This window comes from Bombyx mandarina, chromosome 28 (genome assembly GCF_030267445.1).
Source record: "Bombyx mandarina strain Sakado chromosome 28, ASM3026744v2".
Lineage (NCBI taxonomy): Eukaryota > Metazoa > Arthropoda > Insecta > Lepidoptera > Bombycidae > Bombyx > Bombyx mandarina.
The window spans coordinates 3,917,932-3,990,020 of NC_143233.1; the positions used below are offsets into that span (position 1 = coordinate 3,917,932).

The 72,089-nt window shown below is 48.2% G+C and overlaps 4 protein-coding genes across 4 annotated transcripts; 1 reads left to right on the top strand and 3 right to left on the bottom strand.

The window, feature by feature from the left end:
• The first annotated feature begins 22,802 nt into the window (after positions 1–22,802).
• On the top strand, positions 22,803–37,254 carry LOC114243390 (uncharacterized). Its single transcript, XM_028174864.2, has 12 exons — positions 22,803–22,995; positions 24,629–24,835; positions 26,026–26,157; positions 27,813–27,974; positions 29,492–29,682; positions 30,897–31,003; positions 32,149–32,280; positions 32,707–32,812; positions 33,272–33,470; positions 34,410–34,556; positions 35,597–35,757; positions 36,947–37,254. The coding sequence occupies exons 1-12, from the start codon at positions 22,896–22,898 to the stop codon at positions 37,148–37,150; spliced, it is 1,848 nt and encodes a 615-aa protein (XP_028030665.2). The 5' UTR covers positions 22,803–22,895; the 3' UTR covers positions 37,151–37,254.
• Positions 37,255–41,760: 4,506 nt separating this feature from the next.
• On the bottom strand, positions 41,761–44,993 carry LOC149499692 (uncharacterized). Its single transcript, XM_089739130.1, has one exon. The coding sequence runs from the start codon at positions 44,142–44,144 to the stop codon at positions 41,775–41,777; it is 2,370 nt and encodes a 789-aa protein (XP_089595256.1). The 5' UTR covers positions 44,145–44,993; the 3' UTR covers positions 41,761–41,774.
• A 3,782-nt stretch (positions 44,994–48,775) lies between these two features.
• On the bottom strand, positions 48,776–50,805 carry LOC149499693 (uncharacterized). The gene has a single exon (XM_089738946.1). It carries the CDS (start codon positions 50,803–50,805, stop codon positions 48,790–48,792), a length of 2,016 nt encoding a protein of 671 aa, XP_089595072.1. The 3' UTR covers positions 48,776–48,789.
• Positions 50,806–55,709: 4,904 nt separating this feature from the next.
• On the bottom strand, positions 55,710–59,076 carry LOC149499694 (uncharacterized). The gene has a single exon (XM_089739049.1). It carries the CDS (start codon positions 58,227–58,229, stop codon positions 55,833–55,835), a length of 2,397 nt encoding a protein of 798 aa, XP_089595175.1. The 5' UTR covers positions 58,230–59,076; the 3' UTR covers positions 55,710–55,832.
• Between the last annotated feature and the right edge of the window lie 13,013 nt (positions 59,077–72,089).

Genomic DNA, 72,089 nt, shown 5'->3' on the forward strand with positions numbered 1-72,089 from the left:
ACCAGCCTGCCGGGTCGGGACGCGATACACCGTCGACCGGTCGCTCTATTCACTCCACGGCAGCGCGCTAGAGTGCTGGTAGCGCGCTGCGCGGCCTCACCCCCTCAGGTCGCCCCTTGACCTTTACCGGGGGGGAACCACGACTACCCTGAAAAGTTTTTTTTTTTTTATTGCTTAGATGGGTGGACGAGCTCACAGCCCACCTGGTGTTAAGTGGTTACTGGAGCCCATAGACATCCACAACGTAAATGCGCCACCCACCTTGAGATACAAGTTCTAAGGTCTCAAGTATAGTTACAACGGCTGTCCCGCCCTTCAAACCGAAACGCATTACTGCTTCACGGCAGAAATAGGCAGGGTGGTGGTACCTACCCGCGCGGACTTACAAGAGGTACTACCACCAGTAAAAGTATCGCCTACCTACCAAACGTGGTTTGAGCAAATTGTTCAGTAGTAGGCAGTGAGTTCGTTGTGCCCCCGGCATTGCTGACGTCCTTAAGCGCTGGGCTCCACTCACAATAAGAAGTTGAATATTATGAACTATAACATGAATTATTATTTTTTCGTAACTATTCGCTGTTAGCCTAAGAGACAATTCCAATTACGCCCGGACTGGTAAGTGGCTTACGGGAACAACCTGGGACAATTTGCTGACTCAAGCCCAAGCAAGAGCAGCGCTTTCCAGAATCTACCACCTGATCGGAATCACGACCTACGAAGCTGTAATCGAGAAATAATGAAAGACCATTCGTCTATAGAAAGCAGTTACATACCGTTATATAAATATTCAAAAAGGGTTCGTTACAAAAATGTATTCAAAGCGACATATCAGCAAAACAAATAATAATGAAATTAAAAAGGAATGTATTAATTTCGGAAAAAAATCTAGTATGTTTCCGCACAATATCTTAGGTAGGCAGCGGCTGGGCTCGGTAGGCAGCGGCTTGGCTCTGCCCCTGGCATTACTGAAGTCCATGGGCGACGATAACAACTCACCATCAGGACGTACGCTCGTCTGCCTACATGGGCAACAAAAAAAAAAGGATACTCTAAAATCAAAAATACTTCTTGACTTGATATTAAAAACAAGTCAGTACAAGTTTTTAGTACATATTTCATTCGATAAAGTTTCTTTTTTTTTATTTACAAAATACTATTAAATATCTATTGTGTTTAGATATCATATTATTATATCTATGAAGCTCTATCAATATCAAACTGTCAAGACAGATGAAACCAAAAACATCACTAATCAATTAAGAATTATTAAAAGTGTGACACATCCAATTTTATTTTATATTCTTTGTCTAAACTAGAAACCTGTTCGACACGAAGCGAATGCCTAGCTGAATATATTCCGCAGGAAATATTGGAAATGTTTGCCCCGCGAGCCGACTGATTTGATTTCAGTAGCGACCGACTCGCGTCTCTGATCGGCCTCGGAATAAATATCATAGTTGAGTTTAACACTTCTGTATCGTGAGATCCTTTGTCGCGTCAGCCGTGAGATGTTCATTTGAGATCCCTAATGAAAATCTGGCTTGTTTGATTGAAGTGAAACTTCTTTAGAATCGTTGTGATTTCAAACTCTATGAAACGAAAAAATAAGTCCATAGAGACACAAACACATAAATGTATAGGATTCAGCCGGCGAGAGAATGAGGTTTTGAAGTCGTCGTGGCCTAAGGAATAAGACGTCCGGTGCATTCGTGTTGAGCGATGCACCTGTGTTCGAATCCCAGGCGGGCACCAGTTTTTCTAATGAATTACGTACTCAACAAATGTTCACGATTGACTTCCACGGTGAAGGAATAACATCGTGTAATAAAAGTGAAACCCGCAAAATTATAACTTGCGTCATTACTGGTGGTAGGACTTCTTGTGAGTCCGCACGGGTGGGTACCACCGCCCTGCCTATTTCTGCCGTGAAGCAGTAATGCGTATCGGTTTGAAGGGTGAGGCAGCCGTTGTAACTATACTGAGATCTTAGAACTTATATTTCAAGGTGTGTGGCGCATTTACGTTGTAGATGTCTATAGGCTCCAGTAACCACTTAACACCAAGTGGGCTGTGAGCTCGTCCACGTATGAAACAAACAAAAAAAGCAAAGTAACAAAAATTTAGATTTTCCAACGATGTCGTAGCAAAAAAAAATCTCAGACCAAAAAAATAAAAGTTCAACATAAACAACACGATCATGAATATTCGTACGAGTTTCTTAATACCAAAGGAAAAGGTGCTTTTGTTAAATTTTATGATTCGATTCCAATAGGAGCAGGTATCCGGAAGATTCTTTGACTTGTAAGAGCAGGCGAGAGACGCCGAGATGCCTATCTCAGTAATTATTCATGTAAATGCGCAAAACTTCGAGACAAATTTGCGTAACGAAGTGGGTGTAATGCTCGGGCTTTGTCCCCAAAACCGGCAGTCATTCGATGTATATGTGACGAGCGGTCCTTGAATATTCATAATTCTATTAAAACCTCTTTTAGAGATTAAACTCACGATATGACTAAAGACTTGATAATATTTTCTTCGGTTTTCGGGCCTTGTGGATATAATTAAAACCAGTTCTACGGTTAATTTTCGCGATTTTTTTTTATTGCTTAGATGGGTGGACGACCTCACAAGCCACCTGTTGTTAAGTGGTTACTGGAGCCCATAGACATCTACAACGTAAATGCGCCACTCACCTTGAGATATAAGCTCTAAGGTCTCAAGTATAATTACAACGGCTGCCCCACCCTTCAAACCGAAACGCATTACTGTTTCACGACAGAAATAGGCAGGGTGGTGGTACTTACCCGTGCGTACTCAGGGGTCCTACCACCAGTAATTACGCAAATTATAATTTTGCGGGTTTGATTGTTATTACACGATGTTATTCCTTCACCGTGGAAGTCAATCGTGAACATTTGTTGAGTACGTATTTCATTAGAAAAATTGGCACCCGCCTGCGGGATTCGAACACCGGTGCATCGCTAGATACGAATGCACCGGACGTCTTATCCTTTTAGGCCACGACGACTTCATGCTTTACTTTCGTCGCCCAACACTCAGATCCATACAGCACGACAGGTCGTTTTGTAAATGTTTCCATTGAATTTTCGATTACTTAATCTAAATCATGGTTAATAGCGTTTTAAGGAAAAAACGGGTCCTACCTGAATTACCATTTGACAAACATTTCGTTTTCTTATCGTACTACTAGTGTTAATGCTGGTGGTAGGACGTCTTGTGAGTCCGTATGGGTAGGTACCACCACCCTGTCTATTTCTGCCGTGAAACAGTAATGCGTTTCGGTTGGAAGGGTGGGTAGCCGTTGTACTTTTAAAACTAAACCTTAGAACTCATGTCTCAAGGTGGGTGGTGATATTTACGTTGTAGATGTCTATGGGTTCCGGTAGCCACTTAATACCAGGTGGGCCGTGTGCTCGTCCACCCACCTAAGCAATAAAATAATAATGATAATAACTTCGCAGTCAGAATGTTATAGATTTTCGGTACCCATGCGGTCCTACGATACACCATATAATCAATAATTATGAAAATCTATTAATTGTTATTGATTGTTCATCAATCCTGGAAGTCATTTGTGAAGACAACATCTTTTAGCTCCCTAGAAACGTTACCCCGATATAGTCGCAACATTTAATATAAATAAACCATTTCCACACTTATGTGTAGCTACAGATATTATAAATGCCTATTATTAAAACAAATTAACAAATAAAAAAAATATGATAATGTAAATTCAAAATGCACACCTTATTAAAATCTCTTCAAACGAATGTCTCTACCCACATTTAGCGAATGCTTCTGAATCGTCGAATATGATTTCTCGTACAAAATTGATTTTAAGCTTTAAGTCTGTTGCATTGTAGTAATAAATTCGCATTGGCGTCTTCAGGAAATTGGATATTATATTTCAGAGGTGTCCGACAAGAATCCTAATGACTACGTTTACTGAAAACTTAGAATTGTGTGCACAGGGCGTTAAGTGCAGACTAGTCAAGCGGGCCGGGTTTGAGTGGCCGATCTTTTGACATGACTTTGATTCAATCGCTACTAAACTTCACAGGATCACCAGCAGGGCCAATCAGAAGATTTCCACTAAAAAAACATAGAAATCGATCCAGCCGTTTCAGAGTCTATGGGACACATGCACACGTACTGATTTGACGACAGACATGTGGGATTACCGTGCAGGCGTTGTCCATCATTAACTAGTTAATTCACCGAAACAATTCTCAATTTGCATTCTTCGGGTGTGTTTATAATGATTTATTGAATCAATATCAACATGCATCAATTGGATACAACGTCCTGGTCGAACTTGTCGATTACGACGAGCAAACTACCCACTAGACACAGCCCACTGAGTTTCTCGTCGGATCTTCTTAGTGGGTCACGATTCCGACCCGGTGGTAGATTCGGCGAAGCACTGCTCTTGCTAGAGATAGTGTTAGCAAATTCTCTCAGGTCGATCCCGTGAGCTCACCTACCCGTCTGAGCGTAACTGGAACTGCCTCTTAGGCTACCAGCAAATAGGTAGGGGAAAAAAAATTGGATACAAACAGATTGCTGCTGGAATGAGGTGAGGTCGCAGCGACTTTGGCAGCCCGTCCATACCGTTCAGTCTACAGTCTAGAATAGATGTAAAGTGATTAACGCCAGTGCCCTTATTACAGAGACTGGCGCTGTATATAATAATATTAATGAAGCACCCTATATAATGAGTATCAAACTAAACATCCAAATTTAACAAAACAGAATTTACTGAGTCTTGCAAGTCTGCAAATGTAGGGCTCTCCACAACTCAACGACGATACGCCTCTTTTGAGTGAAGTGAGAAGCTTCAACCTTCTTTAGCTTTTAAGGAAATCTAGTCCACGACGCTGTTAAGGAAATCGGAAAGCGATCCCGGTGTGCCAAGGTGAATGCCGCCACAAACTTTAAAACCGAAGTCTCAATTGAAGTCTCAATTATCCTATCTATTCCACTTTTCAAGTTGGCAGAATCTACGTTATGATGTCTATGTTTTGGCTTCATGTGGGGTTAAGGGAGTGGGAAGACAGACGCTTGCCGCGAATTGCCTCGGTTGATTTCTGTCTCGTCTTAGGCTTGGACGCGAGTTGTTGAGCAATAAGGAATTTAGTCGATTCAACTCACACCATGCCTGTCACTCCAAATGCGTGGGACTCCGGCGACTTCCTCTTGACCCAAAAAAACATTAAAACAAATAAACAAATTTATCAAAGCATGTCACCTACATATGTATATCGACACTGTCGTTGTGTAAACACACATTTCATGTTCAATTAGATCCACGTTCTGTGATTAGTCATTTGAGATTCGACTTTGTAGAATAATGGCTATGGAAAGTATTAACGTGGATAAGCTGATGCTAATTTAACTAATCACCATTTTAGATATGGTAGTTTCCCTAATCTAAGCGTCAGCCTACTGAATTTCTCGCCGGATCTTCTCAGCGGGTCGCGATTCTGTTCCGGTAGTAGATTCATTTGCGAAGCAGCTGCTCTTGAGCTGCTAGGTCTCCTTCGGCCTCGCGCTCGGGCCACTGTTAGCAAATCCCACCCCTCCTGGCTGAGCTTGTACTCGACCACCTGTCCTGGTGAAACTGGAAAGGACTCCGGGCCACCAGTAATCCTTTAAACCCAAAAAAAAGGTAAATCAGCTATAATTTATATAAAAAAATCTTGATGAGAATTATTCCTCCGTGACCACGAAAAGTACAATGCCTTCAAAAAGTCGAAAATACAATAATAGTAAACACGACATTAAGCCGTAAACTAAGTTTTAATTATGATAAAAACTAATGTACATTTCTGTATTTATAATGCGGTATGTTTACTTATCGTACATTCTTCATATCGTCAAAGCATTTTTTATCTGTTTTCAGTTTGTTCGAAGAAAAGCCAATAACCAAAAATATCCATATCCATACTAATTCTGGCCTATTTCCGGTACACACATCCAAGCAATTCCAGTGTAGCGTGCAATGCATTGTAATGCGACATTACTCGCTTCTCATATACCATCCGTTACGATGGTGTGAACACACGTTCTATCAATGAATACAGTTGCTTAATTCATGTGTATTGATCCTAAAATGCACTATATCTGCTTCTTGTTTCAATAGCTCTTGTAGCCTAATAGATAACGCAGATACCGCATGTTTTTGTAAAAGAGCAGAAGACATTTTCCAAATAGATGAAACCACGCTGACGACATTTTCAAGATTACTTACTGGTGCTAGGACCTCTTGTGAGTCCGCGCGGGTAGGTACCACCACCCCGTCTATTTCTGCCGTGAGCAGTAATGCGTTTCGGTTTGAAGGGTGGGGCAGCCGTTGTAACTATACTTGGGACCTTAGAACTTATATCTCGGGGTGGGTGGCGCATTTACGTTGTGGATGTCTATGGGCTCCAGTAACCACTTAACACCAGGTGGGCTGTGAGCTCGTCCAATCATCTAAGAAAATAATAATAATAATAATAATAATTTTCATATATACAAGCTTTTTCTTTTTATTGCTTATGTGGGTGAACGAGCTCACAGCCCATCTGGTAATCAGTGGTTATCGGAGCCCATAGACATCTACAATGTAAATGCGCCACTCACCTTGAGATATAAGTTCTAAGGTCTCAGTATAGTTACAACGGCTACCCCACCCTTCAAACCGAAACGCATTACTGCTTCACGGCTGAAATAGGAAGAGTGGTGATACCTACACCACAGGAATAACAAGAGGTCCTAACACCAGTAAAGATCCGAACAATACACATTCGTGACGTTAGTATACCAATCATTGCAGTTGTTATAACGCTCGCTGGAAGGTCTAACCTTTTTCGATTCCTCTAAGCAGGTAGCTACACTCGTCTCAAACGTCCATACCGGAATCCGATTACTGAGTCGAGCCCATAATTTTCCAAACATCAAACTCTGCTACAACAAACTGCTACAAAATTTGGATAAATTTGAAACAATATTTGGAGCGTTCTTAATTCAAAATTCAGAAATTTTGCACCACCGAATTCACTCATAAATTAACCAACCGATTAAAAGATATTTCTTCCAGCTCGAAGACATAACGATCGTTAACTAAAGATCTAATTGAAGGTCCTTCTTTCATATTTAAAGGTCCATCAAACATTTGTATTCCCAAATTGACACAGCACCGAAAGCCGATTCTGTCCGGCAACTTGAAAATAAATATCTTTTACGTTTAATAGAATCCTTTCTGGGCGATTTCAAGCACCTTTTCACATTTTTCCCCTTCGCATTTTCTCCCAGTGAAGGCTCATTATTGGGTTCGTGACCCGAACTCACGAAGAGATCGGATGTGGTGATTGAAATACTTGAAAAAAAAGCACTAGCGGTCCCGTTAACTGCCGTAACATGTGGACAATGGGCAGAAATGAGCAGATCAATTATGAGTCAGATAATGATTCAATTATCTAAATCACTTTCAATTATCAAGATCAGATAACTGCGCTCACTGGACTCTCTGTTGCGACCGCCCTGAGAGAAGCCGAGGACCGAAGGAAATGGAAGCTGATGGTACAAAGAGCCACGAAGGGCTTTCAGGGATACGACCTTCAGCAATGAAGTAGCTAAGAAGAAGAAGAACATCTAAATCACCATCTTACCAACAGCTCGATTGGCACTTGGCTTCTGTCGTCTGGCTAGTAGATGTTGTTACATAGATTGCGGGTACATACCACATTCAATGCCACAGCTGTGTAGGCTAAAAGCTAAAAGCTACTCTGAACACCCCTGACCAAACCAAGTTCTTTTTTCAGAAGTAGGAAAATCATGGTGATTCTTTTTTTATTTGCAGTTATTTGACGAAAATCATACAGGGCAAAACATTTTTTTGGAAACGCACTAATGAACGCAATAGTTTCAACCAGCAGAGATGAACTCTTACCTTAATCAGCAGCTGGTACAATGGCAATTACTATTTTCAGGTCGACCATATCCTTTTTATCATTTCAAACAAACTGTGCAGAGTTTTTCCTGGTGTGGAACTAAGAGTCACACATGTCTGTTATGCATTATTCTTTTCCCTACATATTCGCTGGTAGCCTAAGAACCTATTCCAACAACTGGCTCAACCTGAGAGAATGCCAACAATAGCGATAGCAGTGCTTCGCAGAATCTAATACCGGATCGGAACCGCGACCCATTGATAAAATCCGGCGAGAAACTTAGTGGGTTAAGTCTACGGGATTACATGGATTTCTCAATGTCCATAATTATCGAATTCTACCACATCCGATACTATTCTACAGTCATATATCGGATCTATTGAAAGGACAATCTTGGCCCTTGGGGCGCGGATTTCGGGGCCCTTAACCCGTTCAAGACAGTGAACGGACACGTAAACCTTATTTGCTAACTATTTTATAAAATAGTTTGTCGGACGCGGAACGAATTGGAATGTCTTGTTCACAATGCTACGAGGTGCTAAACCTTGTTTCTCGTTGTTGCTTAGGTAAACAGATTACTTGTTGAGGGTTCAATGAACACTAATGACACTTTAAGTTAGAAATGTGATCAAAAATAGACCGTAGATAAGAATCATTGATATCTTTCAATGACTTTCAAGATAAGCCAACCATATATGTAAAATAGCACTTCTCTATTTAGTCTAAGACAGATTAAAATAAAAACAGACTAAATGAAATTGAATTGATTCTTACGATATATCACACATCGATATCTTGATACTAAGTAATGTCGTTACATCTATACTAATATTATAAAGCTGAAGAGTTTGGTTGTTTGAACGCGCTAATCTCAGGAACTACTGGTCCGATTTGAATTATTTTAGTGTTAGATAGCCCATTTATCGAGGAAGGCTTATAGGCTATATAACATCACGCTAAGACCAATACAAGCGGAGCACTAATAAAAAATGTTTCAAAATCGGTTTTTTTTCTCGTTTGAGAGCTTCCGCTGCGTGCGCTGCTGAAACGGTTAAAGTTTCGTTAAAATAATGTATGACAGAATTGTTCCCCTTTAAAGGACCAAAAAAAAAGTCCGCGACAGCATATGTCTATATGTTAAGGTTGGCTCACTATAACGTTTTTTATGCTAACCAAATTTGTTCTAAAATAAAGCATTAATTGTGAACTATTCCACGCGGACGAAGTCGCGGGCAAAAGCTAGTGAATATATAAAGCTCTATGGTTTCGTTTGTACACGATAGATCTCCAGAATATTCGAAATTATTGGGTATATTTTCGCTTCGAGTGTTTTTATAAGAACTTTTGGGTCGGCTAGTTTTTATCTGACACTGGCCGAAGCTGAAGATTTATTCAAGCGTCTCGATGGTTCAAACGGTAGGTACTTGCTTCTAAAAGCAATTTCGATTTGATCACGAATACGAAATAATATTTAAAAAAAAAATAGCAGTGCCGATTTTGTAGAACCAAGAAGCTTTACAACCGTATTATACATCTTTTTTTCGTTTATCTATACTACTATGCTCTGAAGATGTGTTGCTGGTGACGAATGCTTGGTATTTCATGGATCGAACTTCGCACCAATATCTCCATCATGGTAGGACCTCTTGTGAGTCCACACGGGTAGGTACCACGGCCCTGCCAATTTCTGCCGTGAAGCAGTAATGCGTTTCGGTTTGAAGGGTGGGGCAGCCGTTGTAACTATACTGAGGCCTTAGAACTTATATCCCAAGGTGGGTGGCGCATTTACGTTATGGATGTCTATGAGCTCCAGTAACCTCTTAACACCATGTGGGCTGTCAGATCGTCCATCCATCTAAGCAATAAAAAAAATAAGCAGCTTTTTTGACGCTCGTGCATGGGCACATACTATCATTAATTGGAAATTTCTCCCGGCGAGGAAATGACTCCATAGAGCGCCTTGTCGTTCAAGTATAAGGGACCAGAACGCGTGGAGCGTTACCCATGCGATGGACCGACCAACGCAAGTCGGCAGTTGGCGGCTATTTACATGAGTGTACCAGACCCACCACAAACCGGGAGAAGTGGCGATTGCTCTTGAGGCACATAACATCTGCCCACAGCAATGATACCGAATCATGACCACGACCGCTCTGACAAGAGTGATACGACAAAGGTAAATAATACTACTGCTATATTATTTAACTACTACAGAAACTATTTACTGTATTTGTTGATGTTGGATTAGTACCATATCATTATGTTTAATCTTTATGTTTAATTATCATTATGTTTAATCGATTGTTCTTTGGCACTGGGACATACTAAGCCTCACTTTAAGTGCGGTTGTAAAAATAGTCAATGATATACAAAATTATTATAATTAATTTAATAATTACCGCCATTACAACTACCAAATATAATTATTTACCAAGCAATAAAGTACATAAAATTGCACCAATCTCATGTTATCTCAACTAGTTAGTATTTAGTTTTATTTATATTTGTAGTTAGATACTATTCGAAAGGTGAGCGGATCATTGTACTTGTTACTTAACCCACGTCACGCTGTAGGGATGTCACACATTAATTTTTAGAGCATTTTATTTCTGGCGCAATTTGGTCAACTTTTCCAGTGCAAGACATACTTATTAAGGACAACCGATATTTCGACTTCATATAAAATATGCATCATTCATTTTACCGCCTATTGTAATGTTGTACTTTGGGAGGCGTTAAAGGAAAACGCCTTCTTGCGTGTAAAAATTATGAAGAATCCTATGTTTCTGGGTGGTCCGCCTTATTAGGGAGACATACGAGATTACACCTATTAATTATGTTATATACTAAATGCTATGCTAATACTATGCTATAATATATAAGTATACACACTTCACTATAATCTGAATAGTGGAACCCTAACCATGCTTCCGAAAAAAGTATACCTCGATAGATTAAATTTAACACAAATCCAATCACACGTACCACAAACATCATCAACACACACCCTTAAGATGTAGGATCAGCTATAACCTCTCGTCGGGTAATTGAGTGGCGCACCCTACGATTCCATTAAGAGGCGTCTCGAGATCCACACTCGATAATGCCTTGACAATCTGAACCCCAGTCTCATTCATAGATAATACACATAAATTCGTTATAGATAAGCAACTCAAGCACTCAACAAAATTTTTACGGGCGTCGGCCACTAGATGTCTTCCCTTCGATTAGTTTCTCATTGCTCCTGTAGATGGCAGTAACATATTACTATCCTATATTTTATTTTTAATGAAGGGTTTTGTAAATTTAATTAATTTGTCTATAACAAATAAAGACTTTTATGATTTATTATTTTTCTATTTTCTTTGTTTAGTTATACAATAATTAAATGTCTTAACTTTAACAACATATAAGTTTAGGGACATCCGCTACAAGATGTCGCTAGTTTCAATACAAAAAAAAATATTTGTCTTAAAGTATCGCAGTTTCAGGGTCCTGGTCTCATTCACACTGACTTCGTTGAAAGTTAACAGAAATGCCCTCCTGAAGGTTGATAGAACAAAAAGGTTAATTGACTGTAGGTAGCTGGGCTATTCTGTGTAAAATTGAAAAATGATTTTATTCATTTACTCTAATAATATGTAGGTACGATTTATCAACAGTTTATTTTCAATTCGCGTTTTACTTACTATGTTCCGAGTGACGTCAAATGGCAGACACGCGGTGTCCGTCGCGGCCCCCTGGACTTGACTTAGTGGCGGTCACTCAAGGTGTCTGCCGTGACCCACTGGGCTAAACATGGTCTCTAGTCTGGCGTTCAATGTGTTAAACAAATTTAGCTTTATCTTGATCTAAGACTAACAATTTGAAACGACTTCAACAGTAGGTGCAGGTCCCCTCGTTCTTTTCGCACCCCGCAAAAATGAGCTTCAAATTCTATTTTCTGAAGGCTTTACGGTTACAACCGATAAATTCAGGCGGTTTTTCCTACAAAAGAGAACGGTTTAATTAAAAACCGTTGAGTGGCGTGTCATTGAATTTGTACGATTTCCTCGCTTTTAGGGTTCCGTTCGTTCGAAACGCGAAATTAAAAACGCAACAAGAACAACTTCCCTGTGCTTTTTGTTGGGACTTCGTATTTCCATACAAAAACCTCTATCCACTCTATCTGGTGACGCTCCAAGTAAAGCTACGTATGCATATAGGAATTTAAAAAATGGCGGTCTAAAGAAACTAATTCACGAAGTCAGCGCAAAAATTGCATCAAGAAGCTTTATAGTGAGTCATTAATCTTGCCACAACCTCAACAACATTACATAACACTTTTTGGAAGTGAAACTTCTAATGCGACTTCCAACAAGGTTGCGTTTAACGTTTAACGCTATCATGCTAGAAAGAGACAGAGCGAGAGTGAATGCGTGGCACTCGAACGCAAGTAGTATACCTATTACAGGCCAGCGCGAGCGTTAGTAACGAGTAGCGTCCAATATTGTAATGCAGACGCTTTAGAGATGTGGTACTGGTGAAGAATGCTCCGCATTCCCTGCAGAACACGACGCATTGACGTTTCCATTCTAAAATAACTTGGAATCTAAAATCAAAAGCACTTCGGCTACGTAGCGCGCTGAGATATTCTAGAAAAGTGCATATTTAGTGGTTGAAGATACATTAGACGTTGGACCAGCTGTCCAAAGAACTCAAAATGCCAATGCCCTAAGCGCTCCGTCAGGTCGAAAATCGTAGCAAGCAGCGGCAGAAATAAGCAGGATGGTGATGCCTACCCGTGTGGGCTCATAATACACCATACCACCAGTAAAACTTGAGATTTCTAACTACTTCGTGATATATAGCATTAAGAATTTATTTTATTGCAATGTCACAGCAAAATTGAAGCCCTTTTATCAAGGTGATTTCTCAGTATTAGTGCTACTACGGAACCCTTTTGAGTATAACTCGTGTTTTTTTTTTTTTCGATTTTGTATTGGATAAATTAAAGTCCCCTATACCTTTGTTTTACAATTCGTTTGAATTGAATGAATAGGATATTTTAATGTAAATTGAAACTGGTTTTTATTTTAAAGTTTTTCGTGCTCAATCTGGTTTTTGAGCTCTATTTGAAGTATCGTAAGGTTTGTTGTTAAATAATTAAAATAAAATTAATCATGTTAAAGTTAAGGCGATTTTCGGATTGCCAAATAGCAACACTTTTTCGATGTCGTCGTGGCCTAAAGGATAAGACGTCCGGTGCATCCGTGTTGAAGCGATGCACCGGTGTTCGAATCTCGCTGGCGGGTACCAATTTTTCTAATGAAATACGTACTCAACAAATGTTCACGATTGATTTCCACGATGAAGGAATAACATCGTGTAATAAAAATGAAACCCGCAAAATTATAATTTGCGTAATTACTGGTGGTAGGACCTCTTCTGAGTCCGCGCGGATACAAATAAAGTAACTAATACAGAATTAAGTGAACTATTGCAATCTGTGTATTCACTTCTTGGCTTTGGAAGCTAAGTCTACAGTATAGACAAAACGACTATCGTTTTGTCTATACTTGGTAGGACTTGTGTTTTAAAGAAGTTTCCAGATTCAGTTCTCGATGTGGCCTAACAATTTATTTTATGTTATTCGTATCGTTGTTTTTATGCGGCATCAAGACTCAAGGGTGCGTTCACAGAACAACCATATTTCGATGCCTCCAATGAACACTAGTCTAACTCAAAATTATTGAAATTTTCGTTTTTCACGCAAAGCGCTTCACTATTTTAAAAGTATTACAAATTCGTTATTGATGGGGTTCGAAGCAAGAGTAAATCAGCTAGTTACACAAGAAAAACCATAAATATTTCTGCAATAATAAAGATTTTACCAACTTTTTCCGTTTAAGCTCTCCTCCTGTAAACCTAAGAATTTGGAGTTAAATTAGTGTTCATCGGAGGCACCGATTTTGAAAAATGCCCTATAAAAGAATGGCCATGTCTGAAGAAGGAATACCGCAGTGGAAAATTTCCGTAATCACTGATGATAGAGCTTGAACCCGATTCAGCACGCAATCTTGTCTTTTAAATAACTATTCTTTATTTTAATTGCATACGAGATCCATTGAACTTCCCCGCGGTGACATTTTGGCGGGAACGCGAGAAGCGAAATTATGTGAATTGTTTTATTTTGGTAATTTAGTGTTTTCACGAGTATAAACCTGTTTTTTTTTCCTACCTATGCTGATAGCCTTGAGAGGCTATTTCAGCTTCACCCTAACGTTTGTAGGTGAGCTCACGGGGCTCAAACCGGAGAGATGCTAACACTGACCCTAGCAAGAGCAGTGCTTCGCAGAATCTACCACCGGATCGAAAACGCGACCCACTGAGAAGATCCGGCGAGAAAATCAGTGGGCTTTCTTCCCATCTCCTTTCCATATCCTTTTTTTTTATTGCTTAGATGGGTGGAGGAGCTCACAACCCACCTGGTGTTAAGTGGTTACTGGAGCCGATAGACATCTACAACGTAAATGCGCCACCCACCATGAGATATAAGTCTAAGGTCTCAAGTATAGTTACAACGGCTGCCCCGCCCTTCAAACCGAAACGCATCACTGCTTCACGGCAGAAATAGGCAGGGTGGTGGTACCTACCCGTGCGGACTCAGAAGAGGTCCTACCACCAGCAAGCCATGGTATGTACTGGTATGAGAAGAGCCGAAAAAAAACCCTCGCTTTCTATGGCCTACATTAGTTTTTTGCATGAACAAGCATTACATCCCCGCGAACTAAAAAAAAGAAAAGTTCAACAAAGTCAAGAAACTATAATTTTACTGTTATTATTTTGTTGTCGTTGCAATACTATTGAGAACTAACACCGAGTTAGCAATCAGCGGGAAAAAAAAAAAACATTGAACCGACTTTTCTTTCTCAAGTCGATTTTACGATGCCCTAGGGAGATAATGCCCTTGTTTTTATTGTATTGACCTAATTTGTATTTAGAATTTATATTGCACTAGTGGAGCGTATTGAGACGTTTCATTTGAACCTCTTTTTTCTTCTTCATTTTCCGCAACTTTCGTGGATAATAAGCGATTAATACGCTTTTTTTTTTTGGTCAGGAGGAAATCGCCGGACTTCCGCCCTCCACTGGGGATGGAGGGCGGAGCATGTCAGAGTCGAACTGACTAAAACATGTCGCTCAACAACCAACGTCCAAACCTCGCGTGAGACAGAACTCATGAAGAGGCAAAGGGAGGAAAGTGAAGCGTTTAGTGCGGAGCAAATCTCTCCCATCACCCTCAACCTCGGGACGCCGGACCGGCGGTCATCGGCGCCACGACCACCAGCCCTCTCGGTCGGCAGGATATCCGAAGCCCGCCTAGATGGCGCCGGTTAGAGTGAACTATCCTACGGAATACCCCGCTGGACCAGAACCAGCGTGGGTCGAGGATAGCCGGCCTTCCATCACCCGGATGCTCTTGCGTAAAACGCGTGCAGAGCAGCTTGCACGTCGTCTTCTTAGGCCCCCCTCGCCGGTCCCCAGACTGACATGTGAGGGGGACCCGTACATGTGAGGGGGACCCGGATTAATACGCTACCATTTCTATGCGTTTGAACCTGTGAAACGGAAAAGAACTTAAGCCGACTTAACCTGATAGGTGTATGTCTCTAATAAAAAAAAAAAAAAAAACCTGTGAAAACACTAAATTAGCAAAATAAAACAATTCAAAAAATTTCGCCCCTTGCGTTGTTCCCCCCAAAAGGTAAATTAAAAAGTGATTCCGATTCTCCAATACCAACAGTCACTATAAATAAACAACTACATATAATTTTTCGTTTTCATTTCTAATATTCATCTAGGTATTTCGTTCATACTTGATAATATTTGTTTAGATATGTTTTTATATGTATATATTTATGATATGTATATGTATATATTTATGTATATGTATTTATTTAAGTACGAGTATTTGTATCTATAAATATTATGTATGTTATATATACACATATGCTTAAGTAATATCACCTTCACACTACACCTACCAAGACTAATCTCTGCAATCCCCTAAGGTAAACTGTTAGAGAATGCCTATGGCATTAAGTCCGCCTTTATACTTTCTAGTATATGAAGTTATAAATAAATAAATAAAAAAATACTTAAATTTTAAGAACGTTTCACTTATCGTCCAAATTCACTATTTTACCGCAACGCTCAAACGCCGCTTTTCCGTGCGACAATTCCACAGATGATTAATGTTTGAGAAATTGATATTTAATTGCTGGTGAACACGAGATAAAGCGGCACTCGTGGCTGTTAAATAACGTAATTTATTAGTGCGTTTCGTGTTTACACTGACAATGATTAGTGACGAATTAACGTTGATACCATCAACGGTGATCAACGCGCCTTTTTGCTATAGCTTTTTTCCTACCTTTTTTTTTATTGCTTAGATGGGTGGAAGATCTCACAGCCCACCAGCTTTAGCAGAACCAATCTAGGCAAGCACTCACCTACTCCTCGTCTAACTAACCTTTATAATAATCTAGTCAGAAAAGTTGAAAACCTTGACATATTTGGCGATTCCCTTCCAATATTCAAGAACAAAATTATAAAAAGTTGTTGTTGAACCTCAGCCTCAGCCTCGGTCTGAGTACTCGGGTATTACTGTCCTTGTTGTCTTTCTTTTGTTTTTAATTTATTATTATTATTAATAGTATTGTTAAATCTCTATTGATATATTAATGTAATGCATGCTGTGATTGCCTCTAATTAGAGTTGCAGTTATCAATTTCTCTATACATGTCAATGTTATTTTATGTCTTACTGTAAACCCTGTCGGTAATCCTTAAATAAATAAGTGGTTACTGGAGCCCAAAGACATCTACAACATAAATGCGCCACCCACCTTGAGATATAAGCTCTAAGGTCTCAAATATAGTTACAGCGGCTGCCCCACCCTTGAAGCCGAAACGCATTAGTGCTTCGCGGCAGAAATAGGCAGGGCGGTGGTACCTACTCGCACGAACTTACAAGAGGTCCTACCACCAGTGAGGAAGCCTGTTCGCTGGTAGCCTAAAAGGCTATTCGAGCTACACCCTGACAGGTATCCCTAGCAAAAGTAGCCCTTCGCAGAATCTACCACCGGATCGGAATCGCGACCGACTGTTTCATCGTAAATTGGGGCAAATGATGTTTTGTTCCAAGGTAAAACACATTTAAATACCGACCGTATGGAGAATCGCATAAGTTTGATGTAGATTTTGACGAAGTCAGCTACTCTTTATCGAATAGCGTTCCGACACGTTGTAATACCGAGCCCTTTAAAGAACCTCCTCCTTTGTCGTATCACTCCTGTCAGAGCGGTTGTGGTAGAGGTGGGTCATAAATAACTTCACAGTGAAAAAATCACTATGATCCGCTAACTAAAGTGATCACTGTGATCAGTAAAGAAGGAACTACGTTCTAAGTAATGTATCCTCGCTGTCAAACCAAAATCTGCTATGTGTAAAAACTCTATTTTGAATTAATAAGTAAAAACATTTTCGTATAACTTTTTTAAGAACTATATCAAATGAAAGCTATAGATACGTGTCGATAAGGCGTCTGACGTCAGCCCGGGTTGGACGGGTTTATTAATCTTAGAAGATTTCTTGAAAATCTTATAAGACGCCGGATGCCCGTCTCGTGGCGATTACTCGTGCCGATCCGAAGCAGTCAATGTAGGGTCCTAAGGTGTACGATATCGTACAAGCTCACTGGAAACAGTTTTTTTTATACGGTAGATAGATAGGGTTGTGAACTATACGAAAAGGTCAAAAAGTAAAAATCTCAAAAAGTGCACCTAGCAGATTTTGGTTTGACAACGACGGTGGAAGTTGATTTTTTTTATATTTATTTTTTTATTGCTTAGATGTGTGGACGAGCTCACAGCCCACCTGGTGTTAAGTGGTTACTGGAGCCCATAGACATTTACAACGTAAATGCGCTGCCCACCTTGAGATACAGGTTCCAAGGTCTCAGCATAGTTACAACGGCTGCCCCACCCTTCAAGCCGAAACGCATTACTGCTGCAGAAACAGGCGGGGCGGTGGTACCTACCCGTGCGGACTCACATGAGGTCTTACCACCAGTAAGCTCACATGAGGTCCTGCCACCAGTATATGTACCAGATTGTGAACAGATGTCGAATAAATACGTAATTTTTTGGTACCACAAAAATTTGTACCTGCCTGCGGGATTCAAACACCGGCACAATCGCTTCGCTCGATACGAATACACCGAGCGTCTTATACTTCAGACCACGAAGACTTCTTAAATTTGGTAAGCCTGTCTTTGAACCCCAGATTTAAAAATAGTAAGAGTAATAATCCAAACAAGCAGAAGAACATCCTCCTCCTCCTTGCGTCGTATTTCTCATTGCTGAGGGTCGTGACCGCCCTTTTGTATCACCTTCGCACGCACGATCTTTCTCCATCCATTCCTGTCTCTGGCGGTGTGGAGGGCGTTGTGAAACGTGGAATCAAGAGCGGTGCGGATCTGGTCGGACCAACGTATTGGGCTGCATCCCCGAGGTCTACCCATCTACCTTACCAGTCACAATGAGCCTCTCGAGATTGCTACCATCCTTCCGTGCAATGTGACCGAAGTACTCGAGGACTCTGCGAAGACACTCGGATGACAGCCACGAGGAGATTTTCAGTTCTTGCAAAATTGATACGTTCGGAAGAACATCAGTTGATACAAATGCACTAGGCTTCTTACACACGAGTACTCCACCACAAATGTACTAGGCTTCTTACATACCACCAAGAAAAAAAATTCCGCTTTTATCGCTCGCCAGTGTACTCGAGGTTTAACGTTCGAAGATTTTACGCTCTAAATATTTAAACCCCATTCACGATATGGCGCTAATTGATTTATATTTAAGAGGAATTACCACACAATTTTTATTATTTGATTGGCGCTTTTCTTGCTGTAATCTAGATCGCGGATAACTGGGGACAAGTCACACATCTGATATCGGTCACCTGGTCCTAAATCAGGTATCGCTGTACTATGAGAATCAGGGGCTGTTCTTATACTAATAATAATAAACATATATTGCAAAAATAAATTAAAAAAAAAAAGCACGTGTGGCACTCGGGGACTGCCACGGTAAAGCTATTGCATTGCATTTTTTATCAACTTACGCAATTATAATTAGACAATAATAATTTAATATTAAAACAATAATAAAATAAGACCACGCTATATTTATAAACATTAACAAAAGCAAAACATTAACTATCCCCTTCACACTCATAAGCTAGACCGCGCGAGAGAGAGAGATTGGCAGACTTTTCATGATGCGCATGCACTACGTCGTCACGCCGCGCGCTTATTCACAAACACTACACAAGCGCAACGTGTGAATGTGTTATGTTTTATTTTCGTTACAGAATTTCTTGATTCGGTCGCCGCGCTCAAAGCCCGCGCAAAGTTATGCAATAGCTTAAAAAAAGTCTTGGAAAGAAAGGGTTACCGGCTCAACAATGCCTAACAGTAACTACTGAATCGGTACTGCGGCGCTGATCTTCCGCCGGCACCTGCGGAGTGACGTTTATACCTTAGTAAATAATATCCAGACGAGACATCCAGAAAAAGAACAAGCAAATGACAAGCTTCAGTCCCGCAGTCAGGTGAGCTGACTACTGAACCACAGAGTCAGTATGTGTTAACACGGCCAACCTTAAGGGATGAGGTTGAAGCTTCAATTAAAATATACAACCTCACCTTTCAAAGTCGGTCGGTTCAAGTCAACAGTGTGCTTGGTGCGAGTTTTTTAACGTTCTCGCTAGCGTAAAAGTTAACTCAAATTAAAATTTGTATGAAGTTGGAATGTTTGCCTACCTTTGCCGCTAGTGGCGCTGTTCCAACTGAATACAAAATTGAGTTAACTTAAAAAACTCGCACTAAACACACTGAAAACCGGTAAAGAACACAGTAAGACTAATTCCAAACTTGCGAATTCGTATTGACGTCACCAAAAATCGACTGTGAACTAATCTATACTAATATGTAAATCTACAGTAGTTTTAACGGATGTTCCATTATAACTACTGAACCATGCATCCGATTGACTTGAAACTTGGTATCCATGTAGAAAATACATGTACTTAATGGATAGACTAATCTCTATATGAGTGTTATACGCCCTAATAATAATAACAATAAATAATAATGTTAATTTAAATGCCCGGCAATGAGTACGGCTAGTCTCTTATCATTCAAATCGTGTATCTCAATTCTAACAGCTAAAATACATGTACTTAATGGATAGGCTAATATTAATATAAGTGTTGGACTCCCTACACCAGTTGCGGGGGCGTTAATGATGAGAATGTTTGTGGGGGTGAGAAATAAAATTAACATTAAATTTTAAATGCCCAGCGAAGTGGACGGGTACAGTTAGTTAGTCATTTTATAAGCAAACAAGAATAAACTATTATAAATAAAACAATTTTAACATACTTGGGTAATAACAGAACAGGCGCACGTTTTATCTCATCCGGTTGTTCGTTGGAGCCACGTTTCCTCTAGCGATCACTGATACCGCAGCTCGTGTGCTAAACGACTCTATTTTTGCACTAATAAAAATCATAATTAAAACATTGTTGGGTGGGTTTAAAACAGGTGGGTTTTGACATCTCAAACTGTGAATTCAACGAAAAGTCGATAACAATAAAATGCTATGATAATAATATACGCGAGATTAAAACTTGAAAATAGAATAATGAATTGATTGACATATTTGTTTTCATACTTATTGATGTGAAACATCTATAGCCGCACGTAAAACCGATTTCGGGCGTGGCGACGCATGCAGTGGCGACGCGTCGCCATGCGCAATCGACTGTGCGATTCTCTCCCACTCGATCCGGCGTTAAGTCATCTCTCTCGCTACACTGAGCTCGGATACCTATAGTGTATACTCCGTAGTGTATACAGTGTTGTTTACTACAGTACACATAACCTGTGTTTTACTTGAAAACAAATTATTTTTTCGTAATATTTTATTTTATCATTATGACATATTTAGTTCCTATCACAATCTGTTCTTTTCTGCATATTACTTTTACAAAATAATGACGATGTTTCACATCTGACAGGCGTCCCGTGACGGCTCTTTTTTTATTATACCTATATTACACCTATCATAACTTCAAAGGGTTATACTAGATTCACCAAACGAGTAAGTGAGCTCACGGGGCTCTAACCTGGCGAATTTGCTAACACTAGCCCCAGCAAGAGCAGTGCTTCGCACAATCTACCATCGGATCAGAAACGCGACCCGCTGAGAAGATCCGGCGAGAAACTCAGTGGACTATGAGTGAAGGATAGACAAAATTAAAAAACAGAAACCTTCGAATGAAATTGAGAAAATCTAGAAGTAGCGACTTACAGTAGTGCCGCCTTATATCATCTAATGATTGTCGTAAAAGTGGCTTACATAAACATTTCGCTTCACGAGCACTAACGTGTCGGAGTTTAACTCGACAAAACTTCGACCGTTGTATTACTGAAGTGAGGGGCCAACACCATCACAGTTCACTAACGTTTTAGGAACAATGTTATTTAAGGAATCATAGAAGAATGGGTAGCAATGTTCTCTGAGTATTATGTGGTGCACTGCAATAGCTAACCAGCATTTTCTGGCGGTAGGTATATTGTAAGCCCCCACTTTTTTTTATTAATTTTTTATTGCTGAGGTGGGTGGACGAGCTAACGGGCTACCTGGTGTTAAGTGATCACCGGAACCCATAGACATCTACAACGAAAATGCCACTACTAACCTTGAAACATCAGTTTTATAATATAAGTCTATCCTGCCCTTCAAATCGAAAACACGCCCTACGACCCAAGATTAAAGAAGCAACTGTAGGATTGGTAAGAATGGAACGTATGAAAAGAGTGTGAAACGGTGCGTTAAGATGTTTTTACTGGTGGTAGGACCTCTTGTGCGTCCGCGCGGGTGGGTACCACCGCCCTGCCTATTTCTGCCGTGAAGCAGTAATGCGTTTCGGTTTGAAGGGTGGGGTAGCCGTTGTAACTAAAACATGAGGCCTTAGAACTTATATCTCAAGGTGGGTGGCGCATTTACGTTGTAGATGTCTCTGGGCTCCAGTAACCACTTAACACCAGGTGGGCTGTGAGCTCGTCCACTCATATAAGCAATAAAAAAAATAAAAATAAAAGATGTGACAGAGAAAACGGAAAGAAAGGGAGAAGAGAATGACAGAGAAAAGGAAGATGGCGAAGACGGTTAAAAAATGAGCAAGGCATAATAAAAGTGCTAATTAAATTTTAAATTATTATTATAACAGAAGATTTTGGAACAGTGGGAGTTTTATTTTATACGCTGCGATCCCTATTCTACACAACTTTTAGTAAAACCTTCCATATCTATACTAATATATAAATCTACAGTGGTTTTTACGGATGTTCCGTTATAACTACTGAACCGTGCATCCGATTAACTTGAAACTTGGTATCCATGTAGGCTAATATTTGTATGAGTGTTGTATTGATGAGAATCTTTGTGGGGGCGAGAAATAATAATGTTAATTTTAAATGCCCAGCGAAGCGGACGGGTACAGCTAGTAATCAATAAAAGTTGTCCGTAAACGCCTATTAAGCATGTGTTGGCTTAGAAAAATATTAGCCCACAAAGTTTTGACCACGACATGGTCGTAAATTTTAGCTTCGTCTTCACCACAGGCCTCGTCCAAAACGACCGAACAAAACACAGAATTGTTTTATTTAAAGCATTATCACATGGAACGGAACGTCCAGTAACATTGACACAAAAATTATCTTTAGTTTCCGTTTGGCAGTTGTATTCGCTGTCCTAAAGCGAAGTAGACTTGTGCCTTTTTTTTAGCAAATAAAATATAATTTAAATTTCTTTTTTGTTAAATGTTATTAGTTAATAAAATGAAACGGACTGTGTTTGTATTCTGGTTACTCGCGTGTGTGTGTACAGTTAGAACGGATAATTTCACTTATAGTTACAAAGGTGAGCAATTGAATGTATTTAACACTACATAGTATAAAACAAAGTCGCTTTCTCTGTCCCTATGTAAATTATCTTAAATCTTTAAAACTACGCAACGGATTTTGATGCGGATTTTTTTAATAGATAGAGTGATTGAAGAGGAAGGTTTATATGTATAATAACATCCATTAAATAGTGGAAAAATCAATATTAAATTACATTTTCCGAAGCGAAGCGAGGGCGGGTCGCTAGTTTTTAATATAAGTCAAAGAATCGTTGTTAAAGCATAAACGGCTAGGACACTCGTATCGAGCGACTATTACGAGATTCAAATCTGAGATATACCAATTTTATTATGTAAATACTTCGAACGACTTCAAAGATGAAGGAGAAACAAAATTTCTGGCTTTAGAACGTATTTTACGCATGGATGTCTGTCTGTACGTCAAACACGAAACTATTTTTTTTATTTCTTAGATGAGTGGACGAGCAAACAGCCCACCTGGTGTTAAGTGTTTACTGGAGCCCGTAGACATCTACAATGTAAAATGCACCACCCACCTTGAGATATAGGTTCTAAGGTCTCAGTATAGTCAGAACAGCTGCCCCACCCTTCAAACCAAAACGCATTACTGCTTCACGGCAGAAATTGGCGGAGCGGTGGTACATACCCTTGCGGACTCACATGAGGTCCTACCACCAGTGATTACGCAAATTATAATTTTACGAGTTTGATTTTTATTACACGATGTCATTCCTTCACCGTGGAAGTCGATCGTAAACATTTGTAAAGTACGTATTTCATTAGAAAAAATTGGTACCCGCCTGCGGGATTCGAACACCAATAATACATCGCTAAATACGAATGCACCGGACGTCTTATCCTTTAGGCCACGACGATTTCAAAAAAGTGAAACACGAGACATTAAATCTAACTCAATAATAATTGTGTAAGCAACTCCACCCTTCAAACCAAACCGCTTTACGGCATAGTAGGCACTTAATAAACAGATTGGTTGTACTTACCCATACACGCTCACAAAACCCCGTACCAGTGAATATATAAAATGAAAAACCTTCCTACAATTTACGCGAATATTTAAATTAAAAATTAAAAATTTTTACCAAAAAAAAAAATCATAATTACGTACACTAATTCATTTAAAACATCGACACGAACAATTTTAATAAAATAAAATTTAAGGTTAAAATTATAGATACAAGATTTTATTTTTAAATACTCAATGAGTACACACACATCACAAGCGGAATATTGCAGCTTACCTCAAGTTTAAGATTGAAATCACAATGGCATCGGCCGAGACGATGGTGGATTCGCGACACGTAGTACTACTCCTCATCTATCTCCGCAAGTAAATACTGGTGACAGGACCTCTTGTGAGTCCGTGTGGGTAGGTACCACCGCCTTGCCTATTTTTGCCGTGAAGCAGTAATGCGTTTCGGTTTGAAGGGTAGGGCAGCCGTTGTAACTATACTTGAGACCTTAGAACTTATATCTCAAGATGGGTGGCGCATTTACGTTGTAGATGTCTATGGGCTCCAGTAACCACTTAACACCAGGTGGGCTGTGAGCTCGTCTACCCATCTGAGCAATAAAAAATAATAATAATAACGCTGAACTGTCTTTTTCCAGATGCGATGCGCTGTAAAGAGCATATCTGTAGACACGGTTACAGCTACGAAACTTTCTACCGGGTGGACGCGAACGAAATGAGAAGCATCAACGTTGACCCTCATTCAGTCTTCGAGATGCACATCGCGATCCAAGCCGCCAGCAACGGACACATAGTGCTCTCTGAAATCCCTAATCCTGGCGTCAGTGATCCCGTTTACGAAATTGGTGAATATCTATTACAGTCTATAATATACTAGCTGACCCGGCAGACTTCGTAGTGCCTCAATCGATAAATAAAAGACCTAGGCTTTTGTATAAAATAAACTTAAAACAAACAAAAGGAATCCGTCTGACGGAGGACATATCAAAGGAAAAACAAAATTGTTATTTTTATTTCATTTCGAGCAATTTCATATTTATCTACCTTTTAAACCTTCTCTGGACTTTCACAAATAATTCAAGATAAAAATTAGTCAAATCGATCCAGTCGTTCTCGAGTGTAGTATGTAGAAAAAACTAAACAAAACTACTGTCGACAATATAGATATTTTAAATAGTTGAAGTGATTATAGAGTATCTCTCGAAGCGACCATTAGAATAACATTTCTATGAGAAGAAAAAATACTGGTCTATTAATGATATAAAGCCGTAGCAAACCCAATGAGTGAGTAATTTCTAATGATTTTTATCCTTCATTAAATATTCTAATTGTAATTTGGAATATTCTTGCTATAAAGTATTGTTATGCCATACTAACAACGCTATCTAGTTTTTTTTCGTTAACTTGGATGTAAATCTTTACAGAATTATAGAATTGTTACGTTCATTTTATTATGGAAGTTGAATCAATACAAACCAGTGCGAATATTAAATGCGTATATAAATATATATAGGTAATTGTCTTGTGAGAACATTTTATGTGCATTGTCTACCTCAACTGTTAGTGCGATTATAGGAAATCCCAGCAATATATTTCATTATTCAGATGTCATTAGCAATAGGGAAATAATAACCTATTGCCTTTAGATACGTAAAACTGTAATCGAAGATTCGCGTGTTATTTACACTACAATTTATTACTCGCCGGATCTTCTCAGTGGGTCGCGTTTCCGATCCGGTGGTAGATTCTGCGAAGCACTGCTCTTGTTAGGGCCAGTGTTAGCAACACTTCCGGCTTGAGCCCCGTGAGCTCACCTACATGTTAGGGTGAAATAGCCTCTCAAGGCTATCAGTATAGGTAGGAAAAAATCTAGATAGAGATTAGATATAAAAACAATACTTTGAGTAATCAATGAAAAATGTAATCAAGCTACAGCGTCGTAGCCATGTCACATGCTCACATTCTGGAAAAAAACAGCTGTATTAAAACAGCTTTTAAATCGTGATTGATAAAGTCGAATTTGCTATGTATTCAGTGGTCGGCGGTGGAGGGAACAAGTTCACCGAACTACGCCGCAACCTGCGACGCAATGCCAAGAGCTCCGTCACCACACCCCAAATATTGTCCCCTATAGAACTCAGAGGCTTCTACATCAAAATATCTGAAGGTGAGTCCGACTGTAACTGGATTTGCGGTCGCTTCGGACACTATTCGAGTATCCCCGATGTAAATTTCGGCTTATCCCAAACTTTGCGATGTTTGGTAAGTTTTACGCTGTTAGCGAAATTTGAGGTAAGTCGTATTTCGAATTTGATATAATCCTTGAGAGTTCAATGACAATACTGACACGAAATTTTGTCACAGTTTTGTTAGGTGAGGTTAAGCGAACTGGTGATAAGACCTTTTGTGAGTCCGCACGGGTAGGTACCACCACCCTGCCTATATCTGCCGTCAAACAGTGATTCGTTTCGGTTTGAAGGATGGAGCAACCGCTGTAACTATACTAAGACCTTAGAACTTATATCTCAAGGTAGGTGGCGGCATTTACGTTGTGAATGTCAATGGGCTCCGGTAACCGCTTAAAATCAGGTAGGCCGTGAGCTCGACGAATAAAAAAAAAAAAAAAAAAAAAAAGTGTGTGTCCGCTCCGACGCACGACTGGAGTTTACTGGATATAAAAAATTAAACGAAACAATACGAGAAATAGTTCTATATTACGACAACACGATACACTACAGATTATTAACAAATTAACGAGACACAAAACAAACGACTAACAAATATATGAAAATACAATAATGAGAGAAACGCGCGATCAGTACGAGGCTTTGTGGCGGACTGCCGGCGCATGTACTAGCATGTCACACGAAATGCGCATAACGCATTTCGTGTGACATGCTAGTACGATTTTGGTCCCCATAATTTTCATACCCCGGGCCTATATATGTAAATCGATTCTAAAGGAGTAAACTCCAAAAAAGGTTTTTTTATCAAGCGACAAAACGACCGCTACTGGACACCCTATTGACTCTCAATCAATTGCTTTACTTTACTATATACCACTATTACTAATGACTAGTGGTAAATCACTAAAATACATGAAACGCCAATCCACCAAACTATACGACGACGGAGTGCTCTTGACTCTGAACTATGACGCTGTTCAAATTCAGCGAGCCAGGTGCCAATTTAACCTAATTCATATAAAATAACCGAGGCATTTAAACATTTTGCACCAGTAATATTGATAGGCATGTTGTGAACTTACACGGAGTGATGTCTGTTATGGCCTAGAAGCAGACAGACATTGCGGCTTAAGATCTAGACTCGGTGTTTCCCAAACTTTATTGTGCCTTGCCCTACTATAATAATTCTATAATTTTTTAGCCCCCCATACATAATTTCAAACATTGAAAAATTTATTTGACATATTTGACATATACATAAATGATAGGTTTAAGAAGAAATCACTATGAAATTGTAATCAGAGCACAGTAAGTAATATTTCAAAACATATGATAAAAAACCGAAATTTAAATTCAATTTAACAGATTTTTTATATATTTAGTGCGATTGCCCCCCTTTATTATCAAAATGTCCCCTTGTGGGGCATGGGCCCGAAGTTGGGAAGCACCGGTCTAGACAGTACAATTGGCAGTAAAATATAAGTGGCAATCGAACGTCATGTTTCAAAGTGGATGACAGCTATTTTCTTGAATCTATAGCTTTGACTAATCTGTCACCATCAGGATGACCGTAATAACATCTAACCGTCGAAGCGTTGATAATACAAAGAACCTAACCAAATCCCCTGTCGAACAGATGGCCTGGTAGAATTCGGTAGAGAAGGACAGGTACTACCTTTGATAAGCTTCAATGATGTCGACCCATTATCCGTCAAGTACTTCAGCTTCGCGGCCTGGAACGGCGTTGAAGCCAAATTCTTATACGACTGCCCTATACCCGGAGACACGTCTATTGAAGGTGAGATTTCTTTAATTAGATTTTTATTTTTTTATTTAGAGTAATTAAACTTTTTTCGCCGTGTGTTGCATGTCGCGTGACGCTTGGCCGCGGAGTAGGGATAAAGTGAAAGGCGCTCGTCAGAGCAGCCAAGACCAATATGGCGGCGCCTATAATTCGCAGCAGCTGACCGTGTAGTGTATAGACTATTACTCATTTGTGCCAGTGCTCCACGCTATTTTGTTTTTTTTTGTCAGTGTTTAATGTAAATATTGTTTGTCAGAGTTAAATGTCTATAATGTGAAAAAAAGTTTCACTTTTGCCGTGGTTTCATAAAACCACACAATCCTTTTTTATTTAGAGATTTTTTATTTTATTGCTTAGTTGTGTGGACGAGCTCACAGCCCACCTGATGTTAAGTGGTTACTGGAGCCCATAGACATCTTCAACGTAAATGCGCCACCCACCTTGAGATATAAGCTCTAAGGTCTCAGTATAGTTACAAAGGCTACCCCACCCTTCCAACCGAAACGCATTGCTGCTTTATGGTAGAAATAGGCGGGGTGGTGGTACCTACCCGTGCGGACTCACAAGAGGTCCTACCACCAGTAATTACGCAATTCGTGCAGCTCATAAGTTATCGAAAATCTTTGCTTAAAATATGTTTACTAAACAAAGTTATATGTTAAATATGTTTTGATACTAATGGGACAAGACCGAGAGCACAAAAACTAAAACCTGAAGTTACTTAAGTTCTTTGCTTAACTTTACTTCTAAAGTACTTTCAAAATTACAAAAACCGACGACTAAAAATGATAAATGCAAAAAGTGAATGCTTTTCTAAGTACTCGAGATAAAACGGATTTGCTTCACGACTTGACTGTCCAGAGTAAAATATAATCAGTCAAGAAATTTTTATTGTCATACATGATCAAGTGAGCTCTTGATCTATGTGATAATTAGACGGCACTAGAGACATCACATCTTTGGAGGAGGCCTTTACCCAATATGGGGTTTCTACATAGAACTACCAAAGTGTATTAACTTAGTTAAGTGATCACACTTGTTAATAATTGTCAAAATATTTAGTAGGAAATAAAAAGACTTATTATTGGCGTCACAGAGTGATTGCAGCAACTCGCCACCGCCGCAAGTTCAAAGACTCCATCATTGTGTCAGACCTGTCTCACTCTTCAAACTGTAACCTATGATTGTTTCACGGCAGAAATAGGCATGTTAGTAATCACTACAAGTGATAGCCCATTCCGGTGAATCCCTCTAATCCCGAATACGACAGCCACTCAGTGAATCCATGCATCAGTTAACCCATGAATCAGCTCGCTGAGTTTCTCGCCGGATCTTCTCAGCGGGTCACGATTCCGATCCGGTAGTAGATTCATTCGCGAAGCAGCTGCTCTTGTGTTGTTAGGTCTCGGTCGGAGGCGCTCGAGCAGCTGTCAACCACTCACTGCCACTCAAAGAGAGGGGCTGGTATTAGTTTAGGCATCCTCCAAAAAAAAAAAAAAATTCTTTTACAGACATCCCTAACTCCCACCCAGAAGAGCCCAAGCTAACTCCTACGGACAAGTTAAAGCGGACTTTGCTAATGGGTCGGCTTCCCTCTGTCCCGCCCAATCCCGTCATGGAAGTAAAACTCGGATTTAAACTAACCAGCTTTCGGTATAACACTTTGGACTCCAAATTGACGACCACAGCGGCTGTTGTCGTGGTGAGTGCTTTTGCTTCATTGGCTTATTTTATTTGTAAATTCTGATCTAATGACTAATAATGAGTTTCAGACACTATAAAAATCGTTAGAGTCATGTCATCTAAACGTCATTAAATTAAACCAATTTTATTGTATTGTATTAAAAGATAAATTTCAAGCTTGAATTAAACTGAACGTTCACTATTGGTCGTCTTCGGTATACAACAAAAAATATTTTGACATCTTTATCGAGCCTTTTAAATATAAAGTTTCATTTTATCCGAATTCTAATAAAAAGGTTACAGTCGATTATGTTGAGTAGTTACCAGAACGAAGATACGTTACAGAGCTAACAGGCATCTCGAGGAATTAGTTCGAAATCTCAATTGTATTATTTTAATGCCCGTGTAGGCAGACGAGCATACGGCCCACCTGATGGTGAGTGATTAACATCGCTTATGGACGTGAGCAATGCCAGGGGTAGAGCTAAGCCGTTAAGTACGGTAAAGTACTTTCCACAAGCCTAGTTTGAATAAGGACATGTCATAGCGCTCGGGAAACACTGTAACGGTGACCTCATTGCAAATCTGGATGGATGGCACATGGCAAAAAAGATCTTTAGAAGCGCACTGTAGATGAACGCAATGGGTCTAGCTAGTATAGGTGAACTCTACCCCGGTGGGAAAAAACAAGATTATGGAACCATCTCGAACGGTTTCTATAGGCAACGGCTTCTGCTCCTGGCATTGCTGAAAGCCATGGGCGACGGTAAACACTAACCGTCATGTGGACAGTATGCTCGTCTGCCTACAAAGGCAATAAAAAAAGCATTTCCTCAGAGCACTCCCCATGGAACATAAGGGACAAAATACAGAGAGAACCGAAGTCCCTCCGCCGACGCACAAGTTCCAAATGATCTGGTTGCTACTGCTTCAATAGACTTCACTAGACAGTGGATTATACGTTATTACTTTATTACCGTATTAAAAGTGCTCACCACACGCCCCGAAATTGATAGCAACGCCCTCCTGGCTGAGCCCTTGCTCGCCCACCAGTCGTATAGAAACTAGAAAGGCCTCCGGGCCACCAGTAACCCCTCTAAAAAAAGATAGCAACGCAAATTCATGCACAATCGTATTAAGTACAAATCCCCTAATGTGAGTACACAAAGCGCCTTAACTTTTAGACTGCGAATCGAAACCGGACCCACAACGAATCACATATTTATTTTACAGTCATGGGCAGATGATAGCATGGCGTGGAACCCGGACAAATTCAACGGAACCACCAACATCAAATTACGACAAGGCCAGATTTGGAAACCCTCGTTCTACGTTTTAAAGTATGATATACTTTTGTCTTTGTCTGAATTAATGTAGTTGAGTGCGATAGAAAATCAGCGACAGACTATCAAATATGACATGCTGACATATGGCATCTTGACATATGGCATGCTGGCATATATCCCGCGCGCTATCTCGTCCCGCGGTCGCGTAATGATGGGCGTACGCATTGAATAGTGATGCGCCAAACGCCGAGGTGATCACTTGTATACTATTATCAACTTTGAAACATGCATTATAAATATAACGCTCTAGACTTAAACGTTCAAGGGCACAATCAAGAAAACTTCCCCACTCCGTAACATTTGTTTTTTTGACGTGACAACGTCTTATAATTCGATGGAGCCGGCTGCACGAACGAAAAAACATGACTCATGCGGCGTTACCTCGCTCTGACGCGTACATGTTTCCGTCAAGTATGAAGTTCAGTGAAAAGTGAATGTGGTGTCAATTGTTTATAGCAACGATAATTTGAAAAATGAAACCATTCCATCAGTATTTTCTTATGACGTTGTCACGTTCAACTATCGTCAGTAAACCGACTTTACAGACAACCGATATTTTTTTCAGTCCACGCACGTCTTCTACAGCACATAGGTTCTCTTCTCTCCCTCTCTCCCAAGATTCGCTACAATAACCGGCCCTGCGCAGCCTGCAGCTTTTAGCTTTGATTAACGAAGCTATGTTCATTTCGGAAGTGTAATCGATATTGATATTATAAATGTGAAATTCATTCTTGTTTGTGAACCACTCAACTGTTCTAAGCGCTAATAGCAATGGCGGATCTAGGGGGCGGTCATGGGGGTCATGACCACCCACTGAGCTGGTTCCAGGACTTAGGTGGACCACTAATTGAATATAATGATTTTATTTATATATTTTGTCACCATACAGATTTTATGTAACTACGTACCTTCAATATTTAATTAATTTAATATAATATAATAACTTTGTGTAATGGCAAACGTTTGGGAACGAACGCATCTAAATTTGACTATGTGACCCCCTCCTGGCGCCAAAGCTGGATCCGCCCTTGGCTAATAGTGAGCTGGTTCCACGATGTTATCGTGTGACATGACGAGTACAGATGACGTCTTCCATAGACGCAAAGGAAATTAGTTTTTAAAGTGTCTAAAAATTCCAGTTCGGATGGATATGGCGCGATGGATTCAACGAATCCGGATACAATTTCGTTGGCCAGCAGCGGGGAGGCGACATTGCACTTTCAGACCCAAACGCAGAACTATTGCTTCGATATAACAACGACTTACAGCAGGTAGCTTTCTTATAGACTTTCATTTGCTTATTGCATATTTCAGTGAATGATCCCAAGGCCAATATAATTTGATAGATTGAGTTCATTGAGAAGTCGTTGTGGCCTAAAGGATAAAACGCCCACTGTGCTCATATCAAGCGATGCGACTGTGTCGGTGTTCGAATCCCGCAGCCAGACACCAATTTTTCCAATGAAATTTAGAATTAGATGATTTTTGTTATAACCACAAAAAGAGGTGAGAGGCAGCCATTCTAGACATAGACACCATACAATCTATCTCATCTGAAGATTGAACCAATCACTTTTAGCTAACTCTTAAAGGACAATAAAAATAATCTTAATCTGAGTTGGGGGAGGAAAACTTAAGACGAAATTACAGGTTGATGATGGGAAACTTTTAGATAACAACTTAATGTTATACTTTAGATGGCCGCATGATGTATACCAGTGTCTGATCGTCATAGAGCCTTGGGAGGCCCACGAGAACATAAAAATTGAAATACTCGACGAGACTGATGCGAGGTTCGAAATGGTAAGCTACTGCTCTTTCGAGAAGAGAAGAGAGAAAGAAGGCAAAGTGCCTAACTTCGGTAGGCAGTGGCATGGCTCTGTTCCTGGCATTGCTGAAGACCATGGGCGACGGTAACCACTCACCATCAGGTGGGCCGTATGCCCGTCTGCCCACAAGAGAAAAAAAAAACTTCTTTCACTCCAATGTGCTTAGTGCGAGTTTTTCAACGTTCTCGAGTGCGTAAAAGTTAACTCACTCACACTCAATAGTTGGAAAAGCGCCCCTAGCGGCAAACGTTCCAAACGCCGTACAAATTTGAGTTAACTTTTACGCTATCGAGAACGTAAAAAACTCACACTAAGCACACATATGCTTCAACAAAAAATATCCATATAATTACGTAAATGCGCCACGTGAGGCACTGGTGAGATATGCCAGTCGACATGTTAAAAAGGAACCAGTCAAGTAATCACCTACTAGTTTTCAGATATTGACACTGTCATCCATAACGAATGGCAAATCATGACAGAGCAAGTCACTCTTGAATCAGCGATGTGGAACGAGATCATCAACAGCGAGGAGCCTCTGACCACCCATTTAGGTGACAAGATGATCATCACTGTGGACTTAGCCAAAAACCCTGACTTGTACAACCTGGTGTTCTACGTGCCTATGTTGGGTGAGAATCAGACTTTATAACCACCAAAGAACATAATGTGACGTTGATGAAATTATTGGACGAATTGAACTAGAAAGGCTTCAAGCGCACCTGGTGTGAAGTGGTTACTGGAGCCCATAGACATCTACAAAGTAAATGCGCCATCCACCTTGAAATATAAGTTCTAAGGTCTCAGTATAGTTACAACGGCTGCTCCACCCTTCTAACTGAAACGCATTACTGCTTTGCGGCAGAAATAGGCAGGATGGTGGTACCCACCCGTGCGGACTCACAAGAGGTCTGTGTTTTCGCTATCTAACAATAGATGACGTTATACTTCTCGAGCGCTCATGACGTTACTGGTTCCTTTGATATTCGTTTCGGCTACTCGGCGATAGAATCGAAGATTTCGAAGTCGTCGTGGCCTAAAGGATAAGACATCCGGTGCATTCGTGTTGAGCGATGTAACGGTGTTCGAATCTCAGGCGGGTTTTTACGTACTCAACAACTGTTCACGATCGACTTCCACGGTGAAGGAATAACATCGTGTAATAAAAATCAAACCCGCAAAATTATAATTTGCGTAATTACTGGTGGTAGGACCTCTTGGGAGTCCGCGCGGGTAGGTACCACCGCCCTGCCTATTTCTGCCGTGAAGCAGTAATGCGTTTCGGTTTGAAGGGTGGGGCAGCCGTCGTAACTATACTTGAGACCTTAGAACTTATATCTCAAGGTGGGTGGCGCATTTACGTTGTAGATGTGTCTATGGGCTCCAGTCACCACTTAACACCAGGTGGGCTGTGAGCTCGTACACCCATCTAAGCAATTAAAAAAAAAACAGATGGAGACACTCTTACCGGCGTAGCATGTTTCCTGAGCACCCCGGGTGGGGTGGGGGGTTCTATGGTTAAATATGTCAATCGTTAATATCATAAAATAATAAGCATTGGTACGTTCCAGTCCTAAACACGTTCGTCTTAATATCGTTCTGGACGGAGCCACTGACAATGTCAAGGATATGGTTCTACGTAGCCTGTGTGGTGTCTATCTGTTTTGGACTCTGCTACATCGATTATTTAATACCGATTCATGCGATACCTACCATAAGTAAGTTGTTTTTTTTTGTATATTTGCAGTCAAATCGCGAATTTTGAAAATGACGCATTGGGTAGAATCGTTGTCTTTGATTTAGATACATAATTATAATATTCAATATGAACCTTCAGACAACTCAGATGTTCAATGGTTATCGGACCGCACACTTCGAAGGCATAAATAAGTACATTTTTTTTTATTGCCCTTGTAGGCAGACGAGCATACGGCCCACTTGATGGTGAGTGGTTACCGTCGCCCATGGACTTCAGCAATGCCAGGGGCAGAGCCAAGCCGCTGCCTACCAGCCAAGCCGCTGCCTACCTAGCCAAGCCGCTGCCTACCTAGCCAAGCCAGTGCCTACCTAGCCAAGCCGCTGCCTACCTCGTAAAATTAGCATACTTGGGTGATATTTCGCTGAGCTTATAAATCCTAGGATAGTTTTTACCGTCGCAACACGCAACATATACAATATATGATCCAGACAACGGCGGATACACCTACCATAGTAATAACTACAATGTTGCTGCATTTATGTATATCCAAACTTATCTTGGAAATCTCGGCGAATTAGATTTCTGTCAAATGTCTTTTATTCTGTAATAGTTATTACTTAAAACTAGATATTTTATTTTAAATCTCTCATCTTTACGATTTTGGTTTTTTTTTTTTAAATGTTACGACTCCAATAGTTAACTCGAAGAAGGCTACTATTAAATGCAAGTACCGATTCGTGCAGTGGAGATCTGATAAATAATATTATCCTTATTAGGTATCACTGTTCGCGAAGTGACCCATAGACACAGCCTACTGAATTTCTCGCCGGATCTTCTTAGTGGGTCGCAATTCCGATCCGGTGGTAGATTCTGCGAAGCACTGCTCTTGCTAGGGCTAGTGTTGGCAAATTCTCTCAGGTTGAGCCCGTGAGATCACCCGTATGGGCGTAACTAGAATACCCTCTTAAGCTACCAGCGAATAAGTATGGAAAGAACCTATCACTGGCGACATGAGAAGCGAGACCATAATAGACCCTTGAGATTTTCAATTGTTTTCAGTGGTGCTGTACGTGACGGTCTTGTTTGGACTAATGACTGTTGTGATAGCCAACGTGCTCCTAATATCGAACTTCGGTGAGGCGTTGGGGAAGTCGTCAGCAATGAAACAGGTCCTGACCTGCGGCGTTGTCCGGGCAGTCTTCTGTTTGCCTTCTATGAAGGTAGGTCTTAAAAAGCGATTCAGACTTGAGTGATAAATGTTTTATTGTATAGATGGGTGAATCTGGATGGGTGGGTGAACTCTGCCTATCTAGTTTTGAGTGGTGACCAGACATCAAGGCAAAAACGATGCGATTTTAAGCCACAGGGTTGCAGTCCCAGCTGCTTTGTAAACGGATATCTCGCCCTCCCAACCGAAGCGCATGATTGCTTCCAAATAGAATAAACAGATTAGTGGTTTAACTTTTGGTGATTTGTATTTCAAACTTAATAACGGCAGAAGTTATTAAGTTTGAAAAAACTGGGAACTGGGAACTACTTAAAAAACTGGGAGCAAATCACGCACTGTCACCCGGCCCAATTTTAGGATTCCCTGTGTTATTGGTACCAGAGATTGATATACATACTTATACAAATTTACATATATATATATAGATAATAAACACCCAGACAAACAGGAAACAAACCTGTTCATCAAACGAATGTTTGCCCGATACGGGAATCGAACCCACGACCCTCGGCACAACCATCAGGGCCAAGCATATACCACCATCCTGACTATTACTGTGGTGAAGCAGTAATGCGTTTCGCTTTGAAGGGTGAGGCAGCCGTTGTACTGTACAATTAAGTCTTAAAACTCATGTCTGAGGGTGGATGGTGCCATTTACATTGTTAATGTCTAGGAGCTCCGGTAACCTTTTAAAACCAAGCTGTGATTCAGGCACCAATGAAAAATGATGTGTGGTGTCGTGGGACACCGGATAGGAACGAAGTTCCTTATTATAAAAATATTAATTTTAAGTTCTATTCGAGGTATAAAGAAAATAAAACTGGAGGTTTCGCAACAATCCACGGTCATTCGGTAACGTGCGAACTTATTGTGGTACACTTCATTCACGGTTGTTTGCATATGAGTTAGTGTATTGCGCAAACGAACGCTCAGAGGTCGTGGTCAATGAAAGATAAAAAAGATGTTATTTTTTTGTACGTTATTACAAAGCTAAGTCGTACACTGTGTGCATTACTAATTTGTACGTTATTACAAAGTGAAGTCGTACACTGTCTGCATTACTAATAAAAAACTTACGTTACGGACGTTTTTTCCCGGTTAGGGTACCCCTCCGCATCGTCCCATAAGGAATTTTGTTCCAAAAAATATCTTTACTAATTAGTTTTTTTTAATTGTCATAGAAAGCCGCCAATGGGGATTACGCGGTCCAAGAAGATGAGGACTCTAGCTACATAGTGGATTCGCGAGAAGGCGTTGAAGAGATGGAGAGGAGTGATAAAGAAATCAAATACGGTGACAAGGCCGAACTAGCGGTGGTCGTTGATAAAATCCTTTTCGTTGTCTACCTTATTGTTTTTGTCGGAATGTTGGCAGCGCATTACTGAACTTTTTTTTAATCTGTGGTCAGAGATCATTCTGTCATTGTATATTGTATGAAATTTGCATTCAATAAATCCGTTAAGTTGGTAATAAATTTGATATAAATCTTGATTTAGTTTTATTTGTGTACTAAATTCGAAACTGTCTTATAACACCGAATGATTAAAATGTTTTTAAACGATAATGAACTTTCGGCAACAGTGTAATTGTTTGTTCGTACCAAAATTCTTTATTGTTTATTTTAAATAAAGCGTCTAAATTCTTGTTAATTTATTAAGGGAAAACTCAGGCATACGAATTGTTCTGTTTTATGGTCAAATTTGAGATATCGTACTCTAAGCGAATAGTTTCATGAAATACCTGAAAATCCATCATAAATAACAGGTCTTTTTTATTGCGTTAAACAATATAAGCGTCTAAAATGATTTTATCTTATAGCATGCTATTTATGAGCATGCTATTTGGGGCTGTCAGCGCAAAAGTGGCCTTACCCACAATTCTTGCTTATGTATTGCAATTTATTTAAAACAATAATAAATTTTATTGCAAAATCGACCTATCCCTAGTTTCAATACACATAGAACAGTTGACTTTGAAACATCATTTTAGCGCGTTTTTTTTTGCTTACAAAGTATTGTAAATTCGAACCACATTATCTCCATACTAATTATGGTAAGCAAAGTATTGTAAGGGTAAATTCGAACCACATTATCTCCATACTAATTATGGTAAGCAAAGTATTGTAAGGGTAAATTCGAACCACATTATCTCCATACTAATTATGGTAAGCAAAGTATTGTAAGGGTAAATTCGAACCACATTATCTCCATACTAACTTTTTTTTTTTTTTTTTTTTTTTTTTTTTTTTCGGGTAGAGGGCCGAACCTCCTACGAGGTCCCCGCGCAAAAGGGGCGCGCGGGGTATGTGAGACTCAACGATCTGCATGGTGTTGTGAGCAGACCGCGGGCCCAAGGATTTTAGAGCCCACCCACTAAACGACTCCTCTGCACTCTTACACCCGACGTCCGATCCCCTCCGAGGTCAGAACCCGGATGAGGTAGGGGGGCTACCGCGGTCAACACTACAACCAGACGGCGCGGCTCACCCCAAGGACGCCCAGCCGACGGAGCCTTCGAGGCGAATCGAAGGCTCTGAAACGTCGGCCGTCTCGGTACGGCAGCCCGTCGGGCCGCCCAGACGGTGCCGCTGGTGTCCCGGAATACCCCGCTGGACCAGAACCAGCCTGCCGGGTCGGGACGCGATACACCGTCGACCGGTCGCTCTATTCACTCCACGGCAGCGCGCTAGAGTGCTGGTAGCGCGCCGCGCGGCCTCACCCCCTCAGGTCGCCCCTTGACCTTCACCGGGGGGAGGCCGCCACCTACAGGGGCCGGGACGTACGGGCGTATTCCCGCCTCCGGCCCCCGGCTCGACGGCGACGGATCGGTGCGGAAAGGGAAGAGCTCTCCCTCTCTCGCTCCGCCGCCTCCTTCTGCGAGATGGTGGACTCGCAGAAGTCGAGCATCGCCTTCCAGGACGCGTCGCTGCCGAGCATCGTAGCCACGACGCGCGGCAGCGAGAGGTCCTCTCCAATGACCGCGACGAGGGCGGCGCGTTGCTCGTCGAATCCAGAGCAACGCGCCAGCGTGTGTTCCGCTGTATCTTCCTCGTCGCGGTCCGCGCAGTGGTGGCACTGCGCCGTCGGTTCCCTTCCGGCTATCTTGTGCAAGTACCGGCCGAAACAACCATGGCCGGTAAGCATCTGCGTTAGCCGGAAGGTGAGGCATCCGCGGTCGCGGCCCACCCAATCCGCGAGAACCGGGCGGACCGCCTCGACGGTTCGGAGGCCGGCCGACGGGTCCGCCAAGCGGCGAGACCACGCCTCCAGCACGGACCGCCGAGATTGGAGCCTCCGCGCTCGAACTACTCCTTCGCCGGGGCGCCCTTCCCCCCTAGAGCGGAGGTCGCTACGCCACCGGTAATCGGCAGCGAGCGCCTCCGCCTCCAGGTCCCAGGGTGGCGCCCCGGCGAGCAAGCACGCCGCCTCGAAGGAGACGGTGCGGTATCCTCGGATCGCCCTGACCGCGATCGCGCGCTGCGGACGTCGCAGCGCCGCGACGTTCTCGCGGGTCAGGGCGTGGCACCATACGGGAGCCCCGTATAGTGCCATCGACCGCACCACCCCCATGTAGAGGCGGCGCGCCACCTGATCGGGACCCCCGACGTTTGGAAGCAGCCGGCTCAGAGAGCCGGCCGTCGCCATCAGTCGAGGGCCCAACTTCTCAAAGTGAGCGCGGAAGTTCCACCGACCATCCAGTTCGAGGCCGAGGTACCGAAGACCGGTCACCCCGACCCCGACGCGGACGCCTCCGATCACGAGGTGGGCACCCAGAGGCGGCGCTCGTCCCGGCCCGTGAAACATCAGGGCCTGGGTTTTGTCGAGCGCCACCTCGAGCCCCAACCGTCGGATCCTAGTGACGACGTGTGCCACGCCTGCGCACGCCAGACGGGCAGACTCCCGGTAGTCCCTCCCCGGAGCCACGACCAACGTGTCGTCGGCGTAACATATTACGCTCAGCCCGGGGAGGGGACCCCGAATGACGCCCCGCAGGACCCAGTCGTAGCCGATGTTCCACAGCAGGGGGCCCAGGACAGACCCCTGTGGAACACCGCGCTCGACGGGGAAGCGGAGCATCGCCCCACCGTGTCCGATGCACTGGATCGACCTGCCCTCGAGGTAGGAGCCGATCAGTCGGCGGAGGTATGCGGGGACGCCGTGATACTCCAGCGCCCCCGCGATCACCGACCAGGGCAGGGTGTTGAAGGCGTTCCTTACATCTAAGGATAACGCCATCGCCACCCCGCCCCGGGATACGGCTTCATCGGAGAGGGCCCGCACGCGCAGAATTGCGTCGATAGTCGAGCGGCCCTCTCTGAAGCCGTACTGCTCCGCCGAAAGATCGGGACCCGTCTCGGTCAGGTGCCGGACGATGCGGGCCGCGACGATCCTCTCGAGCATCTTGCCCGCTTCGTCCAGCAACACGATGGGGCGATAGCCCGCGGGTGAGTCCGCGGGGCGCCCGTCCTTCCGCAGAAGGACCAGTCTGCCCGTCTTCCATTTCGACGGGAACCGTCCCGACTCGAGGCACGCTTCGAAAAGCCCCCCGAGCCGGTCCCCTAGGGCCTCGAAGGCCAAGCTCCAGACCCGGCCGTGAACGCCGTCAGGGCCGGGGGCCGCGTCCTTCGCTCTCATTCTGGACACGGCCGCATGGATCTCCGCCCCCGTGATAGGGGGAGGGGGCTCCTCGGCAGCGGGAACGCTGTGGCGACGCGGAGGCGTGCCCCACGTGGCGTCCATCTGGGGGGCTCAAAGTCCCCCCCCGCTGCCGGCGGGAAAAGCGCGGAAACAATTTCCCGCAGCTGCCGAGGCTGGAGCCGCTCGGCCACCGGGAGCGCCCACGGCTGCAGTTTTCTGCGAACCATCTTGTATGGGCGCCCCCAGGGATCTTCGTCGAGCGACTCCAGGAGAGTCTTCATGCTCTGCTTCTTGGCCTCGCCGATGGCCAGCTGCAGCGCGGTCTGTTTTTGACGACAGTCAGCGTGCAGCCGGGCCGCCGTCTCCGCGAACGTAGCGTCGCGACGACGGCGGCGGCGGTGGCGTGCGCTCCGGCGGCGCGCCCTCACGCACTCCTCGCGGAGTCTTGCGATCTCGGGCGACCACCAGAACGCACCCCCACGTGGTGCTCGGGGGCCGACCCGGGGCATGGCGGCATCACAGATGTTTGCCATGGTGCCCCGGAACCAGTCGACCTCCGCATCCACGTCCGCGAGCCGCGCGGGTTTTGGCGCCCACGCAGCAACAGCGGCCGCCTCCATCAGCAACTCCTTGTTCATTCGTTTCAAGGCCCACCTGGGGAACGAACGGGGCGCACCTTGCGGGAGCTCCTCCTCACCGCGGGCGCCCGCGGCTGACGACGACGACAAGGAGGAGGCGGAGAGCTCAAATCGGACGTATCGGTGGTCCGAGAGCGTCTCCGCCCCCTCGAGTACGCGCCAGCCGCGGGTGCGGCGCACGGCGGACGGGGACGCGAACGTCACGTCCACGTGAGATTCCCCGTTCCACCGCACGCAAGTCGCGACCGTGCCTCTGTTTAGGAGACAGAGGCCGGTCGCGATCGCCCACTCCGAAAGAGCCTCGCCTCGCGAATCCGTGCGGGGGGAACCCCAAGCCGTACACTTGGCGTTGAGGTCCCCCGCGACGATGACAGGGCGGGACCCGAGGCGGTGTAAAAGCGCCTCGAGCCCGCCCAGAAACCGTTCGAATTCGGCGAGGCTCCTGTTCGGAGAAAAGTACGCCCCGATCACGACGGTCCCGTCGATCCTAGCCGCGACGTACCCGGGTCCCCTGGCCACCATATCCAAGGGGGGTAACGCCGCGGACTGTCTTAGTACGATGGCCACGGAGCCGTCGACGTCCCCCATCCAGCAGTCCTGGTCGGTGGGGACGAAGTACGGCTCCGCGGCGACAGCAACATCAATTGACCACTCCGCCATGGTGTGGACGAGGAGATCCTGTGCCCTGGCGGAGTGGTTCAAATTGCACTGGAGGAAGCGGTGGACGCAACCCATTACGGGGCTACGTCCATCGCTCCCTCGTCTGTCCCGCCCTGCGGCTCGTCTGGTGCCGCGGCGGGAACTGACTCGCCGGCTGCCCTTATTGCAGCCGGCCTCTCCTTCTTTTTATTTTTCTTGCCGCCCCTCCTCGTTTTGGTAGAGGAGGGGGCGGACTTACACGCCGGGCCCCCGGCCCGGTGGTCGGCCTTCCTTTTAGCCGCGTCGCACAAGACGCAGTGCGGCGCGGCTGTGGTGCAGGAGGCTGCCTTGTGCCCCGGTTGGCCGCAGCGGAAACACAGGTCGCTGCGGTCCACGGTCGAGGGGCACTTGGCGAGGCCGTGGCCGGTGCCGAAGCATCGAAGACAACGCCACGGCCTGCTCTCCTGCAGTTGCACGTGGGCCACTACCCAGCCCACGCGCAGCCATCCAGGGCTGTCCGAAGGCCGACCCTGTGGAGGGGTGGCCAGGAGGTTCGCCGTTGCTACCGGGCAACGCGCCCACGCCGTCCGGGTTCCGGAGTATGTCACCCGGAGCTCCCCGACTTTGACGTCGGCGAGGGCGCAGTTGCCCTGCGACGCGATGGCCGCGGCGACCTCCTCTTTCGTGGCGCACTCGTCGAGGCCCGTGATTTTTACTTCCCCCATCTTCACGGGCCGCGCGATGCGCACCACCTCGGGGTCCGGCAGGATCTCCCTCAGCCGGGCTGCCAATTTTTCAGCCGCGGCGTTTGTGTTGGGGCCGGGGCACTCTATAAGACGAGCCCCGTTGGCCGTCTGCCGGACCTTGATGCCCCCCTCCACGCCGAGGGCGTCCACATTCACGCCGCCGCGCGCCTGGGTCATCACCTCGTGGTAGGTGATGCCCCGTTCTTTAGCGGCCGGCAGCAGCTCTACGACTACTGCAGCCGACCGCGGGGCGCGCGGCCTCCTTCGTCCAGGTCGGCCCCTCGGCTCCGCTCGACCCTCTTGGCGGGGAGCGGTGGCCGCAGGGGCGGGCTTGGGGCGCGGCGCGGCAGGCACCGCTACCTTTTTGGGCCCTCGCCGCACCACCGTCGTCCAGGCCTCATTCATGTTGGCCGGGGCGGGGGGCAGCGGGCGGGGCTGGGGGGTCGGGGCCGGTTTGGCGGCGTTGACGCCCCCTTTCTTCTTATTTCGGCTCCTGCCGGGCCCCGCCTTCGCAGGCTGGGACGGGGCAGGAGCGGACGTCGGTTTCTTTGCGGGGGCTGGTTTCGAAGCCCTCGCAGCTGCAGACGTGGAGGCAGTCGCAGCGGGAATCTTCGCCGGTGTGGCTGACTTCTTGGGGCCGCTATAAGTTTTTGCGGCCACAATCCTGCGGGGTGCCGGTATAGGGGCCCCGTTTTTCGCCTCGTGAGCAAGGGGCGGTCTTGCGCGCTCGACGGTTGAACTCCTTGCCTCGAGTATTAGGAGCTGCCGTCTCTGCTCCTCAGCTTCCTGGTTTTCTTCCGCTTCAGGCGGAGGAGGGGCAGGGGCCGAGCTGCGTTGCCGCTCCATGAGGTCGGCCACCATGGTCCGCAACTCAGCCATGTCCACTCGCAGCTGCCCATTCTCCGTCCGAAGTTGGCCATTCTGGATCGATACCTCTTCAAGGCGGGCATGCAGCAGGGCCACTTCCTGTCGCAAGCCCGCCGTCTCCGTGGTTGTGGTGCGGTCCACGACGTCCTGCAGTCTCTCTTCCAGGGTCGCCGCTCCGGATTTTAGGGCCTGCACATAATCGCCTTTAAGTCCTTTAGCCGATTTTTTGGCTATAGTGGCAACCATCTCCTTGACAATATTGCACGCTCGGAGGGGGTCAGAGGGACCCACCTCCGTTAGGGAGCGCTCCAGTCGCTCGACCTCTCCCACCTCTGTCCCGTTTTGTGCCTTTCGGCAGGCGGCTCTGGACTGCGCCAAGGAGGCAGCGTCCAGTCCGCGGGAAGAGATTGTGTCGCAATCGGTGGCGGGCGGCGCCGCAGCAGCCGCCGGCCCTTCCGCCAACGCCATATATTTGGCGCTGGCGGGCTCACCCTCCGAGGAGTCGGACGGAGGAACAGATGCCGGCTGACGAGCCGACTTCCTCTTCCGCCGAGTCCGCTTTTGCACGCTGTCTGCGAACAGCACTGGCGTCTCCCGCCCACTAGACGCGTCGCCCCTCGCGGAGCTCCGTGCCGAGTACAGCGAGATTAAGCTTTCGCAGCGCTCTAGGACCACGGTTGGGACTCTGTCCCTTACGCGACCCGTGTTGTCGCCCACTACGTCTTGGCATTGTTTGCCCCCCCCAGAAACGGTGGGGCAGCGTGCGGCCGATTGCTCGACCGCACGGAGGGATTCTCCCCCCGCGGAGCGGGAGGTACCCTCCTGGGGTAATAAATCTTTAACAGGTGCCATATTTCATTTTGTCCTTTTTTATTAACCAGGGGTCGGTCCCCTGGGGTCTGGTTGGTACCCTTGGGACTGGACTCCCTCCAGCCATTCATCCCATCGCCGGGCACCAGAGCTTAGGATTGGGGCATTTTTTAAAGAGGTTTACGTCCTCGCGGCCCCGTGCCTCGCGGCAGCGGCCCCCGTCCCCCACGCGGTGAGGATTACGGGTTGGCCGGCAGCCCGCCGAGTGCAACGAGCAACACGACAGACCACCGCCCGACGCTCAAACGAGCAACGACGACGAAGCCACGCCGGTATACCGGTACCCCCCTCTGGAGGGCGTGCCCCTGTAGCCGAAGCCGGCGACATGGCGACCAGCGGCCGGAAGATGCGTAAGCAACGCCGGCTCACTTCTCCATGAAAGGGCAGGCCAAAAGTGGCCCACCACCACCCGTGGGTTACGTCCGAAACGGGTCGGACGTGACCCGAAGAAAAAGAAAAAGGGGGAAGAAAGGGGAAAAGAGAGGGAGCCCGAGCGTCTCCAGGAGGAACACCCTTCAGCGAGTGAAGGGCGTGGAGAGCCCGCAACTCCCCCTGCTGGTTTTGGTCCGCGTCATCCGATCTCTTTCGTTGCAAAGCCTAACTAGGCTACCCTACTCCTACACCTAGCCTACCTACCTAACACCTAGAAATCCTTGCAACGAAAAAGACCGGACGATACCCCTGGGAGTGGGACTGTTCCCAGAGGATCCCGTTATCCGCCACCTACGGACGCGCCCGGTGGAAGTCCAGCAAAACTCCCCCACAGACGGAGCCCCCGGCCACGCAGAGTGCGCGCCGGGGGGCCCGCCCAGGTCCCTCGGGATCTCCATACTAACTTTTTTTTTTTTTTTTTTTTTTTTTTTTTCGGGTAGAGGGCCGAACCTCCTACGAGGTCCCCGCGCAAATGGGGCGCGCGGGGTATGTGAGACTCAACGATCTGCATGGTGTTGTGAGCAGACCGCGGGCCCAAGGATTTTAGAGCCCACCCACTAAACGACTCCTCTGCACTCTTACACCCGACGTCCGATCCCCTCCGAGGTCAGAACCCGGATGAGGTAGGGGGGCTACCGCGGTCAACACTACAACCAGACAGCGCGGCTCACCCCAAGGACGCCCGGCCGACGGAGCCTTCGAGGCGAATCGAAGGCTCTGAAACATCGGCCGTCTCGGTACGGCAGCCCGTCGGGCCGCCCAGACGGTGCCGCTGGTGTCCCGGAATACCCCGCTGGACCAGAACCAGCCTGCCGGGTCGGGACGCGATACACCGTCGACCGGTCGCTCTATTCACTCCACGGCAGCGCGCTAGAGTGCTGGTAGCGCGCCGCGCGGCCTCACCCCCTCAGGTCGCCCCTTGACCTTCACCGGGGGGAGGCCGCCACCTACAGGGGCCGGGACGTACGGGCGTATTCCCGCCTCCGGCCCCCGGCTCGACGGCGACGGATCGGTGCGGAAAGGGAAGAGCTCTCCCTCTCTCGCTCCGCCGCCTCCTTCTGCGATATGGTGGACTCGCAGAAGTCGAGCATCGCCTTCCAGGACGCGTCGCTGCCGAGCATCGAAGCCACGACGCGCGGCAGCGAGAGGTCCTCACCTATGACCGCGACGAGGGCGGCGCGTTGCTCGTCGAATCCAGAGCAACGCGCCAGCGTGTGTTCCGCTGTGTCTTCCTCGTCGCGGTCCGCGCAGTGGTGGCACTGCGCCGTCGGTTCCCTTCCGGCTATCTTATGCAAGTACCGGCCGAAACATCCGTGGCCGGTAAGCATTTGCGTCAGCCGGAAGGTGAGGCATCCGCGGTCGCGGCCCACCCAGTCCGCGAGAACCGGGCGGACCGCCTCGACGGTACGGAGGCCGGCCGACGGGTCCGCCAAGCGGCGAGACCACGCCTCCAGCACGGACCGCCGAGATTGGAGCCTCCGCGCTCGAACTACTCCTTCGCCGGGGCGCCCTTCCCCCCTAGAGCGAAGGTCGCTACGCCACCGGTAATCGGCAGCGAGCGCCTCCGCCTCCAGGTCCCAGGGTGGCGCCCCGGCGAGCAAGCACGCCGCCTCGAAGGAGACGGTGCGGTATCCTCGGATCGCCCTGACCGCGATCGCGCGCTGCGGACGTCGCAGCGCGGCGACGTTCTCGCGGGTCAGGGCGTGGCACCATACGGGAGCCCCGTATAGTGCCATCGACCGCACCACCCCCATGTAGAGGCGGCGCGCCACCTGATCGGGACCCCCGACGTTTGGAAGAAGCCGGCTCAAAGAGCCGGCCGTCGCCATCAGTCGAGGGCCCAACTTCTCAAAGTGAGCGCGGAAGTTCCACCGACCGTCCAGTTCGAGGCCGAGGTACCGAAGACCGGTCACCCCGACCCCGACGCGGACGCCTCCGATCACGAGGTGGGCACCCAGAGGCGGCGCTCGTCCCGGCCCGTGAAATAACAGGGCCTGGGTTTTGTCGAGCGCCACCTCGAGCCCCAACCGTCGGATCCTAGTGACGACGTGTGCCACGCCTGCGCACGCCAGACGGGCAGACTCCCGGTAGTCCCTCCCCGGAGCCACGACCAACGTGTCGTCGGCGTAACATATTACGCTCAGCCCGGGGAGGGGACCCCGAATGACGCCCCGCAGGACCCAGTCGTAGCCGATGTTCCACAGCAGGGGGCCCAGGACAGACCCCTGTGGAACACCGCGCTCGACGGGGAAGCGGAGCATCGCCCCACCGTGTCCGATGCACTGGATCGACCTGCCCTCGAGGTAGGAGCCGATCAGTCGGCGGAGGTATGCGGGGACGCCGTGATACTCCAGCGCCCCCGCGATCACCGACCAGGGCAGGGTGTTGAAGGCGTTCCTTACATCTAAGGATAACGCCATCGCCACCCCGCCCCGGGATACGGCTTCATCGGAGAGGGCCCGCACGCGCAGAATTGCGTCGATAGTCGAGCGGCCCTCTCTGAAGCCGTATTGCTCCGCCGAAAGATCGGGACCCGTCTCGGTCAGGTGCCGGACGATGCGGGCCGCGACGATCCTCTCGAGCATCTTGCCCGCTTCGTCCAGCAACACGATGGGGCGATAGCCCGCGGGTGAGTCCGCGGGGCGCCCGTCCTTCCGCAGAAGGACCAGTCTGCCCGTCTTCCATTTCGACGGGAACCGTCCCGACTCGAGGCACGCTTCGAAAAGCCCCCCGAGCCGGTCCCCTAGGGCCTCGAAGGCCAAGCTCCAGACCCGGCCGTGAACGCCGTCAGGGCCGGGGGCCGCGTCCTTCGCCCTCATTCTGGACACGGCCGCATGGATCTCCGCCCCCGTGATAGGGGGAGGGGGCTCCTCGGCAGCGGGAACGCTGGGGCGACGCGGAGGCGTGCCCCACGTGGCGTCCATCTGGGGGGGCTCAAAGTCCCCCCCCGCTGCCGGCGGGAAAAGCGCAGAAACTATTTCCCGCAGCTGCCGAGGCTGGAGCCGCTCGGTCACCGGGAGCGCCCACGGCTGCAGTTTCCTGCGAACCATCTTGTATGGGCGCCCCCAGGGATCTTCGTCGAGCGACTCCAGGAGAGTCTTCATGCTCTGCTTCTTGGCCTCGCCGATGGCCAGCTGCAGCGCCGTCTGCTTTTGACGACAGTCAGCGTGCAGCTGGGCCGCCGTCTCCGCGAACGCAGCGTCGCGACGACGGCGGCGGCGGTGGCGTGCGCTCCGGCGGCGCGCCCTCACGCACTCCTCGCGGAGTCTTGCGATCTCGGGCGACCACCAGAACGCACCCCCACGTGGTGCTCGGGGGCCGACCCGGGGCATGGCGGCATCACAGATGTTTGCCATGGTGCCCCGGAACCAGTCGACCTCCGCATCCACGTCCGCGAGCCGCGCGGGTTTTGGCGCCCACGCAGCAACAGCGGCCGCCTCCATCAGCAACTCCTTGTTCATTCGTTTCAAGGCCCACCTGGGGAACGAACGGGGCGCACCTTGCGGGAGCTCCTCCTCACCGCGGGCGCCCGCGGCTGACGACGACGACAAGGAGGAGGCGGAGAGCTCAAATCGGACGTATCGGTGGTCCGAGAGCGTCTCCGCCCCCTCGAGTACGCGCCAGCCGCGGGTGCGGCGCACGGCGGACGGGGACGCGAACGTCACGTCCACGTGAGATTCCCCGTTCCACCGCACGCAAGTCGCGACCGTGCCTCTGTTTAGGAGACAGAGGCCGGTCGCGATCGCCCACTCCGAAAGAGCCTCGCCTCGCGAATCCGTGCGGGGGGAACCCCAAGCCGTACACTTGGCGTTGAGGTCCCCCGCGACGATGACAGGGCGGGACCCGAGGCGGTGTAAAAGCGCCTCGAGCCCGCCCAGAAACCGTTCGAATTCGGCGAGGCTCCTGTTCGGAGAAAAGTACGCCCCGATCACGACGGTCCCGTCGATCCTAGCCGCGACGTACCCGGGTCCCCTGGCCACCATATCCAAGGGGGGTAACGCCGCGGACTGTCTTAGTACGATGGCCACGGAGCCGTCGACGTCCCCCATCCAGCAGTCCTGGTCGGTGGGGACGAAGTACGGCTCCGCGGCGACAGCAACATCAATTGACCACTCCGCCATGGTGTGGACGAGGAGATCCTGTGCCCTGGCGGAGTGGTTCAAATTGCACTGGAGGAAGCGGTGGACGCAACCCATTACGGGGCTACGTCCATCGCTCCCTCGTCTGTCCCGCCCTGCGGCTCGACAACAGCCGCGGCGGAAACTGACTCGCCGGCTGCCCTTGTTGCAGCCGGCTTCTTTTTCTTTCCGCCCCTCCTCGTTTTTGTAGAGGAGGGGGCAGATTTACACGCCGGGCCCCCGGCCCGGTGGTCGGCCTTCCTTTTGGCCGCGTCGCACAAGACGCAGTGCGGCGCGGCTGTGGTGCAGGAGGCTGCCTTGTGCCCCGGTTGGCCGCAGCGGAAACACAAGCCGCTGCGGTCCACGGTCGAGGGGCACTTGGCGAGGCCGTGGCCGGTGCCGAAGCACCGAAGACAGCGCCACGGCCTGGCATCCTGCAGCTGCACGTGGGCCACTACCCAGCCCACGCGCAGCCTTCCTGGGCTGTCGGAAGGCCGCCCCTGTGGAGGGGTGGCCAGGAGGGTCGCCGTTGCAATCGGGCAACGCGCCCACGCCGTCCGGGTACCAGAGTAGGTTACCCGGAGCTCCCCGACTTTGACGTCGGCGAGGGCGCAGTTGCCCTGCGACGCGATGGCCGAGGCGACCTCCTCCTTCGTGGCACACTCGTCGAGGCCCGTAATTTTCACCTCCGCCATTTTTACGGGCCGCGCGATGCGCACCACCTCGGGATCCGGCAGGATTTCCCTCAGCCGGGCCGCCAATTTTTCGGCCGCGGCGTTGGTGTTCGGGCCGGGGCACTCTATGAGACGTGCCCCGTTGGCCGTCTGCCGGACCTTGATGCCCCCCTCCACGCCGAGGGCGTCCACATCCACGCCGCCGCGCGCCTGGGTCATCACCTCGTGGTAGGTGATGCCTTTTTCTTTGCCGGCCGGCAGCAGCTCCACTACCACTGCAGCCGACCGCGGGGCGCGCGGCCTCCTTCGTCCATTTCGGCCCCTCGGCTCCGCTCGACCCTCTTGGCGGGGAGCGGCGGCCGCAGGGGCAGGCTTGGGGCGCGGCGCGACAGGCGCCGCCACCTTTTTGGGCCCACGCCGCACTACCGTTGTCCATGCCTCTTCCATAGTGGCAGGAGCCGGGGGCAGCGGGCGGGGCTGGGGAGTCGGGGCCGGTTTCGCAGCGTTGATGCCCCCCTTCTTCTTGGTCCGGCTCCTGCCGGGCCCCGCCTTCGCAGGCTGGGACGGGGCAGGAGTAGACGCCGATTTCTTTGGGGGGGCGGATCTTGTTGCCCCCGTAGCTGCAGACGTAGACGCTCCGGTTGTAGGAGTCCCAGCCGGAACAGCGGCAGAAGTGGCCGACCGTGTCTCGGGTGCCGCAGCTTTCTTCTGTCCCGCGTACGTTTTAATAGTAGCCGCTCCTTTGGTCTTTCGAGGTGCCGGCACAGGGGCACCATCTTTCGCCCCGTGAGCGAGGGGCGGTCTTGCGCGCTCAACGGTCGAGCTCCTTGCCTCCTGTATAAGGAGCTGCCGCCTCAGCTCCTCGACCTCAGTGAGGCCTTCCGCTTCGGGCGGAGGAGGGACAGGGGCCGAGCTGCGTTGCCGCTCAATGAGATCGGCAACCATTGTTCGCAGCTCGGCCATGTCGACGCGGAGCTGACCGTTCTCCGCCCGAAGATGGCCATTCTCTTCTGACACTTGCTCGAGGCGGGCGTGCATCAGATCCAGCTCCTTGCGTTGGTCCATTGTCTCTTCATTTGTTGTGCGGCTTACTATCTTTTCCATGCGCTCTGCCAAGGTGGCGGCTGCCGACTTCATGGCACGCACGTAGTCGCCCTTTAATCCCTTGGCCGATTTTGTAGCTATGGTGGCGACCATGTCCTTCACTATTTCGAATGCTCGGAGGTGGTCATAGGGACCCACCTCCGTTAGGGAGCGCTCCAGGCGCTCGACCTCTCCTATTTTAATTTTTCCTCTTGCCTCACGGCAGGCGGCCCTGGAATGCGCCGAGGAGGCAGCAGCCAGTCCGCGAGGAAGACTATCTTCACAATCAGTGGCGGGCGGCACCGCAGCAGCCGCCGGCCCTTCCGCCAACGCCATGTATTTGGCGCAGGCAGGCTCACCCTCCGAGGAGTCGGACGGAGCGGAGGACGCCGTCTGACGAGCCGACTTCCGCTTCCGCCGAGTCCGCTGCCGAACACAATCAGCAAACAGAGCTGGCGTCTCCCGCCCACTAGATGCGTCGCCCCTTGCGGAGCTCCGCGCCGAGTACAGCGAGATCAAGCTCTCACAGCGCTCGAGGCGCACGGTGGGGACTCTGTCCCTTACGCGACCCGTGCTGTCGCCCCCTACATCTTGGCATTGTTTGCCCCCCCCAGAAACGGTGGGGCAGCGTGCGGCCGATCGCTCGACCGCACGGAGGGATTCTCCCCCCGCAGAGCGGGAGGTACCCTCCTGGGGTAATAAATCTTTAACAAGTGCCATTTTCATTATTCCTTTTTGTTTAACCAGGGGTCGGTCCCCTGGGGTCTGGTTGGTACCCTCGGGACTGGACTCCCTCCAGCCATTCATCCCATCGCCGGGCACCAGAGCTTAGGATTGGGGCATTTTTTAAAGAGGTTTACGTCCTCGCGGCCCCGTGCCTCGCGGCAGCGGCCCCCGTCCCCCACGCGGTGAGGATTACGGGTTGGCCGGCGGCCCGCCGAGTGCAACGAGCAACACGACAGACCACCGCCCGACGCTCAAAAGAGCAACAACCACGAAGCCACGCCGGTATACCGGTACCCCCCTCTGGAGGGCGTGCCCCTGTAGCCGAAGCCGGGGACATGGCGACCAGCGGCCGGAAGATGCGTAAGCAACGCCGGCTCACTTCTCCATCAAAGGGCAGGCCAAAAGTGGCCCACCACCACCCGTGGGTTACGTCCGAAACGGGTCGGACGTGACCCGAAGAAAAAACAAAAAAAAGGGGGAAGAAAGGGGACAAGAGAGGGAGCCCGAGCGTCTCCAGGAGGAGCACCCTTCAGCGAGTGAAGGGCGTGGAGAGCCCGCAACTCCCCCTGCTGGTTTTGGTCCGCGTCGTCCGATCTCTTTCGTTGCAAAGCCTAACTAGGCTACCCTACTCCTACACCTAGCCTACCTACCTAACACCTAGAAATCCTTGCAACGAAAAAGACCGGACGATACCCCTGGGAGTGGGACTGTTCCCAGAGGATCCCGTTATCCGCCACCTACGGACGCGCCCGGTGGAAGTCCAGCAAAACTCCCCCATAGACGGAGCCCCCGGCCACGCAGAGTGCGCGCCGGGGGGCCCGCCCAGGTCCCTCGGGATCTCCATACTAACTTTTTTTTTTTTTTTTTTTTTTTTTCGGGTAGAGGGCCGAACCTCCTACGAGGTCCCCGCGCAAAAGGGGCGCGCGGGGTATGTGAGACTCAACGATCTGCATGGTGTTGTGAGCAGACCGCGGGCCCAAGGATTTTAGAGCCCACCCACTAAACGACTCCCCTGCACTCTTACACCCGACGTCCGATCCCCTCCGAGGTCAGAACCCGGATGAGGTAGGGGGGCTACCGCGGTCAACACTACAACCAGACGGCGCGGCTCACCCCAAGGACGCCCAGCCGACGGAGCCTTCGAGGCGAATCGAAGGCTCTGAAACGTCGGCCGTCTCGGTACGGCAGCCCGTCGGGCCGCCCAGACGGTGCCGCTGGTGTCCCGGAATACCCCGCTGGACCAGAACCAGCCTGCCGGGTCGGGACGCGATACACCGTCGACCGGTCGCTCTATTCACTCCACGGCAGCGCGCTAGAGTGCTGGTAGCGCGCCGCGCGGCCTCACCCCCTCAGGTCGCCCCTTGACCTTCACCGGGGGGAGGCCGCCACCTACAGGGGCCGGGACGTACGGGCGTATTCCCGCCTCCGGCCCCCGGCTCGACGGCGACGGATCGGTGCGGAAAGGGAAGAGCTCTCCCTCTCTCGCTCCGCCGCCTCCTTCTGCGAGATGGTGGACTCGCAGAAGTCGAGCATCGCCTTCCAGGACGCGTCGCTGCCGAGCATCGTAGCCACGACGCGCGGCAGCGAGAGGTCCTCTCCAATGACCGCGACGAGGGCGGCGCGTTGCTCGTCGAATCCAGAGCAACGCGCCAGCGTGTGTTCCGCTGTGTCATCCTCGTCGCGGTCCGCGCAGTGGTGGCACTGCGCCGTCGGTTCCCTTCCGGCTATCTTATGCAAGTACCGGCCGAAACATCCGTGGCCGGTAAGCATTTGCGTCAGCCGGAAGGTGAGGCATCCGCGGTCGCGGCCCACCCAGTCCGCGAGAACCGGGCGGACCGCCTCGACGGTACGGATGCCGGCCGACGGGTCCGCCAAGCGGCGAGACCACGCCTCCAGCACGGACCGCCGAGATTGGAGCCTCCGCGCTCGAACTACTCCTTCGCCGGGGCGCCCTTCCCCCCTAGAGCGGAGGTCGCTACGCCACCTGTAATCGGCAGCGAGCGCCTCCGCCTCCAGGTCCCAGGGTGGCGCCCCGGCGAGCAAGCACGCCGCCTCGAAGGAGACGGTGCGGTATCCTCGGATCGCCCTGACCGCGATCGCGCGCTGCGGACGTCGCAGCGCCGCGACGTTCTCGCGGGTCAGGGCGTGGCACCATACGGGCGCGCCGTATAGTGCCATCGACCGCACCACCCCCATGTAGAGGCGGCGCGCCACCTGATCGGGACCCCCGACGTTTGGAAGCAGCCGGCTCAAAGAGCCGGCCGCCGCCATCAGTCGAGGGCCCAATTTTTCAAAGTGAGCGCGGAAGCTCCACCGACCGTCCAGTTCGAGGCCGAGGTACCGAAGACCGGTCACCCCGACCCCGACGCGGACGCCTCCGATCACGAGGTGGGCACCCAGAGGCGGCGCTCGTCCCGGCCCGTGAAAGAGCAGGGCCTGGGTTTTGTCGAGCGCCACCTCGAGCCCCAACCGTCGGATCCTGGTGACGACGTGTGCCACGCCTGCGCACGCCAGACGGGCAGACTCCCGGTAGTCCCTCCCCGGAGCTACGACCAACGTGTCGTCAGCGTAACAAATTACGCTGAGCCCGGGGAGGGGTCCCCGAATGACGCCCCGCAGGACCCAGTCGTAGCCGATGTTCCACAGCAGGGGGCCCAGGACGGACCCCTGCGGAACACCGCGCTCGACGGGGAAGCGGTACATCGCCCCACCGTGTCCGATGCACTGGATCGACCTGCCCTCGAGGTAGGAGCCGATCAGTCGGCGGAGGTATGCGGGGACGCCGTGATACTCCAGCGCCCCCGCGATCACCGACCAGGGCAGGGTGTTGAAGGCGTTCCTTACATCTAAGGATAACGCCATCGCCACCCCGCCCCGGGATACGGCTTCATCGGAGAGGGCCCGCACGCGCAGAATTGCGTCGATAGTCGAGCGGCCCTCTCTGAAGCCGTACTGCTCCGCCGAAAGATCGGGACCCGTCTCGGTCAGGTGCCGGACGATGCGGGCCGCGACGATCCTCTCGAGCATCTTGCCCGCTTCGTCCAGCAACACGATGGGGCGATAGCCCGCGGGTGAGTCCGCGGGGCGCCCGTCCTTCCGCAGAAGGACCAGTCTGCCCGTCTTCCATTTCGACGGGAACCGTCCCGACTCGAGGCACGCTTCGAAAAGCCCCCCGAGCCGGTCCCCTAGGGCCTCGAAGGCCAAGCTCCAGACCCGGCCGTGAAAGCCGTCAGGGCCGGGGGCCGCGTCCTTCGCTCTCATTCTGGACACGGCCGCATGGATCTCCGCCCCCGTGATAGGGGGAGGGGGCTCCTCGGCAGCGGGAACGCTGTGGCGACGCGGAGGCGTGCCCCACGTGGCGTCCATCTGGGGGGGCTCAAAGTCCCCCCCCGCTGCCGGCGGGAAGAGTGCCGCAACAATTTCCCGCAGCTGCCGAGGCTGGAGCCGCTCGGTCACCGGGAGCGCCCACGGTTGCAGTTTCCTGCGAACCATCTTGTATGGGCGCCCCCAGGGATCTTCGTCGAGCGACTCCAGGAGAGTCTTCATGCTCTGCTTCTTGGCCTCGCCGATGGCCAGCTGCAGCGCCGTCTGTTTTTGACGACAGTCAGCGTGCAGCCGGGCCGCCGTCTCCGCGAACGTAGCGTCGCGACGACGGCGGCGGCGGTGGCGTGCGCTCCGGCGGCGCGCCCTCACGCACTCCTCGCGGAGTCTTGCGATCTCGGGCGACCACCAGAACGCACCCCCACGTGGTGCTCGGGGGCCGACCCGGGGCATGGCGGCATCACAAATGTTTGCCATGGTGCCCCGGAACCAGTCGACCTCCGCATCCACGTCCGCGAGCCGCGCGGGTTTTGGCGCCCACGCAGCAACAGCGGCCGCCTCCATCAGCAACTCCTTGTTCATCCGTTTCAAGGCCCACCTGGGGAACGAACGGGGCGCACCTTGCGGGAGCTCCTCCTCGCCGCGGGCGCCCGCGGCTGACGACGATGACAAGGAGGAGGCGGAGAGCTCAAATCGGACGTATCGGTGGTCCGAGAGCGTCTCCGCCCCCTCGAGTACGCGCCAGCCGCGGGTGCGGCGCACGGCGGACGGGGACGCGAACGTCACGTCCACGTGAGATTCCCCGTTCCACCGCACGCAAGTCGCGACCGTGCCTCTGTTTAGGAGACAGAGGCCGGTCGCGATCGCCCACTCCGAAAGAGCCTCGCCTCGCGAATCCGTGCGGGGGGAGCCCCAAGCCGTACACTTGGCATTGAGGTCCCCCGCGACGATGACAGGGCGGGACCCGAAGCGGTGCAAGAGCACCTCGAGCCCGCCCAGAAACCGCTCGAACTCGGCGAGGCTCCTGTTCGGAGAAAAGTACGCCCCGATCACGACGGTCCCGTCGATCCTAGCCGCGACGTACCCGGGTCCCCTGGCCACCATATCCAAGGGGGGTAACGCCGCGGACTGTCTAAGTACGATGGCCACGGAGCCGTCGACGTCCCTGATCCAGCAGTCCTGGTCGGTGGGGACGAAGTACGGCTCCGCGGCGACAGCGACGTCGATTGACCACTCCGCCATGGTGTGGACGAGGAGATCCTGTGCCCTGGCGGAGTGGTTCAAATTACTTTGGAGGAAGCGATGGACGCAACCCATTACGGGGCTACGTCCATCGCTCCCTCGTCTGTCCCGCCCTGCGGCTCGACAACAGCCGCGGCGGGAACTGACTCGCCGGCTGCCCTTGTTGCAGCCGGCTTCTTTTTCTTTCCGCCCCTCCTCGTTTTTGTAGAGGAGGGGGCAGATTTACACGCCGGGCCCCCGGCCCGGTGGTCGGCCTTCCTTTTGGCCGCGTCGCACAAGACGCAGTGCGGCGCGGCTGTGGTGCAGGAGGCTGCCTTGTGCCCCGGTTGGCCGCAGCGGAAACACAAGCCGCTGCGGTCCACGGTCGAGGGGCACTTGGCGAGACCGTGGCCGGTGCCGAAGCACCGAAGACAGCGCCACGGCCTGGCATCCTGCAGCTGCACGTGGGCCACTACCCAGCCCACGCGCAGCCTTCCTGGGCTGTCGGAAGGCCGCCCCTGTGGAGGGGTGGCCAGGAGGGTCGCCGTTGCTACCGGGCAACGCGCCCACGCCGTCCGGGTTCCGGAGTAGGTTACCCGGAACTCCCCGACCTTGACATCGGCGAGGGCGCAGTTGCCCTGCGACGCAATGGCTGCAGCGACCTCCTCCTTTGTGGCGCACTCGTCGAGGCCCGTGATTTTAACTTCTCCCATCTTCACGGGCCGCGCGATGCGCACCATCTCGGGGTCCGGCAGAATTTCTCGAAGCCGGGCCGCCAGTTTTTCGGCCGCGGCGTTCGTGTTTTCGCCGGGGCACTCCAAAAGACGAGCCCCGTTGGCCGTCTGCCGGACCTTGACGCCACCCTCCACGCCGAGGGCGTCCACATTTACGCCGCCGCGCGCCTGGGTCATCACGTCGTGGTACGTGATGCCCTTTTCTTTGGCGGCCGGCAGCAGCTCCAATACCACTGCAGCCGACCGCGGGGCGCGCGGCTTTCTGCGTGCTCCTCCTCTTCCTTTTTGGCCCCTCGGCCCCGCTCGACCCTCTTGGCGGGGAGCGGTGGCCGCAGGGGCGGGCTTGGGACGCGGCGCAGCAGGCGCCGCCACTTTCTTAGGCCCACGCCGCACTACCGTCGTCCAGGCCTCTTCCATAATGGCCGGGGCAGGGGGCAGTGGGCGGGGCTGGGGGGTCGGGGCCGGTTTTGCGGCGTTGACGCCCCTATTCTTCTTAGTTCGGCTCCTGCCCGGCCCCGCCTTCACAGGCTGGGTAGGGGCAGGAGCAGACGCCGGTGTCTTCGGAGGGGCAGACGTTGTTGCCCTCGCAGCAGCAATCGCGGCGGGACGTGCCGCAGGAGTTACGCCCATTTTTGTTTTGGGGCCGCCATATGTTTTGGTGGCCCTTGATACCGCGTTAGAGCTGGCAGTCGTCTTCATGATCCTGCGGGGTGCCGGTGTTGGGGCTTCTCCCTTTCTCTCGTGAGCGAGGGGCGGTCTCGCACGCTCCACGTTCGAGCTGCGTGCCTCCTGTATTAGGAGCCGCCGCCTCAACTCCTCGGCCTCATTGGCCTCTTCTGTCTCGAGCGGAGTAGATGCAGGGGCCGAGTTGCACTGCTTCTCGACTAAATCGTTCACGAGCGTACGCATCTCAGCCATGTCGACCTTCATCTGCCCGTTCTCCTGCCGAAGGCGATCGTTTTCGGTACTGATTTGTGCCAGTCGGGCGTGCAGCAGGTCCACTGTTTTCCGTAGACCCACCGTTTCCTCATTCGTGGTGCGGCTCACTGCATTTACCATTTGTTCCTCCAGGGAGGAGGTAGCCGATTTTAGAGCCCGCACGCAGTCGCCCTTTAGGCCCTTGGCCGATTTCTTAATTACCGCAGTCACCAATTTCTGGGCGATGTCACATGTTCGGAGGGGGTCGGATGGACCCACCTCGGTAAGGGAGCGCTCCAGGTGCTCAACCTCTCCGTTTTTAGGAAGTTCGTTGGCCTCACGGCGGGCGGCCCTGGTTTGCACCGAGGAGGCAGCAGCCAGTCCGCGAGAAGAACTAATCTCTAAATCAGTGGCGGGCGACGCCGCAGCAGTCGCCGGCCCTTCCGCCAACGCCATATATTTGGCGCTGGCAGGCTCACCCTCGGACGAGTCAGACGGAGCGGAGGACGCCGGCCGTCGAGCCGACTTCCGCTTCCGCCGAGTCCGCTTTTGCGCGCTGTCTGCGAACAGCACTGGCGTCTCCCTCCCACTGGACGCGTCGCCCCTCGCGGAGCTTCGCGCCGAGTGAAGCGAGAACAGGCTGTCGCATCGTTCGAGGAGCACGGTGGGAACTCGATCCCTTACGCGACCCGTGCTGTCGCCCCCTTCGTCGTGGCATTGTTTGCCCCCCCCAGAAACGGTGGGGCAGCGTGCGGCCGATTCCTCGACCGCACGGAGGGATTCTCCCCCCGCGGAGCGGGAGGTACCCTCCTGGGGTAATAACTTTTTAACAAGTGCCATTGTGTCATATTTCCTTTTTGTTTAACCAGGGGTCGGTCCCCTGGGGTCTGGTTGGTACCCTCGGGACTGGACTCCCTCCAGCCATTCATCCCATCGCCGGGCACCAGAGCTTAGGATTGGGGCATTTTTTAAAGAGGTTTACGTCCTCGCGGCCCCGTGCCTCGCGGCAGCGGCCCCCGTCCCCCACGCGGTGAGGATTACGGGTTGGCCGGCGGCCCGCCGAGTGCAACGAGCAACACGACAGACCACCGCCCGACGCTCAAAAGAGCAACAACCACGAAGCCACGCCGGTATACCGGTACCCCCCTCTGGAGGGCGTGCCCCTGTAGCCGAAGCCGGGGACATGGCGACCAGCGGCCGGATGATGCGTAAGCAACGCCGGCTCACTTCTCCATCAAAAGGCAGACCAAAAGTGGCCCACCGTCACCCATGGGCTACGTCCGAAACGGGTCGGACGTGACCCGAAAAACAAAAAAGGGGGAAGAAAGGGGAAAAGAGAGGGAGCCCGAGCGTCTCCAGGAGGAACACCCTTCAGCGAGTGAAGGGCGTGGAGAGCCCGCAACTCCCCCTGCTGGTTTTGGTCCGCGTCATCCGATCTCTTTCGTTGCAAAGCCTAACTAGGCTACCCTACTCCTACACCTAGCCTACCTACCTAACACCTAGAAATCCTTGCAACGAAAAAGACCGGACGATACCCCTGGGAGTGGGACTGTTCCCAGAGGATCCCGTTATCCGCCACCTACGGACGCGCCCGGTGGAAGTCCAGCAAAACTCCCCCACAGACGGAGCCCCCGGCCACGCAGAGTGCGCGCCGGGGGGCCCGCCCAGGTCCCTCGGGATCTCCATACTAACTATGGTAAGCTTTTTTTTTTTTTTTTTTCCACAGGAGAAAATCGCCGGATCCCCACCCGCGCGGCAGGTGGGGTATGTGGGAGTTGAACCTCACTAAAAACTCCTGCCGCTCACAACCGGCGCCCTACCTCGGACCGGGCCGGAGCCCAGTCGGGGCTATTGAAACGGCGGGACAGGGTTGACGCAGAGCACATTACATCCATCCCACCGTCCCACGGACGCCGGACCGGTGGCCGCCAGCGACACGACCACCGGTTCCCTCGTTCAGCGGGCCGAGAGCCCGCTTTGATGGCGCCGCGTTACACCTTCCCCCAGAGCTGTCGGGGGAACGCGGTCTACCATCACCCGGCTTCCTATTGCGGGTGAGCGTGCAAAGCACGCCACCCCACGTCTGGGTCTCTCCCCGCACAAAACGGGTGGGACCCCTAGCTCTTAGGGGGCCAGGTCACGGATACGACCCCGGTCCCGACCCCCTGCTCGGCGGCGGCGGGTTTCTGCGTAGTGAGGAGAGCTTTCCCTCACTCGCCCCGCCGCCTCCTTCTGCGAGATGGTGCACTCGCAGAAGTCGAGCATAGCCTTCCATGACTCATCGCTGCCAAGCATCGACGCCACGACGCCAGGCAGCGACAAGTCAGGTCCTATCTTTGCGACCAGGACACGGCGCTGCACCTCCCAAGCAGGGCAGACAGCGAGCGTATGCTCCGCCGTGTCCAGGTCGTGTCCACAATGGTGACACCTCGTCGTCGGCTCAGCCCCTATCCGGCGCAGGTACTTCCCGAAGCATCCGTGCCCGGTCAGCACCTGCACCAGACGAAAGGTGAGACGTCCTTCGCCACGATTTACCCAGTCATCAAAGACCGGGTAAACCGCCTCGACGGTCCGTAGCCCCCACGTGGGGTTGGCCAATCGCCTCGACCACGACTCGAGCACGGACCGCCGAGAATGGGCCTTCCGCGCCCGCAGCTCACTTTCGGGGAGACGCGCCACGCCCCGAGCACGAAGCTCGCTGCGCCACCGATAGTCGGCAGCGAGCGACTCCGCCTCCAGCTCCCATGGCGGCGTCCCCGCCAAAACACACGCCGCCTCGAAGGAGACGGTGCGATATCCGCGAATGACCCTGATGGCAACGGTGCGCTGCGGCCGGCGCAGGAACCGAGCCATAGTGACCCGGTTGCGCGGCTCAGCCCACACAGGTGCACCGTACAGGGCCATCGATCGCACCACCCCCGCGTAGAGGCGGCGCACAACCTGATCCGGTCCCCCAATATTCGGGAACAGCCGGCTCAAAGAACCGGCCGTCCCCATCAATCGGGGGACCAGCTCCGCAAAGTGAGCACGAAAAGCCCACCGGCTGTCCAACACGAGGCCGAGGTACTTCAACTGCACCCCGACCCCTATCCGGACGCCTCCAACCACGATGTGGGTGTCAACTGGTGGCGCCCTCCGCGGCCCGTGAAACCACAGAGCCTCGGATTTACTGAGCGCCACGTCGAGACCCAGCCTCCTTATCCTTCCGACGACGAGGGCCACTCCCGCTGTGGCGAGACGGGCAGACTCCCTAAAATCATCCCCCCGGGCCACGACCAACGTGTCGTCCGCGTAACAAATAACGCGGAGGCCCGGGAGGAGGGCGCCCCTCAGCACCCAGTCGTACCCGATATTCCACAAGAGGGGGCCGAGAACCGACCCCTGTGGAACACCACGCACGACCGGAAAACGATGAAGGGTCCCACCGTACCCGGTACATACGACCGACCTGGCCCCCAAATAGGACCCAACCAGCCGGCGGAGGTAGAGGGGCACTCCATGCCTCTCCAGTGCCCCCCCTATCACGGTCCAGGGCAGAGTGTTAAATGCGTTGGCGATGTCAAGAGACACCGCCAGCGCCACCCCACCCCGAGAAACGGCCTCGTCTGAGAGGGACCGCACGCGAAGAATTGCATCCACGGTCGAACGGCCCTCCCGGAAGCCGTACTGCTCCGCCGACAGGTCAGGCCCCACCCCGACCAGGTGCCGAACGATGCGGGCAGCCAGAATACGTTCCAGCAATTTTCCCGCCTAGTCCAGCAGTACGATAGGACGATACCCGGCGGCTGTATCCACCGGGCGCCCCTCCTTCCTCAACAACACAAGTCTACCCGTCCGCCAGAGCGACGGAAACCGTCCCGACTCCAAGCAGCCATTATATAGCTCAAGGAGCCGGTCCCCCAGGGCACCGAGGGCCAAGGCCAATACCCGGCCGTGGACTCCGTCCGGGCCGGGGGCCGTGTCTTTCGCAGTCATCCTGACAACGGCCACCCGGAGCTCTGCCTCGGTAATACGGGGCACCTCAGCAGGAGCTTGGCCGTCGACGGTGTCAGACGGCCCGCCCATAGCGGGAGGGACAAAACCCTCCCGCTCCTGCGGGAAAACTATGGTAAGCTTAGGCCACTTTTGCGCTGACGGCCTCATTTATGCTTATGCTTATTATGACGATCTGTCTCAGCTCTAAGTAATGGAATTCTAAACGTTTCAAATGTTTGCGTCTTCAAGGAGCTTCGGAATTGTTATCGTAAAATTAGGTACAAATTCGCACAATTTGCATTCATTAGATTCATCTTTACTAATTCCTTTTATTTCAATAATTTAACTTATATTATTGGCATCCTATAACGAAGCAATTATCCATACTATTCACTTCGTTTTGAAAGAGGAACTTATATTTACTCGTGTAGTTTAAGGCCGTACTATTAGGCCTTATTAATATTGTTACGTAAAATGAAGTCATAGTGCCATAAAGGATACACAATTAATTCATACATACAATATAATTAATGGAAACAATAAAAAAATCCGACGATTGCAAGGACAGTTTGATTTATTTCGTACAAAGAATCGTCCTGCATCCAACAAAACTAATAAAACGAATGAGATGGCGGTTGAGAGTAGACTGCTTTATTGTTTTTAAATTAGTTAAAGGATACTACTATCCTAGTACATATTTTAATCACTAGATGCCGTTAGTATGAAGTAAACTATTATTATTTTGATATTGATAAACATATTCTAACAAAAAACACTATGTTAACGAATCTAAAGTTCAAGAGCAATAACCACAAGGTACGCCACAAACAACAACAGCTTATTGAAAAATTCAAATACCTTTAATATTTTAAATTGTTTTTGACGTCACATTCGGCCATATTGGATGTAGCTTAATCGATTGAAGAAGTAAGGTTATAAAATGGCAAAGAAACTAAATTACCTGATATGCTGTTAGATAGGATGAAATCGTCGTGACCTACAGAAGAAGGCGCCTAATGTACTCGAATTCAGTAAACAATGTGATTAGTACGAGTTTTTTAACGTTCTCGATAGCGTAAATGTTAACTCGAATTTATATGCAGTTGGAACAGCGCCCCAAGCGGAAAAAACTCGTACGAATCACACAGATACTAATGTTTGTAATGAACAACGTACCTTATGCATATTCACAAATTACTCCCGAGATGAAGAAATAACATGGTGTAATTGTGGGATATTAAACTATTAAACTAATTCATGAAAACTCCCCGATGTGTCATTTATCTAAGCGGTACCTTGCTCACATCTCTCTCTCTCTTTCTCTCCGCCTTGTAATTTGTAGACTGAACTGACTACTTAAATAAATTTCCCAATTACTAATTGTCTTCCATGATTACTGGGATTCCCAGGGTTAATGTTGCGAGTGATGTCCAGTTTCGGAGTCATTTGGAAAGCAAAGTCAATTTGGCGTCATAACAACGACAAAAACAATTGCATTATAGAGCAGAGGTCTGACCTGGTGTGGAATACCCTGGGCCGGGGCTCCAGTTACCACCATTTGGCCTTATACAAAAGAGGGCCGTTCGGATTGTCGATAACCCCATTCTAATGGATCGTTTGTAATGAATGCACACAGGCGCTATATGGGCTAGAGATGCCTTTGGTAACATATCATTGTGGTTGTCGTTGTCGTAGCCTGAAGGATAAGACGTCCGATGCATTCATATGTAGCGATGCAACGGCGTTCGAATCCCGTAGGCGGGTACGAATTTTTCTAATGAAATACGTACTCAGCGAATGTTCGCGAATGACTTCCACGGTGAAAGAATAACATCGTGTAATAAAAATCAAACCCGCAAAATTATATAATAATTTGCGTAATTACTGGTAGTAGGACGTCTTGTGAGTCCGCGCCGGTACCACCACCCTGCCTATTCCTGCCGTGAAGCAGTAATGCGTTTCGGTTTGAAAGGCGGGAAGCCGTTGTACTGTACTGTTAAAAGTGAGACCTTACAACTCATGTCTCAAGGTGGGTGACGAAATTTACGTTTTAGATGTCTATGGGCTCCAGTAACCACTTAACACCTGGCGGCCCGTGAGCTCGTCCACCCAACTAGGCAATATTTTTTTTTAGAATAAACAAAATAACTTGAATATCGTTACCTTAAATGTAACTAAACTTCGACTGAACACGACTCGATTGTCCCATTTCAACATCAATCAATCTAGAACGCACGGGAATGTCACCTTTACGCTTGTCTTTCCTAAGTCTATAATTCGATAGGATTTTTAAGAAAAAAAAACCCCTAAACAATTAATCGCCATCGCTAAAACATTTCGACGGTAACTATTTAATGTGTTTATTTTCTTGTACAAAGTTCATTATTAATTCAAATTAAAATAAGGCTGTCTATTCAATGTATTGATTCGGTGATATTTGAATACTGAGTATACTCCTTCTCCGTAGGGGGGTGGTGTGGCGTTTAACTACGCACCTTTTTATGATGCGTAAGCCGGAACGCACGAGATGTGGGAAAAATAATATAGTCTGTGCCACGGGACCTTTTTACCGCAAAATATAAAAAACGTAAAAAGTAGTTTATAATGTGTTTATTAACTAATGTAATATAATTACTTAGAATTGTTTATGCCGCTACAACAATAAAATTTATATTGTTTCAACTGTGGTGTTAATTATATAAAACACGACTTTACGGCGAAATAAAGAAGGGACTCTATATGAGCTCCCTTATTGGTGACCCCGACGTGATAAAAATAAAAAATAAAATTAAAAAAGAATACTAAATACTGTAATTTTTTGGTAAAATAAAATATTAAAATTTACGATAGTTTTACTTTTAAAAATTAGAAATTTTGTCGTCCGTCACCACGGAAACTGTAAAGTATTGAATACGCTTGTAATAACCTAATCATTTAATGAAATGAAATGAAAATAATACACCCGAGATTAAGTCGTAAATGTGATTTTCATTGTATGCCTTTAGAAAACCGACCAAAATACAACAGCCATTTTAATTCAAAATTATTTTTGGTCAGTTATTCCTTTGAGCGCGATTGTTAGATCGACTCTCTGTTAATGCGTATATAGTGTGAAAAGTCGGAATACCGACCAATTGAGTGGTTTTATTTTAGGTATTTTTTTAAGAATAAGCGTCATTGATTTTAGTACTCAATCCTATTCTGATAACGGCATATGCATAGTATAGTTACACAAATTAAATCCATTGCAACATATTTTTAGAGATATGTATACCAAATGCATTCATAAGAACAACACATCACAATTTTCGCGCGCTCACTGAATGTCTCGCTTTAAGAGAGCTCCTTACAACATGTCAAGTGGTAAAACAAAGTCGATTCGGTCTTGGATGTTGATTAGAATGAATTTTTAATGGACCAAAGTGTAGAGAAATGTTAATTCAACAAATATCTCTGTAATCCGTTAAGCTAATTGTTTTATTGTTTCAACATTTAATTCAAACCCGAAAGCATTAGTGCGTTGCAAAAGTTAGACGTTTAGAACTCTAGATCAATTCAATTAGACATAATAAGATCTTATATTTAATTAATTCTTTTATATGTCGACTAAAATTTAAATATCGTTACGCGCTGGGGTTCGGGATAAATAAAATTTCACCAAAGTACAACTAAAAGAAAAATGTATTCAACACTTAAAACACTTAAACACTTCACCAACACTTTAAAACACTCAACAAACACTTTAAAACTCTCAATTCGCTTGCTCCGCTTCGCTTCAGGTGATCCGTTCGCTGCTTCGCTTCGAGTAGTTCCGATTACTGACTGACTGCGTGTCGTTGGGTCTTCGTGTCCCCTTACGGAGGCACGGATCGGGCCTCGGGGCAATCCCCTCTGCCCGGGCTTGAACTCCCTGCCTAACGAGGCAGGGGTGATGTTTATTGCCTGTTGGTAATTAGTTAAAAGGTGATGGGCTGGTATGAGTAGGTGTTGATATTTCGTAGGTTTAATTTATTTATGTGGGAATGATGATCATGATGAATGACAATGATCATGCAGCAGGTGATGATGATGGTGATGATGATGAAGAAGAAAATGGGGCGGGTCTACTCCCATGAAGTAGGGGAGGGATGGACGACCCTCCTACCTTCGGTCTCTTCTCTTCGTTCTTCTTTCTTCCCTCTTCCTCCTCTTCCCCAGCCGCCGCCGCTCCACCCGCCATCGCCAACCGTCCGCAGCCCCCCCGTGAGGTTATGTTAGTATTATTATAATTTTTTTTTTCCGTCCATTGCTGGTTATCCAAAGAAATTTTGGGTCCCACAGCAATGGGGGTTTTTAATGTTATTATTAATGTTAATATTACACAATTGGTCTTAACGGCTATTCTATGGATTATGGGGGGGATGGATTTACGGATCTGCGAATCTGCGACGCCGCCGGCGATGGGAGATCAGCCTTCCAAAACACTTACAATTAGTATGGCCTGACTGCGTGCCATCCCTACAACGCTTTTATAGCCGATACCTTATCCCTAGAATTATCGTGAATATTCCACACCTCTCTAGTAGCAGTTTTCGCTATCTGACAATAGATGGCGTTGTAATTCTCGAGCATTCTGAATCTGTCGATATTCGTTCGACTATTCGGCGATAGATGGCGTTACTCTTACCGGCGTAACAATATTATAGGGTGCACTTATATATTTCTTAGTTAAACATCTTCCTATGGAGTTCGGTGTCAAATCGCTATCTCGTATAATGATCTTTATAGGATCCGTTTATATACCTAAATTTGGATAAATTCTCTTGTACCATCAAAAAATTATTATTCTTCAAATATTTTTCACTTTTCGTGCATACTTTGAAAATAAGACATATAGCTAGTTATTCAAATATTAGCTACGGTATTTTCTGAACATTAACATCTAACAATAGTTAGATGAAAACTGGAATCGCGCTAGTAAAATGTTCACTAAATTTAAATACCTATTTTGGCTTTTCGTATTCATCTACCGAACAGTTTTGTAGTAAGGATCACACACACACACACATCCTACAGTGCATTGTGTATTATTCAAAAGGTAATGGCGTGATTACCTCATTGCTGACGTCCATAAGCCGCATTGAGAGGTTTCAGTTCTTTCTGTGTTTTATACCGTATGTTCCATGAGGAACGCTCTGAGGAATTATGCAAAAGAATCCCCTCATCTCCTTTTTATCATCACACCTCCCGCCATCGGAGTTCATCCATATTATCTAACTGCTGCGTTTATCGACAGTGCGTTTCCAAAGACCTTTTCTGCCACGTACCATCCGGCTATGGAATGAGCTCCCCTCCACGGTGTTTCCCGAGCGCTATGACATGTCCTTCTTCAAACGAGGCTTGCGGAGAGTACTTAATGGTAAGCACCGGCTTGGCTCTGCCCCTGGTATTGGTGACGTCCATTAGCGACGGTAACCACTTACCATCAGGTGAACCGTACGCTCGGCTGCCTACAAAGGCAATAAAAAAAACCGTTTTCGATCATAGACAGACCCAAAACGTATAGAGACTACGAAATACTAATAGAAAAAGACCGACCATTCAAACAAAATCCAATGCGACTCGTTAGTTCATTCATCGTTCCAAAACAATTTCAGTTTTCCAATCGCCCTTACCATTTGTTAGCCGAAATACAAATCGAAATGGTAACCGGTAGAATTAGTATGAAAACTTTTGTTTTTTTTGTTTTGTAATATCAATGATCTAACGTTCGTATAATATAATCTACATAGATACTCGATGGTATTTATCATAGAACGAAATGAATTTATGTCAAGTGCGTATCACATAACGCATAATAAAAGGATCTGTTGTAAGGGATTTTTCGATTTAAATTATAAAAAAAAAATGTAGATGGCCAAACCTGCTGCAATCAATATCTGGAGATCAAAAGCTTCACAAACTAAATGCCACCAACCACCTCGAGCCGTGATGTTGAAGCTTCATTTGTTTTTTTTTAAATTCTCCCTATGCTGATAACCTTGAAAGGCTATTTCAGCTTCTCCTTGACGTGTAGGTGAGCTCACGGGGCTCATACCGGGAGTGTTGATAACACTGGCCCTAGCAAGAGCAGTGCTTCGCAGAATCAACCACCGGATGGGAATCGCGACCCACTGAGAAGATCCGACGAGAAACTCAGTGGGCTTAACTCATTTGTATTGTATGGCTATTGTATACCTTAAACACACATGTGGATTTGCATAGTCGTTTTACCTGCCTAGGAACAACAATATTATCTGCTGATGAACTAATCATACATATTAAAGCACTTTTGTCATTTCCTTCCGCAGAGCTGTGCAGGCCTTACAGTAAAAAAAAATTACATCTTATTAAGGAATTAAGCAAACCTACAAATTTTGCTGATTTATTATTAGGCGTATTAGGTACGTATGTACTGGAAAATTTTTAGACCGTGATCTTTTTCAATCCAACTAAAATTATTTTGTGAACGATTCGAGAAATAAAATATAATCGATTCCACTAATGAACGACCAAAACATAATCCTGTACGTACCTACATTCATTCCGCTTTTGATGAATCATGAAACGGGTTAAAGTCGAGTTAAAATGTTAAGGGACATTGTTAACATCATTGTGAGCCGGGCAGCATGAATATCTAACGATTTTTGCTATTCACAGTCGCCGTGTAATTTCACACTTTTGCATACCTACCTATTTTACGTCAGTGATATGTCGCTCAGTTTTCATGTGAATTTTTCAATTGATTACAAATTCTGATCATTCGTTTAGTTTCATATTTTATCATATCGATTAATGCTTTTTTATTGGGATTGCCTGTGGTCGGGAGGCTTTTACAGCAACACCGGGATCAGTGGTGCCAGCTTGGGCTCAGCTAGGAGCAGAACCTGACTAAGAACCCAAGGACCCGATTGTCGAAAGCCGGCTGATAGCGCAAGGGTAGTTGTTTTGCGAGTGCATCTACCATTGCATCGGAATCACGACCCCCTGAGGAGATTCTGATCCGGGGTAAATCTCAGCGTGCAACAATTTCTTTCGCCAAGATATAGTAACCGGCAAACATCGTGAGCAAATGACCTTGACTGCGCAGAACCGAATTTTAGATCACTTTGGTGGTGAGGTTGAGGCGCGACGGCAGGGGAAATCGTATCGAGCGCGTTATTGGTAAATCAATCGAACCTTGCGTCCCGCACCGCGCCTTCGTTCCGCTTGCTCCCAAAAGTACGCTTGCGTACAGTGAAAAGTCTATCGTTATTAATCGTTAAGTTATATTTTGTTATAATTGCTTGTTGACTTTGTTGCCATTGCTATTTGTTGAGTGTTTGTTGATTTTTTATAAAAAATACACTATGCCGCGACAAACTGGTGTAGTATTCAAAAGAAAGGGTAGAAAAATTGTGTACGACGTATATTGCTTCATTATAAAACAGGGGAAGAATGATATTATGGAAAAAGTAAAACAGACTTCGGAAGCAACAAAAACATCAGTGAGTACTGTTAGGTGCATTATTAACGAAGCTAAAGGCTCTGGCTTGCTCATCGTGCTTGGGACTCCGGGTAAGAAAAGATCAAGGAAGAAGAAAGTTACCGGAATGGATAGTTTCGTTCAATCTGTAATAAAAAGATGTAATCATAATAACTACATAACAAGCAGCGAAACTCCGTACCGTAGAAAGGCTTCGAAAATTTTAAAGAAGATATACATTTTAATGGCTCGGAATGAAGTTTACGACGAATTATGAAAGAACTAGGCTTCAGATGGAAAAAAAAACAGAAAATAATCGGAAGCTGGTAATTGAAAAAAGTAACATTCGATTACTACGAATCGAATATCTTCAAAAAATAATTAATTATAGACAAAAAAGAAGATCGAACCGACCGAGTCGTAAACTACACCGATGAGCCCTACGTCGACTTATCACGATGATGGCGACTCGGGTGATGAAAACAGGATGATGATAATGGTCAAGATTATGATAACGAAAAAAAATTACAAATACCAGCTTCGCTTCAACTGAACGAAGACCTGGCAACAGCTCTAGTTTTGACTTAATAGAAGGAATATCTATTTTACCCCAAGATTAAATTATTATAATTATTAACCTATATTTTTTGTTGATGTTCTAATAAATATATAAATAAATACATATGTTGGTTTTAATAATTTAATTGCATTATGACGCAGAGTAAATAATGTTTTTGCATGTGAGTGTACCATGCGCAAACTTACCCCCACTACGTCAACAAATGCTCAAGAAGTTTGCCGGCTATTATACCAGATTTCTATTATTTCTACGGCGAATCATTCACGCTTTTCGCTGTAAATATTGGAATATCTAATAAACAACTTGTGACTCCGAACTCATATCGCAGTGTGGACAGCATTGGTGTAGTGACAATTATAGCTTCTGAGCTAAGTTGGCCATGCAATCTGACAAACAAACAAAGACTTATATAGCCAGAAAGTTTTTTAACACTCAAATAAAGACGGAGCGCTGTAGTTTCAAACTTTAAGGACAACCCTCCTGCACACATTTTACACTCGAAAGTCGGGTCCATTTACGTCAATTTAAAGGAACACACGCTACGAACCTCCATGAACACGGACAAAGAACTGACAAAATCCATTTAGGCGCGGCCACAACTGCGAAAAAATCCATCTGATAGGCCGAAACGCGCACGCGACCGAAGAATGTTTTTTCGTCTCTTATCCCGAAAAGCCGCCGTCCGCGCTAAATTATTACAGCTATGTTTTCGAAAACCAAATTCGACTGTAAAATCCAAATAAAACCGAGCCGTATGGCTTTAAAAATTCAATTTAGTCGAGCTATTCACGGCGCCCCGAATGGCCCACGGTTTTGCGTGATAAATTTTGGCGCGTATCAAAACGAACTTTAAACATAAAACTGACGGTTTATTGTATGGGTTATAAGAGGCCGAAATAATGAGAATTTAAAAATGTAGGTGAGCTTTGCTGAGCTGAATTTCGAGCCGCGCTATTCTTTTGTAGCGAGATCATTTCGCTGCTAACGAGACTCTGATTTGGATAATTTTAATTTTTAATACAGTTTCACTGCTTCATTTTCTTTTGTCTGTGTGAGCTTAAGCTTCATTTTTATTAAGAATATTCAGTTTCAGATCAGATAAATTTTAAAGAATAGTGGTGATAATATCTGCGACCCAAACCGCTTAGGGGGGCTTGAGACCAAGGAACCTTTACACAATCATTATCGTTATTAATACTAATTTTAGAAATAGAAGAATAGTTAGAGCCAAGAATAACCACGATTGTGGCTTTTTTTATTGCATAGATGAGTGGATGAGCTCACAGCCCACTTGACGTAAATACCACCACCCAGCTTGAGATATGAGTTCTAAGGTCTCAGCTTAGTAAGTACAACGGCTGCCCCACCCTTCAAACCGAAACGCATTACTGCTTCACGACAGACAGGCTAACAAGAAGATTTTCAATGCTGTTTGTTCTGCTCAATACCCACAAACTATATGATTCGAATTACGAAAATAACACGCCTTTTAGAGGGCTATGTGAGCACGTTTTGAACAAGATCAAAGAAAATCTTCAATCTGTACTTGTTCATGCTTAAGAAATTAATGAAGAGATATTTTTGTAAAAAGGCATTGGCATTAAAAACTTAACGACTGTAGTAGATGGCTCTTCGTATAAATGAGGCGCTCGCTTTCTTCGTTTTATTTGCCCTGTGTGTGTTTTCAATTTGATTTCTGTATTTTTTTGTTTGGTATTCTAAATTGTTTACCTCTTCGTTTTTAAGGGCCATCTGCTAACGAAGATCGGTGATTATTAAAGCTATTTGATCTTTTAGATAGATTAGATATAACACAGCATTTTCCAGCAAGGATGTTTTTTTTTATTACTTATATGGGTGGACGAGCTCACAGCCCACCTGGTGTTAAGCGGTTACTGGAGCCCATAGACATCTACAACGTAAATGCGCCACCCACCTTGAGATATAAGTTCTAAGGTCTCAAGTATAGTTACAACGGCTGCCCCACCCTTTAAACCGAAACGCATTACTGCTTCACGGCAGAAATAGGCAGGGTGGTGGTACCTATGAGCGCAGACTCAAAAGAGGTCCTACCTGCAGTAAAAAGTAAAGTCTGTTTCTCGCTTATAAAAAAAATTATTACGTTGAGTTTATTTCGTCAGATGTTCTCAGAAGTGTTACTTTTGTTTCCAACAATTGGTAGCGTTTACTTTGACAATTTGAATTTAGAACTCATATCTCAAGATGAGCAGATGAGTAGCAGGCGATTGCATGCAGTAGAGACGCGAATGTTGCGATGGATGTGTGGAGTAACGAAAATGGATAGAATGCGGAATAAATATTTTAGAGGAAGTCTGAAAGTGGCACCTATGACAGAGAAGCTGAGAAGTGCGCGTTTGGGATGGTATGGACATGTAATGAGACGAAATTAAAATGAGGTTGGTAAGAGAATGTTAACTATGAATGTGGAACGATATAGAGGAAGAGGTAGACCTAAGAAGAAATGGATGGATTGCGTGAAAGACGATATGGGTAAGAGGGGAGTGAACGAAGCAATGGTATATGATAGAAGAGTATGGAAGGAGAAAACATGTTGCGCCGACCCCAGGTGACTGGGAGAAGGGCAGGAGAATGATGATCTCAAAATGAGCAGTGGCAATGTCTATGGGCTCCGGTGACCATA

Excerpts from the sequence above, each read along its gene's own strand:
- LOC149499694 (XM_089739049.1), bottom strand. The coding sequence starts at position 58,229 with ATGGCACTTGTTAAAAAGTTATTACCCCAGGAGGGTACCTCCCGCTCC.
- LOC149499692 (XM_089739130.1), bottom strand. The coding sequence starts at position 44,144 with ATGGCACCTGTTAAAGATTTATTACCCCAGGAGGGTACCTCCCGCTCC.
- LOC114243390 (XM_028174864.2), top strand. The coding sequence starts at position 22,896 with ATGTTATTAGTTAATAAAATGAAACGGACTGTGTTTGTATTCTGGTTA. Across the intron at positions 27,975-29,491 it reads CGGAGACACGTCTATTGAAG|ACATCCCTAACTCCCACCCA; the intron begins GTGAGATTTCTT and ends ATTCTTTTACAG. Across the intron at positions 35,758-36,946 it reads TCTGTTTGCCTTCTATGAAG|AAAGCCGCCAATGGGGATTA; the intron begins GTAGGTCTTAAA and ends TAATTGTCATAG.
- LOC149499693 (XM_089738946.1), bottom strand. The coding sequence starts at position 50,805 with ATGGCGTTGGCGGAAGGGCCGGCGGCTGCTGCGGTGCCGCCCGCCACT.